The sequence below is a fragment of the Azolla caroliniana genome, unplaced genomic scaffold, assembly GCF_043228905.1.
Source record: "Azolla caroliniana isolate FFs.n. ecotype wild unplaced genomic scaffold, voAzoCaro1.0.p SCAF_12, whole genome shotgun sequence".
Taxonomy (NCBI): Eukaryota; Viridiplantae; Streptophyta; class Polypodiopsida; order Salviniales; family Salviniaceae; genus Azolla; species Azolla caroliniana.
Genome location: NW_028230447.1, coordinates 9,531,554 through 9,601,041, shown reverse-complemented (window position 1 = coordinate 9,601,041; position 69,488 = coordinate 9,531,554). Strand labels below are relative to the sequence as shown.

General features: G+C 42.9%; 37 non-coding genes across 37 annotated transcripts; 35 read left to right on the top strand and 2 right to left on the bottom strand.

The window, feature by feature from the left end:
• The first annotated feature begins 17,122 nt into the window (after positions 1-17,122).
• Positions 17,123-17,203, top strand: TRNAI-UAU (transfer RNA isoleucine (anticodon UAU)). Its single transcript has one exon. It is a non-coding gene; the product is annotated as a tRNA-Ile (tRNA).
• A 12,563-nt stretch (positions 17,204-29,766) lies between these two features.
• On the top strand, positions 29,767-29,846 carry TRNAL-UAG (transfer RNA leucine (anticodon UAG)). Its single transcript has one exon. It is a non-coding gene; the product is annotated as a tRNA-Leu (tRNA).
• A 530-nt stretch (positions 29,847-30,376) lies between these two features.
• On the top strand, positions 30,377-30,456 carry TRNAL-UAG (transfer RNA leucine (anticodon UAG)). Its single transcript has one exon. It is a non-coding gene; the product is annotated as a tRNA-Leu (tRNA).
• Positions 30,457-30,707: 251 nt separating this feature from the next.
• Positions 30,708-30,787, top strand: TRNAL-UAG (transfer RNA leucine (anticodon UAG)). The gene has a single exon. It is a non-coding gene; the product is annotated as a tRNA-Leu (tRNA).
• Positions 30,788-31,027: 240 nt separating this feature from the next.
• Positions 31,028-31,107, top strand: TRNAL-UAG (transfer RNA leucine (anticodon UAG)). Its single transcript has one exon. It is a non-coding gene; the product is annotated as a tRNA-Leu (tRNA).
• Positions 31,108-31,637: 530 nt separating this feature from the next.
• TRNAL-UAG (transfer RNA leucine (anticodon UAG)) lies at positions 31,638-31,717 on the top strand. Its single transcript has one exon. It is a non-coding gene; the product is annotated as a tRNA-Leu (tRNA).
• A 251-nt stretch (positions 31,718-31,968) lies between these two features.
• On the top strand, positions 31,969-32,048 carry TRNAL-UAG (transfer RNA leucine (anticodon UAG)). The gene has a single exon. It is a non-coding gene; the product is annotated as a tRNA-Leu (tRNA).
• A 240-nt stretch (positions 32,049-32,288) lies between these two features.
• TRNAL-UAG (transfer RNA leucine (anticodon UAG)) lies at positions 32,289-32,368 on the top strand. The gene has a single exon. It is a non-coding gene; the product is annotated as a tRNA-Leu (tRNA).
• A 251-nt stretch (positions 32,369-32,619) lies between these two features.
• Positions 32,620-32,699, top strand: TRNAL-UAG (transfer RNA leucine (anticodon UAG)). Its single transcript has one exon. It is a non-coding gene; the product is annotated as a tRNA-Leu (tRNA).
• A 240-nt stretch (positions 32,700-32,939) lies between these two features.
• On the top strand, positions 32,940-33,019 carry TRNAL-UAG (transfer RNA leucine (anticodon UAG)). Its single transcript has one exon. It is a non-coding gene; the product is annotated as a tRNA-Leu (tRNA).
• Positions 33,020-33,270: 251 nt separating this feature from the next.
• TRNAL-UAG (transfer RNA leucine (anticodon UAG)) lies at positions 33,271-33,350 on the top strand. Its single transcript has one exon. It is a non-coding gene; the product is annotated as a tRNA-Leu (tRNA).
• Positions 33,351-33,590: 240 nt separating this feature from the next.
• TRNAL-UAG (transfer RNA leucine (anticodon UAG)) lies at positions 33,591-33,670 on the top strand. The gene has a single exon. It is a non-coding gene; the product is annotated as a tRNA-Leu (tRNA).
• Positions 33,671-34,200: 530 nt separating this feature from the next.
• TRNAW-CCA (transfer RNA tryptophan (anticodon CCA)) lies at positions 34,201-34,280 on the top strand. The gene has a single exon. It is a non-coding gene; the product is annotated as a tRNA-Trp (tRNA).
• Positions 34,281-34,531: 251 nt separating this feature from the next.
• TRNAL-UAG (transfer RNA leucine (anticodon UAG)) lies at positions 34,532-34,611 on the top strand. The gene has a single exon. It is a non-coding gene; the product is annotated as a tRNA-Leu (tRNA).
• Positions 34,612-34,851: 240 nt separating this feature from the next.
• TRNAL-UAG (transfer RNA leucine (anticodon UAG)) lies at positions 34,852-34,931 on the top strand. Its single transcript has one exon. It is a non-coding gene; the product is annotated as a tRNA-Leu (tRNA).
• A 530-nt stretch (positions 34,932-35,461) lies between these two features.
• On the top strand, positions 35,462-35,541 carry TRNAW-CCA (transfer RNA tryptophan (anticodon CCA)). Its single transcript has one exon. It is a non-coding gene; the product is annotated as a tRNA-Trp (tRNA).
• A 251-nt stretch (positions 35,542-35,792) lies between these two features.
• On the top strand, positions 35,793-35,872 carry TRNAL-UAG (transfer RNA leucine (anticodon UAG)). The gene has a single exon. It is a non-coding gene; the product is annotated as a tRNA-Leu (tRNA).
• A 240-nt stretch (positions 35,873-36,112) lies between these two features.
• Positions 36,113-36,192, top strand: TRNAL-UAG (transfer RNA leucine (anticodon UAG)). Its single transcript has one exon. It is a non-coding gene; the product is annotated as a tRNA-Leu (tRNA).
• Positions 36,193-36,722: 530 nt separating this feature from the next.
• Positions 36,723-36,802, top strand: TRNAW-CCA (transfer RNA tryptophan (anticodon CCA)). The gene has a single exon. It is a non-coding gene; the product is annotated as a tRNA-Trp (tRNA).
• Positions 36,803-37,053: 251 nt separating this feature from the next.
• On the top strand, positions 37,054-37,133 carry TRNAL-UAG (transfer RNA leucine (anticodon UAG)). The gene has a single exon. It is a non-coding gene; the product is annotated as a tRNA-Leu (tRNA).
• A 240-nt stretch (positions 37,134-37,373) lies between these two features.
• TRNAL-UAG (transfer RNA leucine (anticodon UAG)) lies at positions 37,374-37,453 on the top strand. Its single transcript has one exon. It is a non-coding gene; the product is annotated as a tRNA-Leu (tRNA).
• A 530-nt stretch (positions 37,454-37,983) lies between these two features.
• Positions 37,984-38,063, top strand: TRNAL-UAG (transfer RNA leucine (anticodon UAG)). Its single transcript has one exon. It is a non-coding gene; the product is annotated as a tRNA-Leu (tRNA).
• Positions 38,064-38,314: 251 nt separating this feature from the next.
• TRNAL-UAG (transfer RNA leucine (anticodon UAG)) lies at positions 38,315-38,394 on the top strand. Its single transcript has one exon. It is a non-coding gene; the product is annotated as a tRNA-Leu (tRNA).
• A 240-nt stretch (positions 38,395-38,634) lies between these two features.
• Positions 38,635-38,714, top strand: TRNAL-UAG (transfer RNA leucine (anticodon UAG)). The gene has a single exon. It is a non-coding gene; the product is annotated as a tRNA-Leu (tRNA).
• A 530-nt stretch (positions 38,715-39,244) lies between these two features.
• Positions 39,245-39,324, top strand: TRNAL-UAG (transfer RNA leucine (anticodon UAG)). Its single transcript has one exon. It is a non-coding gene; the product is annotated as a tRNA-Leu (tRNA).
• A 251-nt stretch (positions 39,325-39,575) lies between these two features.
• TRNAL-UAG (transfer RNA leucine (anticodon UAG)) lies at positions 39,576-39,655 on the top strand. The gene has a single exon. It is a non-coding gene; the product is annotated as a tRNA-Leu (tRNA).
• Positions 39,656-40,226: 571 nt separating this feature from the next.
• On the top strand, positions 40,227-40,306 carry TRNAL-UAG (transfer RNA leucine (anticodon UAG)). Its single transcript has one exon. It is a non-coding gene; the product is annotated as a tRNA-Leu (tRNA).
• A 240-nt stretch (positions 40,307-40,546) lies between these two features.
• Positions 40,547-40,626, top strand: TRNAL-UAG (transfer RNA leucine (anticodon UAG)). Its single transcript has one exon. It is a non-coding gene; the product is annotated as a tRNA-Leu (tRNA).
• Positions 40,627-41,156: 530 nt separating this feature from the next.
• On the top strand, positions 41,157-41,236 carry TRNAL-UAG (transfer RNA leucine (anticodon UAG)). Its single transcript has one exon. It is a non-coding gene; the product is annotated as a tRNA-Leu (tRNA).
• Positions 41,237-41,487: 251 nt separating this feature from the next.
• On the top strand, positions 41,488-41,567 carry TRNAL-UAG (transfer RNA leucine (anticodon UAG)). The gene has a single exon. It is a non-coding gene; the product is annotated as a tRNA-Leu (tRNA).
• A 240-nt stretch (positions 41,568-41,807) lies between these two features.
• Positions 41,808-41,887, top strand: TRNAL-UAG (transfer RNA leucine (anticodon UAG)). The gene has a single exon. It is a non-coding gene; the product is annotated as a tRNA-Leu (tRNA).
• A 530-nt stretch (positions 41,888-42,417) lies between these two features.
• Positions 42,418-42,497, top strand: TRNAL-UAG (transfer RNA leucine (anticodon UAG)). The gene has a single exon. It is a non-coding gene; the product is annotated as a tRNA-Leu (tRNA).
• Positions 42,498-42,748: 251 nt separating this feature from the next.
• Positions 42,749-42,828, top strand: TRNAL-UAG (transfer RNA leucine (anticodon UAG)). The gene has a single exon. It is a non-coding gene; the product is annotated as a tRNA-Leu (tRNA).
• Positions 42,829-43,678: 850 nt separating this feature from the next.
• Positions 43,679-43,758, top strand: TRNAL-UAG (transfer RNA leucine (anticodon UAG)). Its single transcript has one exon. It is a non-coding gene; the product is annotated as a tRNA-Leu (tRNA).
• A 2,652-nt stretch (positions 43,759-46,410) lies between these two features.
• Positions 46,411-46,490, top strand: TRNAL-UAG (transfer RNA leucine (anticodon UAG)). Its single transcript is given in 2 exon segments — positions 46,411-46,448; positions 46,454-46,490. It is a non-coding gene; the product is annotated as a tRNA-Leu (tRNA).
• Positions 46,491-53,612: 7,122 nt separating this feature from the next.
• On the bottom strand, positions 53,613-53,692 carry TRNAL-UAG (transfer RNA leucine (anticodon UAG)). Its single transcript has one exon. It is a non-coding gene; the product is annotated as a tRNA-Leu (tRNA).
• Positions 53,693-54,008: 316 nt separating this feature from the next.
• On the bottom strand, positions 54,009-54,092 carry TRNAL-UAG (transfer RNA leucine (anticodon UAG)). The gene has a single exon. It is a non-coding gene; the product is annotated as a tRNA-Leu (tRNA).
• Positions 54,093-69,488: the final 15,396 nt, after the last annotated feature.

Sequence of the window (69,488 nt, the reverse complement as noted above, 5' to 3'; positions counted from 1 at the left end):
TCACTCTGGCATGGGATGTCTTACTAGTCCGATCCGCTTCCGACATGCATCCAGCTTGTCGGATATCAGTACTTGTTAGGAAACAGGTCCCTCCGGATGGGAAGTGAGAATCCGGATGTGGAGTACCCGGCTACGGAAGACCCGGTGAGAACCGGATGACGAGTACCCGGCTTGGTCCAGATGATGCAGGCCCGGTGAGGAGTGCTCACCGGATGAAGGGACATATTCGTAAATATGTTTTCTGAGAGTCCATCGGGGCTATATTTGGAAATAGCCGAAAAGTCATATTAGTATAAAGATGACCTAGGGCAAACTTAGTAGTGTGTTGTTGTCATTCTAATTGGCACAAGATTAGAGTGCAACAGTGTACAGAGAGAGAGAGAGAGTGAAAGAGACGAAGAGTTCGTATCTCTGCTGTAATCGCCGCTTGTGGCGAAGACAGTGAACAAGAGGTCGTTGCCTCTGTGTTCATCTATTGTATATTGTTACATAGTGATAGTTAGCAGTCAGTGGACTGCCGTGGTTTTTCCCGTGTTTGGATTTTCCATGTAAACATCTTGTGTACTCTTCTCTCCATTGCGTTGTGCATTCATTCCCCATTTTTCTGTGTTTTTAATTCTAAGCTCGGTTGTGGCCAAGCGTTGTTCATCGGGAACGTGTAGTTCCTGTCAAGTGGTATCAGAGCGAAACGACACAGAGAATGGACGAATCGTTGGGCGGCATGTTCAAGCTCACCGGCTCCAACTATTCAATGCGGAAGTCGAAGATCAGGGACATGCTCGTGGTTAAAGATCTTTGGTTGCTGGTTCAGTTCTGGGACCAGAGACCAGACAAAATCGATGCCACGATCTGGGAAGTGATGCACATGAAGACAACGTCGTACATACGGTGCTTCATCGATATGAGTCTATACAACAACTTCAATGAAGAGAGCAAGGCTCATGAGCTCTGGGAGAAGATCAGCATTATGTTTCAGAACAAAAATGATGTTAAGCACGTTTCGATATTCCGGAAGCTAGTAAGACTCCGGTACCAAGATGGCTCCAGCATGGCGGAGCACATGAATGCCTTCCAGGGGCTGATCCACTAGGCAACATCATTGGAAGTGCCTCTCGCCGATGAGGTACTAGCAGTACTCCTGCTCGGTTCCCTCCTAGATAGCTGGGAGACATTGGTTGTCACTTTGGGCAATGCCGGGCCGGAAGAGAAACAGTTATCCCTAGCAAGAGTGAAGTCGAGCTTGCTAGATGAGGAGGCGCGTCGGAAAGATAAGGATACGAGCTCCGACTCCAAAGCGCTCCTTATCGAATTGGAACGCGGAAGACAAAGGAACCGTAGTCCCCAGAACCGGGAGAAGTCGGGAACACGGTCAAAGTCAAGGGGAAGGCCTACCTGCTTCTATTGCGGCAAGCCGGGACACTTCCAGAAAAACTGTCGGCACTTCCGAAAGGACAAGGAAACCGATGGCACCGATTCAAAGCAGATACCGGACCGAAATGGTAAAGACCAGAGGGGAACGGACCGAAAGGGAACGACGGCAATCGTGGCAAGTGAAGAAGAGTTGATGCTCATCACCGAGGAGAGTGAGATAAACCTTGCAGGCGACGAGATGACCTGGGTGGTTGACTCCGGAGCGTCGTTCCACCTTACCCCGGACCGGAAATGCTTCTCATCCTTCTCAGCCGATGATCACGGTTGTGTCCGATGGGGAATGAAGGTACATGCCGAATTGTCGGCATAGGAGACGTGTGGTTGACAACACCAACCGGATGCAACCTCCTGTTGAAGGATGTCCGACACGTTGTCGCGAAAATACGACGAGGATACGCGAACTTTGAGGCAGGACCCCGGGGCCTTCGACCAGAAGATATCAGATTCGTATGATTATATTAAACAATTAACGCAAAATGATAAAGATTCACAAATTTCATTAATAAAGGGAAAAGAAATTACAATATGTCCCAAGATTGGGATTTAGAAGTTTTAGGTTTACTAAGATTAATAGAAAAGAAAAATTAGGGGTTTTGGTAGATATGGCTTCCGTAGGGAAGATTAGGATTAGGTTCTATGAGTATTATGGCTTCCTAAGATAAGGGAGTTGAGAAGAAAATTAAGATAATATGGAGAGTCTATCCTCATGTAGGAAAAAAAAAAATTAAAAGAAAAATGGAGTTCGCTCTTGATCATAGCCTTTTCACTTTTTGTTGCATGGCCTCTACTTTTAGTTGCCTAGCTTTTTCTTTTGGTTGCATGTGACTGTCCACATGACCTTTACTTTTTCCATGCACTCCCTTCTTTAGTTGCTTGCGTCCACATGGCCTTTACTTTAGTTCTCTTCACTTTACTTTAGTTTGTTGCATGATCCAATCTTTCGTCCGTCCGCGTCCAACATCGTCCGGTAGCCGGTTCCATTTTGCTTGCCGGTCGGTTCCGGTTCCGATTTTGCTTGCCGACCGGTTCCGATTTGCTTGCCGGTTTCGGTTTCGGTTTTGCTTGCCGGCCGGTTTCCGGTTTTGCTTGCCGGTTCCTGTTCCGGTTTTGCTTGCCGGCCGGTTCCGGTTTGCTTGCCGGTTCCGGTTCCGGTTTGCTTGCCGGTTCCGGTTCCGGTTTTGCTTGCCGGCTGGTTCCGGTTTGCTTGCCGATTCCGGTTCCGGTTTTGCTTACCGGCCGATTTCCGGTTTTGCATACCCGTTCCGGTTCCGGTTTTGCTTACCGGCCCGTTTCCGGTTTTAGGGATTTTGGCCACCATCATCCATCAAGACAAAGTGGCCAAAGTTCTCTCAGCACAAATGAAAAATGAGGGAGCTCAAGGTGTTTATATAGCCAGGGCCTTAACTTTCCTATCTATGTGGGATAGTTCTAATTTCTCTATCTAATCAAACTTCATTTTCCCATAACTTGATATGTATTTCTCCATTTTGTATATAGTAAAATACATTTTGAAGCTCTTGAGTATATCTATCTTTCTATAGTAAGCTACTAATCTAATCTATAATAATTATTTCATTATTTTTTTACATAGTGTGTGAAGATTCACACGACAACGTTCCGGAGGTTCATCTGAACCTGATATCAGCCGGTCGGCTAGATGATGAAGGCTACATGGGTAACATCCAGAACGGTGTTATAAACTTCAACAAAGGGAGCCTGATTGTGGCTCGGGCCCGGACGGTAAACATGTTGTACCTGATGAATGCCCGGTTATGCCCGGAGGAAGTGAACGTGGCATCCGATACTATCGGTGAGCTGTGGCACAAAAGGTTGTGTCACATGCGCGAGAAGGGGATGAAGAGGCTTGCAGACAACAACCTCATTCTAGTGAAGAACGTGCACCTGGAGAAGTGCATTGATTGTCTGGCCGGTAAGCAAAACCGGACCTCCTTCCGACCAAGGCCACCGATGAGACGTAATGCACCACTGGAGTTGGTGCATACTGATGTGTGTCAAGTGGACACGAAGTCACATGCAGGATCGCAGTACTTGGTGACGTTCATAGATGACCACAACAGGAAGCTAAGGGCCACACCGTTGAAGACGAAGGATCAGGTGCTATCCGTCTTCAAAGAGCTCCATGCGAGAGTGGAAAGAGAAACCAATCGGAAGCTGAAGGCGGTTCGAGCAGATAACGGAGGTGAATACCGGGGGCAGTTCGAGGAGTACTGTCGCTCGAAGGGAATCCGGCTCGAATTTACCGTGCCGAAGATGCCGGAACTAAACGGGCTGGCCGAGAGGATGAAGCGGACCATAATGGAGAAGGTCCGGAGTATGCTGGCGCTTGCAAAATTACCCAAGACCCGGCCATGCATATTCCTCGGTGATGGCGACGATGAGTTTGGCTACCGAGTGTGGGACCCGGTCGACAAGAAGGTATTCCGGAGTCGAGATATTATCTTCATGGAGGACAAGACGCTCGCCGACTGGGAGTCAGAGAAGAAGATAATGAACTGCGAGTCGACCGGTAAGGATCGACTCTACGATGAGCAGACCCAACCGGCAAGAGACCGGTTAGCACTGGAGGAACCAGCCGGTTACGGTGAGGATACCAAACCGGCAGAAGAAGAAGTAGAGGAAGCTGAAACCGGAACCGGCCAAGACCCCGAATCGGATTCGGATGAAGAGCAAATGGAGGAGCCGGTTACCGAAGCCCAAAGACGGAGATATCCTCTCAGAGAGAGAAGGGTCCCCCCGGAGATTTCCGGATACAGAGCATGTGCTGTTGACCGATGAGGGGGAGCCAGAAAGCTTCGAGGAAGCTAAAAGTGACGCCCTTAGCCGAAAATGGTTAAGTGCCATGCAGGATGAGATGGATTCCCTGCATAAGAACCATACGTATGAATTGGTGGAGTTGTCGAAAGGAAAGCGGGCACTCCGAAACAAGTGGGTGTACAAGTTGAAACTGGGAAATGGCGGCAAACCCCCGAGATACAAAGGAAGGATTGTGGTGAAGGGGTTCCAGCAGAAGAAGGGCGTGGACTTTGACGAGATATTTGTCCCGGTAGTAAAGATGACCTCCATCCGGACGGTGCTGAGTATAGCGTCAAGCATGGACCTCGAGGTAGAGCAGGTGGACGTGAAGACGACATTCCTTCACGGTGACCTCGAAGAGGAGATCTACATGCAGCAACCGGAAGGATTCGCGGAGAAAGGGAAGGAGCACCTGGTTTGCTGGTTGAAGAAGAGCCTGTACGGACTGAAGCAGGCTCCCTGAAAATGGTACCGGAGGTTTGACTCCTTCATGCTCGATCAAGGGTACCACAAGATGCAGGCCGATCACTGCATGTTTGTGAAGAAGTTCGAAGGAATCGACTTCCTGATACTCCTTCTGTACGTGGACGACATGTTGATCGTCAGACGGGTCCAAGCCAAAATACGGATGCTGAAGAAGGCTCTCAACTGAACTTCCGCAATGAAAGACTTGGGTCCGGCAAGACAGATGCTGGGGATGCATATCATCCGGGACCGGTCAACGAAGCAATTGTGGCTGTCACAGGAGAAGTACGTGACAAAGGTGCTTCGGCAGTTCAACATGTTAGATGCAAAACCGGTGGGATCGACACTCCCGGCAAACTGAAGATTATCCGGTAAGCAAAGCCCGAAGACGAAAGCTGAGAAGGCTGATATGATGAAGGTTCCATATGCCTCAGCCGTCAGGAGCTTAATGTACACAATGCTGTGTACCCGACTGGATATAGGACACGCAGTCGGAGTGGTGAGCCGGTTTATGAGCAATCCCGGCAAGGAGCACTGGAACGCGGTCAAATGGATACTCCGGTACTTGAAGGGCACTTTGGATATGTGTCTCCGATTCGGCTCCAGAAAACTTCAACTTGACGGGTTTTCCGATTCGGACATGTCGGCTGATGTGGATACCAGTTGGTCTATATCGGGGTATGTAATGACATATGTAGGGGGAGCTGTTTCGTGGCAATCGAGGCTGTAGAAGACGGTTGTGTTGTCAACAACGGAGGCGGAGTACATGGCGGCCGTGGAAGCCGGCAAGGAAATATTATGGATGAAGGACTTCATCGGAGAGCTTGGTATCTGGCAAGATGAATACCGGCTCTATTGCGACAGTCAAAGTGCCATCCACCTTGTTAAGAATGCAGTCTACCATTTCCGGATGAAGCATATCCAGTGAAGGTATCACTGGATCCGGGAAAGAGTAGAGGACCAGGAGTTCGCGTTGACGAAGATCCACACGACCGAGAACGGGTCAGATATGTTGACCAAAGTACTGATACCCGACAAGCTAGATGAATGCCGGAAGGGGATCGCACTAATAAGACATCCCATGCCGGAGTGAAGGGGGAGTTTGTTAGGAAACAGGTCCCTCCGGATGGGAAGTGAGAAATCGGATGTGGAGTACCCGGCTACGGAAGACCCGGTGAGAACCGGATGACGAGTACCCGGCAAGAGTCGGATGGTGCCGGTGAGAACCGGATGACGAGTACCCGGCAAGAGCCGGATGGTGCCGGTGAGAACCGGATGACGAGTACCTGGCTTGGTCCAGATGATGCAGGCCCGGTGAGGAGTGCTCACCGGATGAAGGGATATATTCGTAAATATGTTTTCTGAGAGTCCATCGAGGCTATATTTGTAAATAGCTGACAACTCATATTAGTATAAATATGACTTAGGGAAAACTTAGTAGTGTGTTGTTGTCATTCTTATTGGCGCAAGATTAGAGCGCAATAGTGTACAGAGAGAGAGAGAGAGAGAGAGAGTGAAAAAGACAAAGAGTTCGTATCTCTGCTGTAACCGCCGCCTATGGCGAAGACAGTGAACAAGAGGTCATTGCCTCTGTGTTCATCTATTGTATATTGTTACATAGTGATAGTTAGCAGTCAGTGGACTGCCGTGGTTTTTCCCGTGTTTGGGTTTTCCACATAAACATCCTGTGTACTCTTCTCTCCATTGTGTCGTGCATTCATTCCCTGTTTTTCTGTGTTTTTGATTCTAAGCTCGGTTGTGGCCGAACATTGTTCATCGGGAACGTGTAGTTCCTGTCAGTACTTTGGTCAGCATATCGAACTCGTTCTCTGCCGTGTGAATCTTCGTCAGCGCGAACTCTCGATCTTCTACTCGCTCCCAAATCCAGTGATACCTACGTTGGATGTGCTTCGTCCTTGAATGGTACGCAGTGTTCTTAGTAAGGTGGATGACACTTTGACTATCACAATAGAGTCGGTATTCATCTTGCCGGATATCGAGCTCTCCGATGAAGTCCTTCATCCATAATATTTCCTTGCCGTCTTCCACAGCCGCTATGTACTCTGCTTCCGTGGTTGATAACGCAACCGTCTTATGCAGCCTCGACTGCCACGAGACAGCTCCCCCTACATATGTCATTACATACCCGGATGTAGATCAGCTGGTATCCACATCAGCCGACATGTCCAAATCGGTAAAACCTTCAAGTTGAGGTTTACCAAAGCCGAATCAGAGACACATATCCAAAGTGCCATTCAAGTACCGGAGAAACCATTTGACCGCGTTCCAGTGCTCCTTGCCGGGATTGCTCATAAACCGGCTCACCACTCCGATTGCGTATCCTATATCCGGTCAGGTACACACCATTGCGTACATTAAGCTCTTGACGGCAGAGGTATATGGAACCTTCATCATATCAGCCCTCTCTGCTTTCGTCTTCGGGCTTTGCTTACCGGATAGTCTGCAGTTTGCCGGGAGTGTCGATCCGACCGGTTTTGCTTCTAACATGTTGAACCGTTGAAGCACCTTTGTCACGTATTTCTCCTGTGACAACCACAATTGCTTCTTTGACCGGTCCCGGATGATGTGCATCCCCAGTATCTGTCTTGCCAGGCCCAAGTCTTTCATTGCGAAGGTTCGATTGAGAGCCGTCTTCAGCATCCATATTTTGGCTTGGTCCCGTCCGACAATCAACATGTCGTCCATGTACAGAAGGAGTATGAGGAAGTCACCTCCTTTGAACTTCTTCACAAACATGCAGTGATCGGCCTGCGTCTTGTGGTATCCTTGATCGGTCATGAAGGAGTCGAACTTCCGGTACCATTGTCAGGGAGCCTGCTTCAGTCCGTATAGGTTCTTCTTCAACCGGCAAACCAGGTGCTCCTTCCCTTTCTCCATGAATCCTTCCGGTTGCTGCACGTAGATCTCCTCTTCGAGGTCACCATGAAGGAATGCCATCTTCACGTCCAGCTGCTCTACCTCGAGGTCCATGCTTGCCACTATACTCAGCACCGTCCGGATGGAGGTCATCTTTACTACCGGGACAAATATCTCGTCGAAGTCCACGCCCTTCTTCTGCTGGAACCCCTTCACCACGATCCTGGCTTTGTATCTCGGGGGGTTGCCGCCATCTCCCGGTTTCAACTTGTACACCCACTTGTTTCGGAGTGTACACCCATTTGTGGATGTGGGTGTCATCCTTCACTTCTTCAAAGGTTTCCGGCTCTCCCTCATCGGTCAGCAGCACATGCTCTGCATCCGGAAATCTCCGGGGGGGCCCTTCTCTCTCTGAGAGGATATCTCTGTCTTTGGCCTTCGGCAACCGGCTCCACTATTTGTTCTTCATCCGAATCCGATTCGGGGTCTTGGTCAGTTCCAATTTCAGCTTCCTCTACTTCTTCTTCTACCGGTTCGGTATCCTCACCGTAACCAGCTGGTTCCTCGAGTGTCAACTGTCTCTTAGCCGGGTGTGTCTGAATCTTATCGGAGTTCGTTATCTTCTTCTCCAACTCCCAACCGGCAAGAGTCTTGTCCTCCATGAAGATAATATCTCGACTCCTGAAAGCCTTCTTGTCAACCGGATCCCACACTCGGTAGCCGAACTCATCATCGCCGTATCCGAGGAATATGCATGGTTGGGTCTTTGGATCCAACTTTCCTCTGCGGCCCTTAGCAACATGCACGTACACGAGACACTCGAACACCTTCAGATGCCAGTAGGACACTTCCTTACTGGTCCACACCTTCTGCGGTGAGTCTCCATCCAAGGGCACTGAGGGTGATCTGTTTACCACATATGTCGCTGTCGACAGCGTCTCAGCCCAAAACGTCTTGGGTAATTTTGCAAGCGCCAGCATACTCCGGACCTTCTCCATTATGGTCCGCTTCATCCTCTCGGCCAGCCCGTTTAGTTCCGGCATCTTCGGCACGGTAAATTCGAGCCGGATTCCCTTCGAGCGACAGTACTCCTCGAACTGCCCCCGGTATTCACCTCCATTATCTGGTCGAACCGCCTTCAGCTTCCGGCCTGTTTCTCTTTCCACTCTCGCGTGGAGCTCTTTGAAGATGGATAGCACCTGATCCTTCGTCTTCAACGGTGTGGCCCACAGCTTCCGGCTGTGGTCATCTTTGAACGTCACGAAATACTGCGATCCAGCATGTGACTTCGTGTCCACTTGACATACATCAGTATGCACCAACTCCAGTGGTGCATTACGTCTCATCGGTGGCCTCGATCGGAAGGAGGTCCGGTTTTGTTTACCGACCAAACAATCAATGCACTTCTCCAAGTGCACGTTCTTCACTGGAATGAGGTTGTCGTCTGCAAGCCTCTTCATCCCCTTCTCGCTCATGTGACACAGCCTCTTGTGCCACAGCTCACCGGCAGTGTCGGATGCCACGTTCACTTCTTTCGGGCATAACCGGGCATTCCTCAGGTACAGCGTGTTGACCTTCCGGACCCAAGCCACTATCAGGCTCCCTTTGCTGAACTTCATAACACCATTCTGGATGGTACCCGTGTAGCCTTCATCATCTAGCCGACCGGCTGATATCAGGTTCAGACGAACCTCCGAAACGTGTCAGTCATCCTTTAGCAGTAGCTTGCATCCGGTTGGTGTTGTCAACCACACGTCTCCTATGCCGACAATTCGGCATGTACCTTCATTCCCCATCCGGACACAGCCGTGATCACCGGCTGAGTACGATGAGAAGGATTTCCGGTCCGGGGTAAGGTGAAACGACGCTCCGGAGTCGACAACCCAGGTCATTTCGTCGTCGGCAAGGTTTAGCTCACTGTCCTCGGTGATGAGCATCAACTCTTCTTCAGTTGCCGTGATTGTCGTCGTTCCCTTTCGGTCCGTTCCCCTCCGGTCTTTACCGTTCCGGTCTGGTGTCCGCTTCGAATCGGTACCATCGGTTTCCTTGTCTTTTCGGAAGTGCTGACAGTTCTTCTGGAAGTGTCTCGGCTTGCCGCAATAGAAGCAGGTAGGCCTCCCCCTTGACTTTGACCGTGTCCCCGACTTCTCCCGGTTCTAGGGACTACGGTTCCTTTGTCTTCCGCGTTCCGATTCGGTAATGAGCGCTTTGGAGTCGGAGTTCGTATCCTTGTCTTTTCGATGCGCCTCCTCATCTAGCAAGCTCGACTTTACTCTTGCCAGGGATAACCGTTTCCCTTCCGGTCTGGCGTTGCCCAGAGTGACAACCAACGTCTCCCAGCTATCTAGGAGGGAACCGAGCAGGAGCAGTGCTAGTACCTCATCGGCGAGAGGTACTTCCAATGATGTTGCCTGGTAGATCAGCCCCTGGAAGGCATTCATGTGCTCCGTCATGCTGGAGCCATCGTGGTACCGGAGTCTTACTAGCTTCCCAAAATACCGAAACCTGATTAACATCATTTTTGTTCTGAAACATAATGCCGATCTTCTCCCAGAGCTCATGAGCCTTCCTCTCTTCATTGAAGTTGTTGTATACACTCATGTCAATGAAGCACCGTATGTACGTCGTTGTCTTCATGTGCATCACTTCCCATATCGTGGCATCGATTTTGTTCGGTCTCTTGTCCCCGAACTGAACCGACAACCAAAGATCTTTAACCACGAGTATGATCCTCATCTTCGACTTCCACACCGAATAGTTGGAGCTGGTGAGCTTGAACATGCCTCCCAATGAATCGTCCATTTTTCTGTGTCACCTCGCTCTGATACCACTTTGACAGGAATACACGCTCCCGATGAACAACGCTCGGCCACAACCGAGCCTAGGATCAAACACAGAAAACGGGTAATGAACGGACGACATAGTGAAGAGAAAAGTACACATGATGTTAATGTGGAAAACCCAAACTAGGGAAAAACCACGGCAACCCACAGATTGCAAACTATCACTATATCACAATGTACAATAGTAAAGCACCGACACAACGACCTCGAGCTTGCTATCTTCGCCATAGGTGGCGGTTACAACAGAGGCAACGACCTCTTCCTCTCTTTCTCTCTCTCTGTACAAAGTTACGCGCTCAAATCTTGCACCAACAACAATGACCACTACTCTATACTAAGTTTTCCCTAAGTCATATTTATACTAATATGACTTTTCGACAATTTACAAATATAGCCCCAATGGACTCTCAGAAACATATTTACGAATATTTCCCTTCATCCGGTGAGCACTCCTCACCGGGCCTGCATCATCCGGCTCTTGCCAGCCACTCGTCATCCGGTTCTCATCGGGCCTTCACCATCCGGCTCTTGCCGGGCACTCGTCATCCGTTTGTCACCGGGTCTTCCATTGCCGGGTACTCCACATCCAGTTCTCACTGGGTCTTCCGTTGCCAGGTACTCCACATCTAGTTTCTCACTGTTCTTCTCACTTCCCATCCGGAGGGACCTGTTTCCTAACAGAAACCCATCCTTGACTGTCGCGGCATTGAGTTTGCAGTAATCAACGCAAACACGGATTATCCCATTTTTCTTCGGGACGACGACGATTGGGCTTAACCATGTGGATCTTTTTACTAGGCATATAAAACCTACTCAAAGGAGCTTGTCGATCTCCTCTTTGACCTTAACCGCGTAGTTGGGGTTCATATGGTATCGTCGTTGTTGGACTGGCCGAGTGTCATGCAGGAGGTGTATTTAGTGTTGGTAATGTTGGGGATCCAATCCCTTCATATCAGTGTAAGACCATGCGAATACATCCTGATAATTCGTGAGCAGGCGTATGAGGACTGACTATTCGTCGGTTGGTAATGTAGTGTACGCGGGTTCTCGTCGGAGCCGAGGTTAACTGACTCGAGCGTTGCTACTTTGACTTGCTGGGAGATGGTGAGTTCTCGTTCAAATGTGTCCCGAGCATGTCGTAATTCCATGATAGTTGTGGAATCGGGTTCATCCTAGGGAAGTGAACCTTCCGTAACATCCTCGTCTGGTGGTGTGCCGAAGGCCGAGATGGCGTCTATGTCGAATAGGGGTATGATAGTGGGATGATCTTCCAGGAAGTCATCCACCTCGTCGTCGGCTAACCCGTCAAGCATGTGTACCCCTTTCGCGTATAAGGGCGTGGGGTTGTGGGGCGTGGTTAGGCGTTCTTTTGTTATTAACCGTACCTTGGTCTTCCCCCAGTGGAAAGAGATCATATTTCATTGCCAATGTTGCTTAATATTTGTTGTGTGCAGCCCGGGTCGTCCAAGCAGCATTGGGTAGGAGCTCGGGGCTTCGAGGCATAACACGCCTACCGAGATAGTGAACATGTGGCCTCCTAACATGAAGTCAAGGTGGCGGATTAACCCTATGGGGCGAACCGATCGCGTATCGGCCATCCGAAGCCAAAAGGGGCAAGGTTCCCACTAGTTCAGACCGAGTGTGTGACATGTGGCCTCGCTGATGACCTTCACGCCGGAGCCACTGTTGATTATGCATCCCTGAAGGTCGCATCCCTTAATCATGATTTTCCCAGCTGGATTCTGAGAATCCATGAGGGGTGGGCCCATCCCTGGCTCTGTCAAGTTAATAGGGGGTGCGACCGATTTGGCGTTAGTCGTGAGCATAACCAATGTATCCCGAAAGCGCGGCATGAGTGGTAAAAGCTTATGCAATGGTAGCGAGATCCTAGAACTGGTAAGGGTGTCCCACAGATGGTCATCTTCTGCTGAGGTGGATGATCCTGTGGATTGTGGTGCTCCGATGGTCACGTCCTGCATCTCTGTGTGCATCCGCTCAACGTTGCTTTTGTTGACGGTGTCAATCCATTCCTTGGCTGCTTGTCAGACTTCATCTTGTACTTGCTTGCTATTGGGTAGCTTGGGTTTTGCTACGTGTAGTAACGTGTTGAACGTCTGCTATAATACTATTCACAGTCGGGGCCTTGCCACGGTCCGTGGTTGGGCATTGGGTAGCGTAGTGGCCGGGTTGGTTACACTTAAAGCAGGTAACTAATGCCGAGTTGCTAGTGTCACCGTGATCAATGTGTGGGAGAGGTTGTGAGCGGATCCCGGCCTCTTGTGTAGGCGTGTTGGCCCGTGGCGCGTTATGGGGAAGAGAGTTGCATAGTACATTTTGAGGAGGGTCCCGACGACGATAGTGGTTATGCCGTTGATTGTTCCGCGAACCTTTGTGAGAGTTCCTTGTATCGTTTCGTGAATACCGCTTGATCATACCGGTCATCCCGGTCGTCATTATACCGGTCATACTCGTCGTTTGCTCTATATTGATCATCGCAGTATTGGTCACAACGGTCGTCCGATCTCCTACGGTTGTCGTGGCGGTAGCGGTCGTCGTCACAGCGGTAGTTGTCGTCATGGTGTTGACGATCCGGGGATCGTGGTCGCTCATTATCCTGATGTCGGTAGGATTGACGCTCGTCCTACCATAAGTATTTATTTCGAGGCTCGATCAGGCGAACCGAAGCCGTCGTTGTGCGTTTGAGCATGTTGTATTCACATTATTCGATCGTGTGAGATCGGGACTAACAGATTGGACAATGTGGCCGTTGAGGACACTCGAGGGCCAGATAGCCCGAGCTCGAGCAGGCTATGCATTGGACGGCTTGTCGGAAATGATTGTCCTCCTGAGGAAGGGTGCTTTGCAAAGAGCCCATGGAGAAAGTCGTGTTATGTTGTGTCTGATCGATGGCGAGGACTCGTGCGATAAATTGCTCGATTGTTTGGTTAGAGAAATTGGTAAGTGCGAGAGTCGTCCATAGAGGCTCCCTCCCATAGGCTGGAAAGGAAAGTATCTAGAATGTGATGTGTTGAGACATCGTCGGCTAGTTGTCGGTAGAGATCCTGAAACCAGATCGTGAACTGGGCGACCGTCTCGTGAGGTTCTTGGCTCATGGAAAAGAACTGCCAGAGCAGTTCGCGCTTCGGAACTTCGCGGTGAAATAATTCTAGAAACTTTGTTCGGACGTCCTGGAACGTTGTGACCTCCCCCATGTTGAGGCGAGAATACCATCGAGCAGTCGGGCTATCGAGGGATAGAGCAAATTCCGCGATTTTGGAGGACTCGATTTCATTAGCCGATAACCGCTACGTCGAGTGGTTGGCCTGCCATGTGGACACGAGAGCACGGGTGTGCGATTCTGCGTCTGGTCCGTTTGTATAACGTGGGTAAGGGTAAGGCATGGTATCGAGATCCGGGTTTTCAGGTAAATCCAGGAAAGGCTTAGGGTCAAATTGGGTGACCTCTAGAGGGCTTGGCGGGGAGATCGGTGTGGAATCAACTCGGGACTGGGTATCGGGTAGCAAGGATTGCAACCGGTGCACCTCCGATAGTTCCTTGAAAGATTGGTCAGTGACCGCTGAGTCGGAATATCCTTCGACTGGCTCAAGGCGTCAGGCAGGTGGCCGAGACCGCGTGATGTGATTGGGCGCCGTAATGGCAGCTGAGGTTTGCCTCCTACGTAGTTTGCTGTGACCTTACAACTGTAACTGGGCGTGGCAAATTGTGTTAACCTTTTCTGGAGAAAACACCTACGATGAGCCCACCGGCTATCGGTATCAAGGGGTCGTGTTACATCACGGCTTCTTCTACACCGAGAAGACATCAGAGAAACGGGGAGCGTACACGGGCTATAACCCAGTAGACATAGACGTAGCTACGATTACAAGTACGGGAAGAACACACAAATGAAGGAACAGTAAGAGCAAGATTTATATTAAATGAGAAAGCTCACAGTGAATACAGTATACGGGTCTTGGTCGGAACCAGTCTCGTGCAGAGCCAAGCGCTACTATATTAATCCTGCTAATAATCTAGGTATATTCCTCTCCAGGTATGCAGGTCTCGGTTTATATAGTTTTCTTCTTTACACAGAGCCGAGTTGTCGGCTAATTGTGAGGGCTCAAAACTTGACTATTTTAGTTCTACCTATTTCCTCACCTACTTCTACCTACCGGCAAGTTTACATATTTTGTATTTATATTTTTGGCCTACGTACAACACATAACATTCTCCGAAAGGTTGTCAATGAGAACTGAACCGATTGGGATACAAAGTTGCACAACGTTGTCATAGTGTAATTCGCACACTACGTGAAAATTGCTTTTTGATCGCTTTGGATGGGTAAGGAGAACCGGATGAAGGAGTAACCGGTAAGGAGGACCCGATAAGGAGAACTGGATGAAGGAGGAAGCGGTAAGGAGGACCCGGTAAGGAGAACCGGATGAAGGAGGAACCGGCAAGGAGGACTGGTAAGGAGACCCGGTGAGAACCGGATCAAGCACCCGACTCACGCAACGATCTGGCGCCGAAAGGCACGACAGCGCGTTATGGGCTTACCGAATGGCATACAAAACAAGTAACCGGACAACACCATTTCGGTTAGCATTTGGTCTCGAAGCGGTGATGCCAATTGAATTCCAGATTCCAAGCTTACGGATACAGGTCCGGGAGTGGCTGAACGAGAAGAAGTCGGAAAAAATCCAGTTAGCAGAACTATGCGAGCTGGAGGAACACCGAATAGTGAGCCTAATGTAGATGGAACTCGAGCAACGACGAAGGAAAGCATTCCTTGACCACCACCAGAAGGGTAACGAGAAGATGTTTGGAATCGGCAAGCCGATACTAGAGTTCCAGACCCAGATGGACAAGATGTCAGGGAAGCTACGGTTCCGGTGGACCGGACCATATTGGATAGTGCGAGAGTTGAACGGCTCATATCATCTGGGAATGCTAGCTGGCGAGGTGCTGGACAAGTGGGTAAATGGGTTCCGACTTAAACCATATTATGGACCCATGCCACAGAACTCGATTCATCAACGAGAGAACAATGCGGACATGCGGCAAGTCTTCATAAAGTTATCCATAAATATGGACTTCTAATCACTAAGACTTGACTTCTTATGTGGCGTGAATAAATTCATGTACACAATCTACATGACATATGATGCAAGTCTCGATAAACCCAAGGACAAAAAATGATGTGCACATTCTATATGAAATATGAGCCAAGATTGCACTTGGGAAATTATTGTGCAATGTGGAAAATGAAAACTAATGATATTCCAACTTCATACCCTGCCGAATTCAAAATCTAACAGTTTTCGCACGTGAATGTACATTGAATTTCGGGGTCTTGAATGGGATTCATGCGCAAGTCTCGACTGCGACAACCTTGAATTTTAACATCTAAGTCGGTTGTTTTGCTCAAATTAATTATTATGGCTGTTTGCATTTGCAAACACAAATCCATGTACACATTCGATACGTAATATGGGTCAAGGCCCTCCCACAACAATGTATAATGCTAAGCTCATTGTTTGTTGAGCTTAGGTCTCCATGACCATAACGTGGACTTCTAACCACTAAAGTACAACCATCCATTGCTTTTCAATTGAAAACAATCTTGGTTGGGACGACAATTGAAAGGAACCTTTGTTGGGGATGGTTGGTTGTAGTTTTTTGCTCAAATTTAATTGTTATGGCTCTTGGTATTTGAAACCAACTTCCTATCTCAAATCGATTGGGATTCGAAATATATAACAAGTTGATATAGACTCACTTTTGGTTTGGTTGCTGGGATTCGAGCCCAGGTCTACACGGCCACAACGTGGAATTCTAACCACTAAACTATAACCATGGAGTTTTTGTTGCCACACAAATTGGAACAAAGTCTTCACAACCGTAACATGGAGTTGTAACCACTAAGTACTAACTTCCGATGTTGCATGCATAAATTCATAGCTACACTCTATATAACATATTGTGGTATTACCACATATCCTATCCAAGGCCCCACCTAACCAGGGTCACACTAACCACACCCAAATCAGGTCCTCAACAAGCCCCCATAATTAGAAGATGCTAATAGGAGCGGGAAAACACCCACCACGCTAAGAGTAGCCTAGAAGATGTAACTTAGAACGTAATGGAAAGGGACCTATTTTGAGAGCATTTCACATCTTGGTGGAGAAGACGAGCAAAGAAGCCCCAACTCACGACCCCAACAACACACACCACGATGCAACACGACAACAATAGCAGCAACACAAACTCCATGAATCCTGAATTCCTACAACAACAAACTCAAGAACATCTGCTCACATCGCCAATCGACCAACGAGTTCAGGCCCTGTCCAACATTATTTTACAAGTTAACCATACCAACGAAGCCATGTTGTCATTCCTCTCAGCACCATCCGAGCAACAATAGAATCTCCCGGACCCTCGAGTTCGCCCAAAACCATTCTCCCGGACCCTCATGAAATAACTACTATGTTATCCTTGTACAAAAGCGGGCCATAAAAAATTTTAATTGTGTCCTTTCTTTGACCTAGTGCTTGCATTGCACATTGATGTGCTTCACATTGTTGCCCAGACACCGAAATTGACACCACTTAAAATATCACTCTCTTTGTTAACATTGTTCTGAAACTTTATCAAGTGTGTACTTGTTTTAAAGTCATCGACACAATGACAATTTGGCCGAGTGGTCTAAGGCGTTGGATTTATGCTCCAATCCGACGATGGTGTGGGTTCAAATCCCACAGTTGTCATTAGAGAATTGAAAAAATTTCGAATTTCGCATTACCAAACTTTTCATGAAATAACAAATATGTTATTCTGGTACAAAAAAGGCCCATAAAAAATTGTAAACGAGTCCTTTCTTCGATCTAATACTTGCATTGCATGTTGATGTGCTGAACATTCTTGCCCATTGACCTAAATTGACATTCTCTTTTTTAACACTATTTTGCGATTTTATCAATGGTGTACTACTTTTGATGTCATCAACACGTTGACAATTTGGCAGAGTGGTCTAAGGTGTTGGATTTAGGCTCCAATCCGAAAGGGCATGCGTTCAAATCCCACAAATGTCATTACCGAATTAATATAATCTAGCATTACCAAACATTTCATGAAATAAGAACTACGTTATTCTTGTACAAAATAGGGCGCTAGAAAACATTACAGAAATTCTATTCATATACAAAATAGGGCGCTAGAAAATTTCCTCACCCACTCATGCTATTCAACTTCGACCCACCACCATCTTCACTCATCCTTATCTCATAAAAAATTCTTCCTTCAATCCACATCAGCCAACTCGTCGACTAGCATCTTGCCAATGTCCACGCAAAACCTGTATTAACAACACAAAAACAGTTTACAAGTTTCCTCACCCACTCATCATAATCGGCTTCAACCCCCCCACCGTCTTCACTCATCCTTATCACAAAAAAAACTGCTTCATTCAGTCCCATCCAACATCTCACCTATTAACCGATTACCATCAAGGTCTTGTCAAACAAACAACAACAAAACGGGACACATGCTTCAATTCTTACCGCCATCATCAATCATCACCATGAAATTAAAACATGCCCCCACATCAAACCTTGCTTCAGTCCATACCACCACCATTCTCACATCTCTAAAAACTAGAAAAATTGCTTCAATACCACATCACCTATCTCAATTTATACCATTTTGAACCTGTCGTGATACTCCTCCTAATCTCTTCATTTTGCACATCAACAATGTGCTTCATTTCTACGTCACCCATCTATTCGCTCAGCTCCTAAAACCTGTATAAACAACAATAGCATAAATGTATTGTGTGTATCCCCTCCTAAATATGCGCTTCAATCCCCCGTCAACACCATCATTCATCCTTACCAACTATAAAAACTTCCATGACTACACATATAAAATATAAAGTTTCCTCATCCCCTCATATATTTGCTTCAACCCCCACACCCTCGCCACTCATCCTCTCGTCATTAATAAGCTGTATAAGACAATAACTACATGACAACAACTAGAAGATTATCCTGTTTGTTGCACTCCCTAATATGAAACCTAAACTCTTCTTCACTCCATCCCATGACACCAAATTCCATCAAGCATCATCCACGACAACCATCTCGCCTTCTTGCTAATTGGCACCAAATTTTGTCTTGACATGTCCTTGATTTCCTTCCATCAAGCATCCTGCCATATAGACCACAAACAAATTAATGTAAAAAAAATCCCTCACCAACTCATGATAACATGCTTCATTAACCCGCACACCATCTACACTCTTCCTTATCGCTCATAAGAAAATTGTTTCTTACATCCACAACAACCATCTTGCCTTATCGCTAACCGGCACCAAATTTTGGCTTGCCATGTCCTTGATTTTCATCAACATCAATTATCCTGACAAAAAGATAAACGGTCATCTATATTATATCATGGTATTTGTACTAAAGATGGTGCCGGTGGCGGGAATAACCATCGAGGCGGTACATAGTTCCACTTGACATCTGCGGCTTCATTCAACATAATAGGTATAGACGACCAAACTTTACGAATTCTCATTCTTTTCTTATTAGTTGTATGTCCTGAACCCTTATAACTATCATATTCACCTTTAACTGTATGTACCAACAAGTTCCAAAAGGACTTAACTTGATCCACGATGTGAGTGTTTTCATCATTGTATAGCTTAGAGCACCTAGCTTTCCAAAGAATCCATAAAGCCAAAGAGGAAACAATTTGCCAGACATAACTTCCGGAGAAAAACTTGATTCCCTGCAAGGAGGTTGAAGCATAGTCTACCTACAAACTTGTGACACGTAATGACAAAGAAGAATAATGTTGATGATAGAAAGTCATTTGTTGATCTAACCTTCCCCATAAAACTGCACCCCACGTAAAAATCCCTGACCTATACTTACGACCTAGTAGCCTAAGAATTCTAAACCAAAACATTTTTGCGACAACACATTCCCAAAATACATGATGCAATGACTCACTTGCATAACCACACATAATGCATGTCCGATCAATTACAGATCCCCTCATCAAATCACTTACTGGCAACGCATAATGAATCATCAACCAACGAAAGTGTAATATCTTGTTCATACATTTAATTGACCAAAAGTGTTTCCAAAACATCATCATCTAAGAAGATGATACATTCCCTTCATCCCAATACTTTTTTCCCGCAGGTATTGACTTAGTCTGACTCAACATAAAGTTTCTCCTGAACACCACCGAATATGTGAAGAATGGTAGGACCTTAGTGGAACTATTAGGCATGGACAATTTCCAACCATAATCCGCAGGATCCCACTACAGATCCACAAGTGGTCTAGCGTGTACAACCCAAATATGAGATGCATAGTTAGCAATAAAGGGACTAGGGTCAATAACTAATTTTTTATCCAATCTAGCATTTACTCGCACTGGTAATTGCTTTGCAGCAGACATGATTGGAGACTTGACGTCTACTAATATCAACCTACCATTATCCAACACTTCATAGAAGTGCATACTGCCATTTTGATTGTATAAACGAGCAGCTATAAGTATATTAAGTGTCGAAAACATACCGTACCACCTTTGAAACTGATCAAGTTGCAAATTTGTTACTATGACCTGATACACCATGGACAATTGATCTACCATTATATTTGCCCCTCTTACTCTATATACAACCTATTCTTTCGTTCTTGAGTCGATGTCTGCAAGAAGTTTATCCAATCCGCAACTGTACGGGTTGGACCATTATCCATTGCAGCCTAAGATAACCTAGGCCTTAGACCCAACATACATGCGGCTTCATCCCTAAATCAAGGGTTCCATATCAAAGGTTGACGCATGAATTGAGTATAAGTTTTTGGAGGCAAGAAAACGAGTGCTTGGCGAACACTTTCCCATGCTCGAAATATTCCATTAAAAAAACGTAAGGATCCAACATTAGACTTTGGCAATGGAAAATTTGCATTAAAAAACCATCTAAGATTATCTTTCCATTGACCGCCTGTTGATGGCTTAACGTTATGTAAATGCTGGATCCATAGCTTTTTCCATAACTCCTCTCCTGGCAATAAACTCCTAACAACATGTTTAGAAAGTAAAGCTTTACTTTGCATAAAAGGATCAATCAAACCTAAACCTCCTTTCCGTTTAGATTGTATAAGAACCGTCCAAGCTACCTTTGCTACCGAATTATTAGATGCGTTGTTCCCCCAAATAAAATTCCGTATTAGGTGTTGAACTTTAAGCATTATTGTCCTCGAAAATAGCCATGTAGATGCTATATACCAAATCGAGGACAAAAGGACCGAATTAGCTACAACTATCCGACCTGCTAAAGATAACTTTTCCTTATTCCAGTAAATTAACTTATTCCTTAATCTTAATAGCAAGGGTGCAACCATATCATCTGCCTTTAATTCCAAGCCCACTCTACAGCCTAAATATCTAATGGACTGACCTTTAGGTATCCATGTGAATCCCAAGGAAGGCACATTAACTGGCGGCTCTCCCAGAGCAACCCAAAAGCCTGATGACTTATTCCAATTTATCAATGCACCCGATGCATCTGAAAAATCATCCACAGCCTTTTGCACTTGTGCTAAATTTAATCGTGAAGCCTGAACATATAAAGCTGTGTCATTAGCAAACTCACTATCCACAGCAGCATACGACAGTGGTAATGCTAACCCTTTGATATTTACATCTTCAGAATTAAGATGCACGGAAAATGCTTCAGATACTAATAAAAAAAGGAAAGGAGCAAGTGGACATCCTTGTCTCACTGATCTTGAGATCGGGAATCTCCTACCAACATCACCTGCAAATAAAAGAGAGCTATACGCATCACGATATAATGCTGATACTCCTCTTATCCATGTGTTTGGGAAACCCATCCTAACCAATGTTCCCTCCATAAAATCCTAGTCCACTCTGTCATAAGCCTTTTCAAAATCAAGAAATAATACTGCTAAGTCTTGCTTACGCAATTCCGCAAAGGCAACCATTTCCCAAAAGAGAATAATATTATCAAAAATACTTCTCTCTTGTATGAAACTAGTCTGAGAATCATGAATCAGCTCCGACAGATAAGGCTGTAGCCTTCTAGCTAATGTTTTTGCTAATATTTTATAAATAACATTCAACAAGGTAATTGGTCTCCAATGGTGAAGTTCTTCTAATTGTCCACTTGATTTAGGTATAATATAAATTAAACCCTCCTTCCATTCTTGTGGCATATTTCCCGAAACTAATATCTTTTGGTAGGCTTTGGTCAATCTGTCACCTATCAAATTCCAATATTGGATATACCACTGGACTCCCAACCCATCCAAGCCAGGACAAACATCTTTAGCAAGGGCTTTAGCAGCCTTAAAAACCTCTTGAGAAGTTAACGGTTGTAAAAGACAATCTATCAATTTTACAGATACCCTCTTATGAATCTTTGACCATATGATGTCCCTTTTAATCAAATCATCCTCAGAAAATGACCTAGCTTTCAACAAAGTCTCATAATAATCTGAGGCTATTTGCCTCATCTGACTAGAATCCGTGGTATAAGAGCCGTCCTGACATTTTAACCGCGAAATCCTAACACATGTCTTATAATGATTATGCGCTGCAAAAAAAATTTTATTTACTTTATCTCCCGATTCTGCCCATGAAGACGATATATTATGATAATGAAAATCCGCAGAGATCTTTTGTAATTCCAATATCTGGTTCCCTACTTGTATCACCCGAGAATTTATATACCTCGAATATGGTCTTCTCTCTTGTAGATGTTGCAAAGATTTCAACCCCCTACGAAGTCTTCCTATTTTAGTACAAGACTCATAAAATATTTGTTTAGCTTTACAGTGGAAAAATTGTTGTGTTTCGCTAATAGCGTTTTGAACACTAGATAATACATAATCATATGAATAGTCGTATTTGTTCCAAATATTATGCACACTAGGAGCACAATCTTGTCTAAGAAACACATGATTCGGAATTTTAAACCTAGAATTTCTATGTTGCTCCTGCAAGACTATAATTAACCGAAGTGGTGCATGATCAGAAAAGGAAAATGAAGGTAAAATTCCAAGTGAGCCTCCTTTGTCCCACAAAAATTTATCCGCGTAAACTCTATTTAACCTAGACAAATTGGTATTTGATTGTTTTCTATCCGAACGTGAATAAGCTAATGAATCTTGCATGCGTTCAAAGGAAGACACATGCCACAAGTCCATTAAACCTAAAGAAAAGAACAACCGTTCCCATTCATATAATTCTGAACCAAATAATGGTTGAAATATGCCTCCTAACCTATCACACGCATCCTCCAACATATTAAAATCACCCGCAATTGCCCAATGTTCAACAACTAGTAATTGTGGCATTATGCTCTTGCATAATGCCGTTCTATCTCTTGCATGATTCGGTGCATAAATATTCAACAAACCCCACTTCTTTGAACCGATTTGAAGAATTATATACTGTCCTCTACCACAATCCAAAACTCCATAATGCATGAAAGCGGACCACCAAATATCGCTTATTGCTATACAAAGACCTGCTTTCAAACTATTATCCCCAATCGCAGGCACCCAGAATTGTTTCCACTGGCCTGGTAACAAATTTCCATATTTTGAATTCTTTGTTCACTTAAATGATGCTCTTGAATAAGCAAAACATCAATCCTACCAATCAAAGATTTTCTTAGCTGACGACGGAAAACACTCCTTACCTTACAACAATGGCTACCTCCTAAGCCCCGTACATTCCATGAAATAAGATTTAACCTATCCATCATTCATGTTTTGTCCTCCTACTCTTTTTTCGGCTAGTGCACCTTCTCTACCTTTCCTTCCATCCTCTGTGGCCCTTAATTGTCTCCTATTTGACCACATGTCTTTTCCGGACAATTTATGGGCACGCACTGGCAAATGTTTATCTGTTATAGAGACTTTGTTGGAGAACTTAGCAGCTGTAAACGCCGCTATATTGCCACAATCCATATCCGTATGTGATGTGTCTACCTTGACCACTTCCTTTGTTGTAAGCTCATTCAATACTATGGACCTATTATCTTGTGGTACTTTATGCAAAACTAACTGCTTGTCCTTACTTGATTGATTATTAATCCTAGAAAAAGATTCTACCATTTGCACCTTATTTATATTATGATCCAGCTGATGCTCCATTGTGCCAACTGGAATGGACAAACCACCATCGACTTTACTACTCCCTGCTTCCTTTTCAAGTGTTTGTAAAGATTGATAAGGATTAGCCTCTAGTAGTAACAGTGGATTAATTATCTTATTAGTCGGTTTAAAAATATGTTTATTAGACACTGTAGACCAGCCATCTTTACTAACATGTTGTCGAGTAGTTGGATGAGCATCAATATTGACATTCGAGCGTCTCTTTTGACAATCTCGACCTTAATGCCCAAACTGTCTACACACAAAACATTGATCGGGCAAACCTTGATAATATACCTTTTGTATAACCGGTGGTTTATTTATAAGTAGATTAGGTAAAGAAATAGTTGTCGGCAAACGTTTAGATCTTGGTGCAATTATCCTAATTGCAGGGACCCCACCCGCTCTATCTATTCCATAATCATGTCCGTAACGCGTAGCAATCACCTTACCAAACAACGCCCCAATACTAGGTAGAACATTCCTCCATTCCTTTCTCAATCAAAGAAATATTGCCGTAAAAAGCATAATAGACTCTTGATCTTGCAATATGTCATCTACATTAATATTATGCGACCATTTATAAAAAGACAACCACGCACCTTCCACTCCAGCCTCCTTGATTGCCAATAACTTTGTGACGGATTCCTCATCGGCAAACACCACATGGTAGCATCCTCGAGACATGAATTGGATGTCGACAATGTTATTCGTTTCCTCCGAAAAGGCAGCGTACAAAGTATGTCAAAGCTCCAATCTATTCAATCTCGCACCCTGTACCCGCACAACCAAAGAAAACACCTCTAAATGTTGAACCTCTCCCATGACTATAATTTTATCCTCCTCCGACAGCATTAGGTGGACTTGCTCATCACAAAGATGAGGCGAAATTTGGGGGGGTACACTGGACTCCCCTGTACGCATGTACGGCCCAGCCACAGATGGAACCTGTGTGTGATCCGTCGTCGACCTCCTGCTCGTTGTGGAAGCAAGTCGCACTGTGGCGGCACTGTTTGCGCCATATGCGACCGGCTCATTTTGTTTTTTCAACCAGCATCTTCTAAAGATGTTTTGGGGAAATTTTTGTATGTTGTTATGACTTTTCTAAATACTAATGGAAGTATACTTTCTTTTGAAATAAAAAATAAAAAAATTTAGCATTGCCAAACTTTTCATGAAAAAACAACTATGTTAATCTTGTATAAAAGAGGGCCATAAAAAATTCCAAGTGTGCCCTTTCTTCGATCTAATACTTGCGTTGTACATTGATGTGCTGAACATTGTTGCCCGTTGACCTAAATTGACACCACTTATTATAGAACTCTCTTTTTTAACACTATTTTGCAATTTTATAAATTGTGTACTTCTTTTGATGCCATCAACACATCGATAATTAACCTGAGTGGTCTAAGGCGTTCGATTTAGGCTCCAATTCGAAAGGACGTGTGTGCAAATCCCACAACTGTCATTAGTGAATTAAAATAATCTAGCATTACAAAAAAATTCGTGACATAACTACTACGTTATTCTTGTCCAAAATAGGGCGCCACAAAAATTTAAACATATTCCTTCTTAGATCTAGTGCTTGCAGTGCACATTGATATGCTTAACAATTTTGCACAGTGACCTAAATTGACACCACTAAAAATATCACTCTCTTTTTTAATACTCTTTGACCACTTGATTTAAGTGTACACTTCCTTTGATATCATCAACCCATCGACAATTTGGCTGAGTGGTTTAACGCGTTGGATTTAGACTCCAATCCGTAAGGGCCTGGTATCTAATTCCACGGTTGTCATTAGAGAATTGAAATAATGTAGCATTACCAAACATTTAATGAAATAACTACTATTTTATCCTTGTACAAAAGAGGGCCATAAAATTTTTTAATTGTGTCCTTTTTTCGACCTAGTGCTTGCATTGCACATTGATGTGCTTAACATTGTTGCCTAGACACCGAAATTGGCACCACTTAATATATCACTCTTTTTTCCACTCTTTTGAAACTTTATCAAGTGTGTACTTGTTTTGATGTCATCGACACAATGACAATTTGGCCGCAATCTGAGAGGGCGTGGGTTCAAATCCCACAGTTGTCATTAGAGAATTGAAAAAATTTAGCATTACCAAACGTTTCATGAAATAGTAAATATATTATTATTCTACAAAAGAGGGCGATAGAAAATTGTAAAGGTGTCCTTTCTTCGACCAAATACTTGCATTGCACGTTGATGTGCTGAATATTGTTGCCCATTGACTGAAATTAACACCACTTCAAATCTCTCTCTCTTTTGTAACAGTCTTTTGCAACTTTATCAAGTGTGCACATGTTTTGATGTCATCAACACAATGACAATTTGGCCGAGTGGTCTAAGGCGTTGGATTTAGGCTCCAATCCGAAAGGGCGTTGGGTTCAAATGCCACAGTTGTCATGAGCGAATTAAAATAATCTGGCATTACCAAACATGTCATCAAATAACTACTACGGTATTCTTGTTCAAAAGAGAGCCATAAATTTTTTTAATTGTGTCCTATCTTCGACCTAGTGCTTGCATTGCACATTGATGTGCTTAACATTGTTGCCTAGACACCGAAATTGGCACCACTTAATATATCACTCTTTTTTACACTCTTTTGAAACTTTATCAAGTGTGTACTTGTTTTGATGTCATCGACACAATGACAATTTGGCCGCAATCTGAGAGGGCGTGGGTTCAAATCCCATAGTTATCATTAGAGAATTGAAAAAAAATTAGCATTACCAAAAGTTTCATGAAATAACAAATATGTTATTCTTGTACAAAAAAGGGCTATAAAAAATTGTAAACGTGTCCTTTCTTTGACCTAATACTTGCATTGCACGTTGATGTGCTGAATATTGTTGCCCATTGACTGTAATTAACACCACTTCAAATCTCTCTCTCTTTTGTAACAGTCTTTTGCAACTTTATCAAGTGTGCACATGTTTTGATGTCATCAACACAATGACAATTTGGCCAAGTGGTCTAAGGCGTTGGATTTAGGCTCCAATCCGAAAGGGCGTGGGTTCAAATGCCACAGTTGTTGTTACCAAATTAAAATAATCTAGCATTACCAAACATAGAAGTCCACTATCACTTTGTGCATTAGCGGGTTTAGTTTTAGACGGATTGGCAAGTTGCTGATATCTTCACCAAACCGCTCGAATTGGACAAGTAGGACTTCACCGAAATGCTTGGTGTTCAGCATCTCAACGTGCCGCACTTGAGGGGGAGAAAAGGAAAGGGAATGGATGGCACCGGACATCACCAAACCGCTCGAATTGGACAAGTACGACTTCACCGAAATGCTTGGTGTTCAGCATCTCAACGTGCCGCACTTGAGGGGGAGAAAAGGAAAGGGAATGGATGGCACCGGACATCACCAAACCGCTCGAATTGGACAAGTAGGACCTCATCGAAATGCTTGGTGTTCAGCATCTCAACGTGCCGCACATGAGGGGGAGAAAAGGAAAGGGAATGGATGGCACCGGACAAGGAGCTGGAGAGGAAGAAAGAACCAACAAAGGGGGAGACAAGAGGAATAAGGAAGGCGAGTCGACGAAGGAAGTTGGCACATCCGAACAAGTCAGAACGAGCGGCAACGGCGACAGAGTCAAGAAGGACAGAGACGACCAAAAACAGAAGGCCAAGACCTGAACATGGTCTGATATGGTGAAGGGCCTGAAACCGGAAAACGATGGAGAACACTGAGTCAAACAAGAGCCAAAACGAATCAGGAGCGACCAATAAAGACAAGAGCTAGAACGAATCGAAGGAAACTGTTTCGGTTCAAGTTTTGGAGAAGCCAGATGAACTAAAGGCCAAGCAGACGCAGTGGAAGTCGACACCAACACGAAGAAACCGACGGGTCGACAAGCGCCGGAGTCACAGTAGCGAGGGAGCTAAAATGGGCATGTTGAGTAGACAAGCTGACCGAGGAGGTCGAGGCGCGCAGTATCGGACTGGTCGCGGGAAGATGAACCGGACCGGACGAGAAGCGCCTTCCGCACGTTTACATTTACATGAACCTTTGTTGGGAATAGTTGGTTGTATTTTATTGCTCAAATTAAATTGTTATCATTCTTGGTTTTTGCAACCAACTTCGAATTCAAAGCATTTTGCAAGTTGACATAGAATCACTTTTGGTGTGGTTGTTGGTATTCGAGCCAAGGTCTCCACGGCCACAACGTGGAATTCTAACCACTAAACTACATCCATGGAGTTTGTGTTTCCAAATTGGAACAAAGTCTTCACAACTGCAACATGGAGTTGTAACCACTAAATAGTGCCTTCCCATGTTGCATGCATAAATTCATAGCTACACTCTATATAACATATGAGGGAAGTCTCCATAAAGCCATCCATAAATAGGGACTTCTAATCACTATGACTTAACTTCCTATGTGGCATGAATAAATTCATGTACACAATCTATATGACATATGATGTAAGTCTCGATAAAGCCATGGACAAATACATGTGCACATTCTATATGAAATATGCGCCATGATTGCACTCGTCACAACATTTTGCAATTGGGAAAATGATAACTAAGGATATGCCAACTTCAGACCCTACCGAATTCAAAATATAACAATTTTCGCACGTGAATGTACAATGAATTTCGGGGCCTTGAATGGGATTCATGCGCAATTCTCGACTGTGACGACCTCGAATTTTAACCATTGAGTCGATTTTTTTGCTCAAATTAATTATTATGGTTGTTTGCATTTGCAAACACAAATCCATGTACACATTCGATACGTAATATGGGTCAAAGTCCTCCAACAACAATGTATAATGCCAAGCTCATTGTTTGTCGAGCTTAGGTCTCCATGACTATAATGTGGACTTCTAACAACTAAAGTACAACCATCAAATGCTTTTCAATTGAAAACAACCTTGGTTGGGACGAAGATTTGAAAGGAACCTTTGTTGGGGATGGCTACTCTTAGGTTTTTGCTCAAATTAAATTGTTATGGTTCTTGGTATTTGCAACCAACTTCCTATCTCAAATCCATTGGGATTTGAAGTATTTTACAAGTTAATATAGACTCATTTTAGGGGTGGTTGTTGGGATTCGACCCCAAGTCTCCACAGCCACAACGTGAAATTTTAGACACTAAACTACAACCACGGAGTTTGTGTTGCCAAATTGAAACAAAGTCTTCACAACCGCAACATGGAGGTGTAACCATTAAGTACTAACTTCCCATGTTGCATGCATAAATTCATAGCCACACCCTATATAACATATTAGGACAGTGTCGATAAAGGCGTCCATAAATATGGAATTCTAATAACTAAGACTTGACTTCCTATGTGGCGTGAATAAATTCATGTACACAATCTATATGACATATGACGCAAGTCTTGATAAAGCCATGGACAAATACATGTGCACATTCTATATGAAATACACGCCATGATTGCACTCGTCAGAACATTTTGCAATTGGGAAAATGATAACTAAGGATATGCCAACTTTAGGCCCTACCGAATTCAAAATATAACAATTTTCGCACGTGAATGTACAGTGAATTTCAGGGCCTTGATTGGGATTCATGCGCAATTCTCCACTGCGACGACGTTGACATTAACCACTTAGTCGATTTTATTGCTGAAATTAATTATTATGGTTGTTTGCATTTGCAAACACAAATCCATGTACACATTCGATACGTAATATAGGTCAAGGCCCTCCAATAACAATGTATAATGCCAAGCTCATTGTTTGTAGAGCTTAGGTCTCCATGACCATAACGTGGACTTCTAACCACTAAAGTACAACCATTAAATGCTTTTCAATTGTAAACAATCTTGGTTGGGACAAACATTTAAAAGGAACATTTGTTGGGGATGGTTGGTCGTAGTTTTTTGGTGAAATTAAATTATTATGGTTTTTGGTTTTTACAACCAACTTCCTATCTCAAATCCTAATGTGTCCTATCTTCGACCTAATGCTTGCATTGCACATTGATGTATTTAACATTGTTGCCCACACACCTAAATTGACACCACATAAAATATCACTCTCTTTTTTAACACTCTTTCGAAACATTATCAAGTGTGCATTTGTTTCAATGTCATCAACTCAATGAAAATTTGGCTGAGTGGTCTAAGGCGTTGGATTTAGGATCCAATTCGAGAGGGCATGGGTTCAAATCCCATAGTTGTCATTAGAGAATTGAAAAAATTTAGCATTACCAAACGTTTCATGAAATAGTAAATATATTATTATTCTACAAAAGAGGGCGATAGAAAATTGTAAAGGTGTCCTTTCTTCGACCGAATACTTGCATTGCACGTTGATGTGCTAAACATTGTTGCTCTTGACCGAAATTGACACCACTTAAAATATAACTCGCTTTTTTAACACGATTTTCCAATTTTATCAATGCTATGCTTCGTTTGATGACATCAACACATCGACAATTTGGCCGAGTGGTCATAAGCGAATGAAAATAATCTGGCATTACCAACCATTTCATGAAATAACTACTACGTTATTCTTATTCTTGTACAAAACAGGGGTATAAAATCTGTTAATTGTGTCCTATCTTCGACCTAGTGCTTGCATTGCACATTGATGTGCTTAACATTGTTGCCGAGGCATCGATATTGACACCACATTACATATCACTCTCTTTTTTAATAGTCGTTTGAAACTTTATCAAGTGTGCGTTTTTTTTTATGTCATCGAGTCAATGACAATTTGGCCGAGTGGTCTAAGGCGTTGGATTTAGGCTCCAATCCGAGAGGGCGTGGGTTCAAATCCCACAGTTGTCATTAGAGAATTGAAAAAATTTAGCATTACCAAACGTTTCATGAAATTAACGAATATGCTATTATTCTACAAAAAGAGCGATAAAAAATTGTAAAGGTGTCCTTTCTTCGACCGAATACTTGCATTGCACGTTGATGTGCTGAACATTGTTGCCCTTGACCGAAGTTGACACCACTTAAAATATAACTCGCTTTTTTAACACTATTTTCCAATTTTATGAATGGTATACTTCTGTTGATGTCATCAACACATCGACAATTTGGCCGAGTGGTCTAAGGTGTTGGATTTAGGCTCCAATCCGAAAGGGCGTGGGTTCAAATCCCACAATTGTCATGAGCGAATTAAAATAATCTGGCATTACGTAACATGTCATCAAATAACTACTACGGTATTCTTGTTCAAAAGAGAGCCATAAATTTTTTTAATTGTGTCCTCTCTTCGACCTAGCGCTTGCATTGCACATTGATGTGTTTAACATTGTTTCGTTAACACCACATAAAATATCACTCTCTTTTTTAACACTCTTCTGAAACATTATCAAGTGCGCATTTGATTTCATGTCATCGACCCAGTGACAATTTGGCCGAGTGGTCTAAGGCGTTGGATTTAGGCTCCAATCCGAGAGGGCGTGGGTTCAAATCCCACAGTTGTCATTAGAGAATTGAAAAAATTTAGCATTACCAAACGTTTCATGAAATTAACGAATATGCTATTATTCTACAAAAAGAGCGATAAAAAATTGTAAAGGTGTCCTTTCTTCGACCGAATACTTGCATTGCACGTTGATGTGCTTAATATTGTTGCCCTTGACCGAAATTGACACCACTTAAAATATAACTCGCTTTTTTAACACGATTTTCCAATTTTATCAATGCTATGCTTCGTTTGATGTCATCAACACATCCACAATTTGGCCGAGTGTTCATGAGCGAATGAAAATAATCTGGCATTACAAAACATTTCATGAAATAACTACTACATTATTCTTATTCTTGTACAAAACAGGGGTATAAAATCTGTTAATTGTGTCCTATCTTCGACCTAGTGCTTGCATTGCACATTGATGTGCTTAACATTGTTGCCGAGGCATCGATATTGACACCACATAAAATATCACTCTCTTTTTTAACACTCTTCTGAAACATTATCAAGTGCGCATTTGATTTCATGTCATCGACCCAGTGACAATTTGGCCGAGTGGTCTAAGGCGTTGGATTTAGGCTCCAATCCGAGAGGGCGTGGGTTCAAATCCCACAGTTGTCATTAGAGAATTGAAAAAATTTAGCATTACCAAACGTTTCATGAAATTAACGAATATGCTATTATTCTACAAAAAGAGCGATAAAAAATTGTAAAGGTGTCCTTTCTTCGACCGAATACTTGCATTGCACGTTGATGTGCTGAACATTGTTGCCCTTGACCGAAGTTGACACCACTTAAAATATAACTCGCTTTTTTAACACTATTTTCCAATTTTATGAATGGTATACTTCTGTTGATGTCATCAACACATCGACAATTTGGCCGAGTGGTCTAAGGTGTTGGATTTAGGCTCCAATCCGAAAGGGCGTGGGTTCAAATCCCACAATTGTCATGAGCGAATTAAAATAATCTGGCATTACGTAACATGTCATCAAATAACTACTACGGTATTCTTGTTCAAAAGAGAGCCATAAATTTTTTTAATTGTGTCCTCTCTTCGACCTAGCGCTTGCATTGCACATTGATGTGTTTAACATTGTTTCGTTAACACCACATAAAATATCACTCTCTTTTTTAACACTCTTCTGAAACATTATCAAGTGCGCATTTGATTTCATGTCATCGACCCAGTGACAATTTGGCCGAGTGGTCTAAGGCGTTGGATTTAGGCTCCAATCCGAGAGGGCGTGGGTTCAAATCCCACAGTTGTCATTAGAGAATTGAAAAAATTTAGCATTACCAAACGTTTCATGAAATTAACGAATATGCTATTATTCTACAAAAAGAGCGATAAAAAATTGTAAAGGTGTCCTTTCTTCGACCTAATACTTGCATTGCACGTTGATGTGCTTAATATTGTTGCCCTTGACCGAAATTGACACCAATTAAAATATAACTCTCTTTTTTAACACTAGTTTGTAATTTTATGAATGGTATACTTCTGTTGATGTCATCAACACATTGACAATTTGGCCGAGTGGTCTAAGGTGTTGGATTTAGGCTCCAATCCGAAAGGGCGTGGGTTCAAATCCCACAATTGTCATGAGCGAATTAAAATAATCTGGCATTACGTAACATGTCATCAAATAACTACTACGGTATTCTTGTTCAAAAGAGAGCCATAAATTTTTTTAATTGTGTCCTCTCTTCGACCTAGCGCTTGCATTGCACATTGATGTGTTTAACATTGTTTCGTTAACACCACATAAAATATCACTCTCTTTTTTAACACTCTTCTGAAACATTATCAAGTGCGCATTTGATTTCATGTCATCGACCCAGTGACAATTTGGCCGAGTGGTCTAAGGCGTTGGATTTAGGCTCCAATCCGAGAGGGCGTGGGTTCAAATCCCACAGTTGTCATTAGAGAATTGAAAAAATTTAGCATTACCAAACGTTTCATGAAATTAACGAATATGCTATTATTCTACAAAAAGAGCGATAAAAAATTGTAAAGGTGTCCTTTCTTCGACCTAATACTTGCATTGCACGTTGATGTGCTTAATATTGTTGCCCTTGACCGAAATTGACACCAATTAAAATATAACTCTCTTTTTTAACACTAGTTTGTAATTTTATGAATGGTATACTTCTGTTGATGTCATCAACACATCGACAATTTGGCCGAGTGGTCTAAGGTGTTGGATTTAGGCTCCAATCCGAAAGGGCGTGGGTTCAAATCCCACAATTGTCATGAGCGAATTAAAATAATCTGGCATTACGTAACATGTCATCAAATAACTACTACGGTATTCTTGTTCAAAAGAGAGCCATAAATTTTTTTAATTGTGTCCTCTCTTCGACCTAGCGCTTGCATTGCACATTGATGTGTTTAACATTGTTTCGTTAACACCACATAAAATATCACTCTCTTTTTTAACACTCTTCTGAAACATTATCAAGTGCGCATTTGATTTCATGTCATCGACCCAGTGACAATTTGGCCGAGTGGTCTAAGGCGTTGGATTTAGGCTCCAATCCGAGAGGGCGTGGGTTCAAATCCCACAGTTGTCATTAGAGAATTGAAAAAATTTAGCATTACCAAACGTTTCATGAAATTAACGAATATGCTATTATTCTACAAAAAGAGCGATAAAAAATTGTAAAGGTGTCCTTTCTTCGACCGAATACTTGCATTGCACGTTGATGTGCTTAATATTGTTGCCCTTGACCGAAATTGACACCACTTAAAATATAACTCGCTTTTTTAACACGATTTTCCAATTTTATCAATGCTATGCTTCGTTTGATGTCATCAACACATCCACAATTTGGCCGAGTGTTCATGAGCGAATGAAAATAATCTGGCATTACAAAACATTTCATGAAATAACTACTACGTTATTCTTATTCTTGTACAAAACAGGGGTATAAAATCTGTTAATTGTGTCCTATCTTCGACCTAGTGCTTGCATTGCACATTGATGTGCTTAACATTGTTGCCGAGGCATCGATATTGACACCACATAAAATATCACTCTCTTTTTTAACACTCTTCTGAAACATTATCAAGTGTGCGTTTTTTTTTATGTCATCGAGTCAATGACAATTTGGCCGAGTGGTCTAAGGCATTGTATTTAGGCTCCAATCCGAGAGGGCGTGGGTTCAAATCCCACAGTTGTCATTAGAGAATTGAAAAAATTTAGCATTACCAAACGTTTCATGAAATTAACGAATATGCTATTATTCTACAAAAAGAGCGATAAAAAATTGTAAAGGTGTCCTTTCTTCGACCTAATACTTGCATTGCACGTTGATGTGCTTAATATTGTTGCCCTTGACCGAAATTGACACCAATTAAAATATAACTCTCTTTTTTAACACTAGTTTGTAATTTTATGAATGGTATACTTCTGTTGATGTCATCAACACATCGACAATTTGGCCGAGTGGTCTAAGGTGTTGGATTTAGGCTCCAATCCGAAAGGGCGTGGGTTCAAATCCCACAATTGTCATGAGCGAATTAAAATAATCTGGCATTACGTAACATGTCATCAAATAACTACTACGGTATTCTTGTTCAAAAGAGAGCCATAAATTTTTTTAATTGTGTCCTCTCTTCGACCTAGCGCTTGCATTGCACATTGATGTGTTTAACATTGTTTCGTTAACACCACATAAAATATCACTCTCTTTTTTAACACTCTTCTGAAACATTATCAAGTGCGCATTTGATTTCATGTCATCGACCCAGTGACAATTTGGCCGAGTGGTCTAAGGCGTTGGATTTAGGCTCCAATCCGAGAGGGCGTGGGTTCAAATCCCACAGTTGTCATTAGAGAATTGAAAAAATTTAGCATTACCAAACGTTTCATGAAATTAACGAATATGCTATTATTCTACAAAAAGAGCGATAAAAAATTGTAAAGGTGTCCTTTCTTCGACCGAATACTTGCATTGCACGTTGATGTGCTTAATATTGTTGCCCTTGACCGAAATTGACACCACTTAAAATATAACTCGCTTTTTTAACACGATTTTCCAATTTTATCAATGCTATGCTTCGTTTGATGTCATCAACACATCCACAATTTGGCCGAGTGTTCATGAGCGAATGAAAATAATCTGGCATTACAAAACATTTCATGAAATAACTACTACGTTATTCTTATTCTTGTACAAAACAGGGGTATAAAATCTGTTAATTGTGTCCTATCTTCGACCTAGTGCTTGCATTGCACATTGATGTGCTTAACATTGTTGCCGAGGCATCGATATTGACACCACATAAAATATCACTCTCTTTTTTAACACTCTTCTGAAACATTATCAAGTGTGCGTTTTTTTTTATGTCATCGAGTCAATGACAATTTGGCCGAGTGGTCTAAGGCATTGTATTTAGGCTCCAATCCGAGAGGGCGTGGGTTCAAATCCCACAGTTGTCATTAGAGAATTGAAAAAATTTAGCATTACCAAACGTTTCATGAAATTAACGAATATGCTATTATTCTACAAAAAGAGCGATAAAAAATTGTAAAGGTGTCCTTTCTTCGACCTAATACTTGCATTGCACGTTGATGTGCTTAATATTGTTGCCCTTGACCGAAATTGACACCAATTAAAATATAACTCTCTTTTTTAACACTAGTTTGTAATTTTATGAATGGTATACTTCTGTTGATGTCATCAACACATCGACAATTTGGCCGAGTGGTCTAAGGTGTTGGATTTAGGCTCCAATCCGAAAGGGCGTGGGTTCAAATCCCACAATTGTCATGAGCGAATTAAAATAATCTGGCATTACGTAACATGTCATCAAATAACTACTACGGTATTCTTGTTCAAAAGAGAGCCATAAATTTTTTTAATTGTGTCCTCTCTTCGACCTAGCGCTTGCATTGCACATTGATGTGTTTAACATTGTTTCGTTAACACCACATAAAATATCACTCTCTTTTTTAACACTCTTCTGAAACATTATCAAGTGCGCATTTGATTTCATGTCATCGACCCAGTGACAATTTGGCCGAGTGGTCTAAGGCGTTGGATTTAGGCTCCAATCCGAGAGGGCGTGGGTTCAAATCCCACAGTTGTCATTAGAGAATTGAAAAAATTTAGCATTACCAAACGTTTCATGAAATTAACGAATATGCTATTATTCTACAAAAAGAGCGATAAAAAATTGTAAAGGTGTCCTTTCTTCGACCGAATACTTGCATTGCACGTTGATGTGCTTAATATTGTTGCCCTTGACCGAAATTGACACCACTTAAAATATAACTCGCTTTTTTAACACGATTTTCCAATTTTATCAATGCTATGCTTCGTTTGATGTCATCAACACATCCACAATTTGGCCGAGTGTTCATGAGCGAATGAAAATAATCTGGCATTACAAAACATTTCATGAAATAACTACTACGTTATTCTTATTCTTGTACAAAACAGGGGTATAAAATCTGTTAATTGTGTCCTATCTTCGACCTAGTGCTTGCATTGCACATTGATGTGCTTAACATTGTTGCCGAGGCATCGATATTGACACCACATAAAATATCACTCTCTTTTTTAACACTCTTCTGAAACATTATCAAGTGTGCGTTTTTTTTTATGTCATCGAGTCAATGACAATTTGGCCGAGTGGTCTAAGGCATTGTATTTAGGCTCCAATCCGAGAGGGCGTGGGTTCAAATCCCACAGTTGTCATTAGAGAATTGAAAAAATTTAGCATTACCAAACGTTTCATGAAATTAACGAATATGCTATTATTCTACAAAAAGAGCGATAAAAAATTGTAAAGGTGTCCTTTCTTCGACCTAATACTTGCATTGCACGTTGATGTGCTTAATATTGTTGCCCTTGACCGAAATTGACACCAATTAAAATATAACTCTCTTTTTTAACACTAGTTTGTAATTTTATGAATGGTATACTTCTGTTGATGTCATCAACACATCGACAATTTGGCCGAGTGGTCTAAGGTGTTGGATTTAGGCTCCAATCCGAAAGGGCGTGGGTTCAAATCCCACAATTGTCATGAGCGAATTAAAATAATCTGGCATTACGTAACATGTCATCAAATAACTACTACGGTATTCTTGTTCAAAAGAGAGCCATAAATTTTTTTAATTGTGTCCTCTCTTCGACCTAGCGCTTGCATTGCACATTGATGTGTTTAACATTGTTTCGTTAACACCACATAAAATATCACTCTCTTTTTTAACACTCTTCTGAAACATTATCAAGTGCGCATTTGATTTCATGTCATCGACCCAGTGACAATTTGGCCGAGTGGTCTAAGGCGTTGGATTTAGGCTCCAATCCGAGAGGGCGTGGGTTCAAATCCCACAGTTGTCATTAGAGAATTGAAAAAATTTAGCATTACCAAACGTTTCATGAAATTAACGAATATGCTATTATTCTACAAAAAGAGCGATAAAAAATTGTAAAGGTGTCCTTTCTTCGACCGAATACTTGCATTGCACGTTGATGTGCTTAATATTGTTGCCCTTGACCGAAATTGACACCACTTAAAATATAACTCGCTTTTTTAACACGATTTTCCAATTTTATCAATGCTATGCTTCGTTTGATGTCATCAACACATCCACAATTTGGCCGAGTGTTCATGAGCGAATGAAAATAATCTGGCATTACAAAACATTTCATGAAATAACTACTACGTTATTCTTATTCTTGTACAAAACAGGGGTATAAAATCTGTTAATTGTGTCCTATCTTCGACCTAGTGCTTGCATTGCACATTGATGTGCTTAACATTGTTGCCGAGGCATCGATATTGACACCACATAAAATATCACTCTCTTTTTTAACACTCTTCTGAAACATTATCATGTGCGCATTTGATTTCATGTCATCGACCCAGTGACAATTTGCCCGAGTGGTCTAAGGCGTTGGATTTAGGCTCCAATCCGAGAGGGCGTGGGTTCAAATCCCACAGTTGTCATTAGAGAATTGAAAAAATTTAGCATTACCAAACGTTTCATGAAATTAACGAATATGCTATTATTCTACAAAAAGAGCGATAAAAAATTGTAAAGGTGTCCTTTCTTCGACCTAATACTTGCATTGCACGTTGATGTGCTTAATATTGTTGCCCTTGACCGAAATTGACACCAATTAAAATATAACTCTCTTTTTTAACACTAGTTTGTAATTTTATGAATGGTATACTTCTGTTGATGTCATCAACACATCGACAATTTGGCCGAGTGGTCTAAGGTGTTGGATTTAGGCTCCAATCCGAAAGGGCGTGGGTTCAAATCCCACAATTGTCATGAGCGAATTAAAATAATCTGGCATTACGTAACATGTCATCAAATAACTACTACGGTATTCTTGTTCAAAAGAGAGCCATAAATTTTTTTAATTGTGTCCTCTCTTCGACCTAGCGCTTGCATTGCACATTGATGTGTTTAACATTGTTTCGTTAACACCACATAAAATATCACTCTCTTTTTTAACACTCTTCTGAAACATTATCAAGTGCGCATTTGATTTCATGTCATCGACCCAGTGACAATTTGGCCGAGTGGTCTAAGGCGTTGGATTTAGGCTCCAATCCGAGAGGGCGTGGGTTCAAATCCCACAGTTGTCATTAGAGAATTGAAAAAATTTAGCATTACCAAACGTTTCATGAAATAGTAAATATATTATTATTCTACAAAAGAGGGCGATAGAAAATTGTAAAGGTGTCCTTTCTTCGACCGAATACTTGCATTGCACGTTGATGTTCTAAACATTGTTGCCCTTGACCGAAATTGACACCACTTAAAATATAACTCGCTTTTTTAACACGATTTTCCAATTTTATCAACGCTATGCTTCGTTTGATGTCATCAACACATCCACAATTTGGCCGAGTGGTCATGAGCGAATGAAAATAATCTGGCATTACAAAACATTTCATGAAATAACTACTACGTTATTCTTATTCTTGTACAAAACAGGGGTATAAAATCTGTTAATTGTGTCCTGTCTTCGACCTAGTGCTTGCATTGCACATTGATGTGCTTAACATTGTTGCCGAGGCATCGATATTGACACCACATAACATATCACTCTCTTTTTTAATAGTCGTTTGAAACTTTATCAAGTGTGCGTTTTTTTTTATGTCATCGAGTCAATGACAATTTGGCCGAGTGGTCTAAGGCGTTGGATTTAGGCTCCAATCCGAGAGGGCGTGGGTTCAAATCCCACAGTTGTCATTAGAGAATTGAAAAAATTAAGCATTACCAAACGTTTCATGAAATTAACGAATATGCTATTATTCTACAAAAAGAGCGATAAAAAATTGTAAAGGTGTCCTTTCTTCGACCGAATACTTGCATTGCACGTTGATGTGCTGAACATTGTTGCCCTTGACCGAAGTTGACACCACTTAAAATATAACTCGCTTTTTTAACACTATTTTCGAATTTTATGAATGGTATGCTTCGTTTGATGTTATCAACACATCGACAATTTGGCCGAGTGGTCTAAGGTGTTGGATTTAGGCTCCAATCCGAAAGGGCGTGGGTTCAAATCCCACAATTGTCATGAGCGAATTAAAATAATCTGGCATTACGTAACATGTCATCAAATAACTACTACGGTATTCTTGTTCAAAAGAGAGCCATAAAATTTTTTAATTGTGTCCTCTCTTCGACCTAGCGCTTGCATTGCACATTGATGTGTTTAACATTGTTTCGTTAACACCACATAAAATATCACTCTCTTTTTTAACACTCTTCTGAAACATTATCAAGTGCGCATTTGATTTCATGTCATCGACCCAGTGACAATTTGGCCGAGTGGTCTAAGGCGTTGGATTTAGGCTCCAATCCGAGAGGGCGTGGGTTCAAATCCTACTGTTGTCATTAGAGAATTGAAAAAATTTAGCATTACCAAACGTTTCATGAAAAAGTAAATATATTATTATTCTACAAAAGAGGGCGATAGAAAATTGTAAAGGTGTCCTTTCTTCGACCGAATACTTGTATTGCACGTTGATGTTCTAAACATTGTTGCCCTTGACCGAAATTGACACCACTTAAAATATAACTCTCTTTTTTAACACTAGTTTGTAATTTTATGAATGGTATACTTCTGTTGATGTCATCAACACATCGACAATTTGGCCGAGTGGTCTAAGGTGTTGGATTTAGGCTCCAATCCGAAAGGGCGTGGGTTCAAATCCCACAATTGTCATGAGCGAATTAAAATAATCTGGCATTACGTAACATGTCATCAAATAACTACTACGGTATTCTTGTTCAAAAGAGAGCCATAAATTTTTTTAATTGTGTCCTCTCTTCGACCTAGCGCTTGCATTGCACATTGATGTGTTTAACATTGTTTCGTTAACACCACATAAAATATCACTCTCTTTTTTAACACTCTTCTGAAACATTATCAAGTGCGCATTTGATTTCATGTCATCGACCCAGTGACAATTTGGCCGAGTGGTCTAAGGCGTTGGATTTAGGCTCCAATCCGAGAGGGCGTGGGTTCAAATCCCACAGTTGTCATTAGAGAATTGAAAAAATTTAGCATTACCAAACGTTTCATGAAATTAACGAATATGCTATTATTCTACAAAAAGAGCGATAAAAAATTGTAAAGGTGTCCTTTCTTCGACCGAATACTTGCATTGCACGTTGATGTGCTTAATATTGTTGCCCTTGACCGAAATTGACACCACTTAAAATATAACTCGCTTTTTTAACACGATTTTCCAATTTTATCAATGCTATGCTTCGTTTGATGTCATCAACACATCCACAATTTGGCCGAGTGTTCATGAGCGAATGAAAATAATCTGGCATTACAAAACATTTCATGAAATAACTACTACGTTATTCTTATTCTTGTACAAAACAGGGGTATAAAATCTGTTAATTGTGTCCTATCTTCGACCTAGTGCTTGCATTGCACATTGATGTGCTTAACATTGTTGCCGAGGCATCGATATTGACACCACATAAAATATCACTCTCTTTTTTAACACTCTTCTGAAACATTATCATGTGCGCATTTGATTTCATGTCATCGACCCAGTGACAATTTGCCCGAGTGGTCTAAGGCGTTGGATTTAGGCTCCAATCCGAGAGGGCGTGGGTTCAAATCCCACAGTTGTCATTAGAGAATTGAAAAAATTTAGCATTACCAAACGTTTCATGAAATTAACGAATATGCTATTATTCTACAAAAAGAGCGATAAAAAATTGTAAAGGTGTCCTTTCTTCGACCTAATACTTGCATTGCACGTTGATGTGCTTAATATTGTTGCCCTTGACCGAAATTGACACCAATTAAAATATAACTCTCTTTTTTAACACTAGTTTGTAATTTTATGAATGGTATACTTCTGTTGATGTCATCAACACATCGACAATTTGGCCGAGTGGTCTAAGGTGTTGGATTTAGGCTCCAATCCGAAAGGGCGTGGGTTCAAATCCCACAATTGTCATGAGCGAATTAAAATAATCTGGCATTACGTAACATGTCATCAAATAACTACTACGGTATTCTTGTTCAAAAGAGAGCCATAAATTTTTTTAATTGTGTCCTCTCTTCGACCTAGCGCTTGCATTGCACATTGATGTGTTTAACATTGTTTCGTTAACACCACATAAAATATCACTCTCTTTTTTAACACTCTTCTGAAACATTATCAAGTGCGCATTTGATTTCATGTCATCGACCCAGTGACAATTTGGCCGAGTGGTCTAAGGCGTTGGATTTAGGCTCCAATCCGAGAGGGCGTGGGTTCAAATCCCACAGTTGTCATTAGAGAATTGAAAAAATTTAGCATTACCAAACGTTTCATGAAATAGTAAATATATTATTATTCTACAAAAGAGGGCGATAGAAAATTGTAAAGGTGTCCTTTCTTCGACCGAATACTTGCATTGCACGTTGATGTTCTAAACATTGTTGCCCTTGACCGAAATTGACACCACTTAAAATATAACTCGCTTTTTTAACACGATTTTCCAATTTTATCAACGCTATGCTTCGTTTGATGTCATCAACACATCCACAATTTGGCCGAGTGGTCATGAGCGAATGAAAATAATCTGGCATTACAAAACATTTCATGAAATAACTACTACGTTATTCTTATTCTTGTACAAAACAGGGGTATAAAATCTGTTAATTGTGTCCTGTCTTCGACCTAGTGCTTGCATTGCACATTGATGTGCTTAACATTGTTGCCGAGGCATCGATATTGACACCACATAACATATCACTCTCTTTTTTAATAGTCGTTTGAAACTTTATCAAGTGTGCGTTTTTTTTTATGTCATCGAGTCAATGACAATTTGGCCGAGTGGTCTAAGGCGTTGGATTTAGGCTCCAATCCGAGAGGGCGTGGGTTCAAATCCCACAGTTGTCATTAGAGAATTGAAAAAATTAAGCATTACCAAACGTTTCATGAAATTAACGAATATGCTATTATTCTACAAAAAGAGCGATAAAAAATTGTAAAGGTGTCCTTTCTTCGACCGAATACTTGCATTGCACGTTGATGTGCTGAACATTGTTGCCCTTGACCGAAGTTGACACCACTTAAAATATAACTCGCTTTTTTAACACTATTTTCGAATTTTATGAATGGTATGCTTCGTTTGATGTTATCAACACATCGACAATTTGGCCGAGTGGTCTAAGGTGTTGGATTTAGGCTCCAATCCGAAAGGGCGTGGGTTCAAATCCCACAATTGTCATGAGCGAATTAAAATAATCTGGCATTACGTAACATGTCATCAAATAACTACTACGGTATTCTTGTTCAAAAGAGAGCCATAAAATTTTTTAATTGTGTCCTCTCTTCGACCTAGCGCTTGCATTGCACATTGATGTGTTTAACATTGTTTCGTTAACACCACATAAAATATCACTCTCTTTTTTAACACTCTTCTGAAACATTATCAAGTGCGCATTTGATTTCATGTCATCGACCCAGTGACAATTTGGCCGAGTGGTCTAAGGCGTTGGATTTAGGCTCCAATCCGAGAGGGCGTGGGTTCAAATCCTACTGTTGTCATTAGAGAATTGAAAAAATTTAGCATTACCAAACGTTTCATGAAAAAGTAAATATATTATTATTCTACAAAAGAGGGCGATAGAAAATTGTAAAGGTGTCCTTTCTTCGACCGAATACTTGTATTGCACGTTGATGTTCTAAACATTGTTGCCCTTGACCGAAATTGACACCACTTAAAATATAACTCGCTTTTTTAACACGATTTTCCAATTTTATCAATGCTATGCTTCGTTTGATGTCATCAACACATCCACAATTTGGCCGAGTGGTCATGAGCGAATGAAAATAATCTGGCATTACAAAACATTTCATGAAATAACTACTACGTTATTCTTATTCTTGTACAAAACAGGGGTATAAAATATGTTAATTGTGTCCTATCTTCGACCTAGTGCTTGCATTGCACATTGATGTGCTTAACATTGTTGCCGAGGCATCGATATTGACACCACATAACATATCACTCTCTTTTTTAATAGTCGTTTGAAACTTTATCAAGTGTGCGTTTTTTTTTATGTCATCGAGTCAATGACAATTTGGCCGAGTGGTCTAAGGCGTTGGATTTAGGCTCCAATCCGAGAGGGCGTGGGTTCAAATCCCACAGTTGTCATTAGAGAATTGAAAAAATTTAGCATTACCAAACGTTTCATGAAATTAACGAATATGCTATTATTCTACAAAAAGAGCGATAAAAAATTGTAAAGGTGTCCTTTCTTCGACCGAATACTTGCATTGCACGTTGATGTGCTGAACATTGTTGCCCTTGACCGAAGTTGACACCACTTAAAATATAACTCGCTTTTTTAACACTATTTTCCAATTTTATCAATGCTATGCTTCGTTTGATGTTATCAACACATCGACAATTTGGCCGAGTGGTCATAAGCGAATGAAAATAATCTGGCATTACCAAACATTTCATGAAATAACTACTACGTTATTCTTGTACAAAAGAGGGGTATAAAATCTGTTAATTGTGTCTTATCTTCGACCTAGTGCTTGCATTGCACATTGATGTGCTTAACATTGTTGTGCGTAAGATTGTTGCTGAGACACCGAAATGGACACGACATAACATATCACTCTCTTTTTTAACACTCTTTTCAAGTGTGCATTTGTTTTGATGTCATTGAGTCAATGACAATTTGGCCGAGTGGTTTAAGGCATTGGATTTAGGATCCAATCCAACGAGGGCATCGGTTCAAATCCCATAGTTATCATTAGTGAATGGAAAATTTTTAGCATTACCAAACGTTTCATGAAATCACGAATATGCTATTCTTCTACAAAAAGAGCGATAAAAAATTGTAAGTGTATCCTTTCTTCGACCTAATACTTGCATTGCACGTTGATGTGCGGAACATTGTTGCACCTGACCTAAATTGACACCAGTTAAAATATAACTCTCTTTTTTAACACTAGTTTGTAATTTTATCAATGGTATACTTCTTTTGATGTCATCAATTTTTTTCCTTGCACAAAGTATTCATTCTTTTGTGTGATGCAAAAAATAAGATTTTCAACGGCTTTTGCTAGTCCAACTTTCCCACCCGCAAAAACTCCGGATTAGATGTCTGTTTCCATCAGCCATCACCAACTTGATACTGCACCGGAGACGTTATGGATTCCATTGTTTCCACGGCTGAGCTCTTGGCAGCTGGGTCCTTCCCACACACCGGAGCGTAAAGTTCCTTCGAGATGAGAGAAACATAGTTGCTGCTGGCGGGTTGTATGATCCTCCGTGAGTAGCTCCACCTGGGAGTGAAGTAGTCCGGGCAAATAACTATTCTTTGCAGTATAAGAAATCGTTTGTATAGTAACGGTGTTTCAAGCTGGAAGTTGGCAAAAAACTTGACTCGAGATTACTGCCACTGCAACAATATTGATGAAGGTATGATTATTCATACCATTCTCTTAACATCGCTTACTGATTATTTTTAACATCATCGATGTTTGTTTTGCCACCATCCCAAATCGAGATGGTCGGAGTTTCACCGACCGCAACCGCAAATTCCCATTCCTATTCGAAACGGATAGACAATACATGTAGACCATGCTTCATTAGAAAATTTATTCTGCAACACCAAACTTTTCTCTTTACACTTGGTTTTCAGTCCGAACGAGTCACACATACACCCTAACCCTAGTACATACTCCCCGCTGTTGGGGGCATCCCCGAAGGGCTGGGGATTTTGTTCCACTGGCTAGTCGTTGTCTAGCTTTTCTAATAAGTTGTTGATTTGTTGGCACGTTCAAAGAAGCAGATAATCTGTTTGGTTTAGAATATTCTTAACCATGTGCATGCAAGAATGAAATCTCTCAATATCTTCGATTTTTAGGTTTCGGTATGGTTTTCTGACTTAACAGTGGGAGGCGCGGTCCAAGGCCCCTAGGGATTGGATAGAGTGATCATTGAGATAAATGAGTATGAAACAACGAAGGATCTTTTCATTTTAATTAATTTAGAAATCAGTTCAACTATATTTATTCTTTGGCTCAACCGCAAACCACAGATAGAGAGAAAAAAATTTCTCCTTCTTTTTTTGGGTGTAAAATATTTTTTTTGTTAGACAAGGAGGAGTTCTCTGACTCCTCTTCTATCCATATCGATGCCGAAAGGATCTTATAAAAAAAGCAAAACTGAATTATCAATTCGGAGCGTTATCCGACGTGACGAAATCCGCGATACCATAATCCTGGGCTTCTTCCGCTGATAGAAAAACGTCTCTTTCCATGTCTTCAGAAATCATCCATAGCGGTTTACCAGTTCTTTGTGCATAAACCCTGGTTATACAATCACGGAGTTTCGATACTTCTTCTGCTTCCATAACACACTACCCTGCTTGTCCGTCATAATACGAACTAGCGGGTTGGTTCAAATCATTACCCTGATTGGGGTATAACCCAGGACTAGCCATACGGGCAATTATCTATGCATACGGCTATGCGTCGGGTGGGGTAAAACGGCTAGGCGGTGATATATTTCCAAGCGCTAGTCTCCTTACTCCACGCAAGAAAAAAAAAGATCTCTTGCGTTATTACAAAAATTTCCCTACCGGAACACTGTAATATGGTATGTACCATCCTTCTAAACATACTACGATGGTTCCATTGCTTCTCATTCGAGCAATCCCAAGGTTTGCTATGTCTATCCCCGATGGGCGATAGAATCATTTTATTTCTCCTCCTGATGAAGAAGAAGTCTAATCTTCTAAAACCAGAAAGAATCAACAAAATATTCAGTTTATGACGCCAATACATCGACAATTTGGCCGAGTGGTCTAAGGCGTTGGATTTAGGCTCTTATCTGAAAGGGCGTGGGTTCAAATCCCACAGTTGTCATGAGCAAATTAAAATAATCTAGCATTACCAAACATTTCATGAAATAACTACTACGTTAGTCTTGTACAAAATAGGGTGCTAGAAAACATTACACAAATTCAATTCATATACAAAATAAGGCGCTAGAAAATATTAAACACATTCCCTCTTAGATCTACTGCTTGCATTACATATTGATATGCTTAACATTGGGCAATATTAAACACATTCCCTCTTAGATCTACTGCTTGCATTACATATTGATATGCTTAACATTGTTGCCCAGTGAGAACTTCACTATCTATTTTAACACTCTTTTACAACTTTATCAAGTGTGCCCTTCTTTTGATGTCGTCAAGCCATCAACAATTTGGGTTTATGCTCCAATACAAACGGGTGTGGGTTCAAATCCCACGGTTGTCATTAGTGGATTGAAACAATCTAGCATTACCAAACTTTTCGTAGAATAATTATTATGTTATTCTTCTCCAAAAGAAGGCCGTAGAAAACTTTAAACATATTCTTTCTTTGACATAGTCCTTGTTTGCTTGAATTACACATTGTGTGCTTAACATTGTTGCCCACCCATTGAAATTGACACCATTTCAAATATCACTCTCTTTCGTTCCACTCTTATGCAATTTTATGAATGATGTACTTCTTTTGATGTCATCATCTTAATGACAATTTAACCGAGTGGTTTACGGCGTTGGATTTAGGCTCCAATCCGAGAGGGCGTGGCTTCAAATCACATAGTTGTCATTAGCAAATTGAAAAAATCTAGCGTTGCCGATCTTTTCATGAAATAACAACTATGTTAATCTTGTATAAAAGAGGGCCATAAAAAAGTGTAAGTGTGTCCTTTCTTCGACCTAATACTTGCATTGCACATTGATGTGCTGAACATTGCTGCCCATTGACGTAAATTGATACCACTTAATATATAACTCTCTTTCTTAACACTATTTTGCAATTTTATAAATGGTGTACCTCTTTTGATATCATCAACACATCGATAATTTGCCTGTGAGGTCTAAGGCGTTGGATCTAGGCTCCAATTTGAAACGACGTGGGTGGGAATTACACAGATGTCATTACTGAATTAAAATATGTAGCTTTACATAAAATTTCATGACATAACTACTACGTTATTCTTGTACAAAATAGGGCGCCACAGAAATTTAAGCATATTCCTTCTTCGATCTAGTGCTTGCATTGCACATTGATATGCTTAACAATTTTTCACAGTGACCTAAATTGACACCACTGAAAATATCACTCTCTTTTTTAATACTCTTTTGCCGCTTTATTTAAGTGTACACTTCCTTTGATATCATCAACCCATCGACAATTTGGCCGAGTGGTCTAAGGTGTTGGATTTAGGCTCCAATCCGTAAGGGCGTGGTATCAAATTCTACAATTGTTATTAGAGAATTGAAATAATGTACAGTACCAAACATTCCTTGTACAAAAGAGGGCCATAAAAATTTTTAATTGTGTCTTTTCGTCGACCTAGTGCTTGCATTTCACATTGATGTTCTTAACATTGTTACCCATTGACCTAAATTGACACCACTTAAAATATAACTCTCTTTTTTAAGACTATTTTGCAATTTTATCAATGTTGTACTTCTTTTGATGTTATCAACACATTGACAATTTGGCCAAGTGCTCTAAGGCGTTGGATTTAGGCTCCAATCCGAAAGGGCGTGGGTTCAAATCCCACAGTTCTCGTTAGCGAATTAAAATAATATAACATTACCAAAAATTTCATGAAATAACAACTACGTTATCTTGGTACAAAATAAGGCGCTAGAAAACTTTAAACATATTACTTCTTAGATCTAGTGCTTGCATTGCACATTGACCTAAATTGACACCATTGAAAATATCACTCTCTTGATTAACACACTTTTGCCACTTTATGAAGTGTACACTTCCTTTGATGTCGTCAATCCATCGACAATTTGGTTGATTGGTCTAAGGTGTTGGATATAGGTTGCAATCTGTAAGGGCGTGGTATCAAATCCCATAGTTGTCATTAGAAAATTGAAATAATCTAGCATGACCAAACATTTCATGAAATAACTACTTATCTCCCCGTACCACCCTTTGGTGAAGTGTTCCATAGGGACACCCTGTGTTAGGGCTTCTCCAGCCTAAGGGATAACACAGTTTTTGGCGACCACGATTCCTGTAGTGAGAAGAGAACAACGGGGGATGGATTTCTCGACCGACTAACGACGAACTCACCGAACGAGGAAGAAGACTTGCCGGAAGACAGCAAAGGCTGGCAGTCTTCCAATATGCGGCCCAGGAGATCGGACAATATCGGTCTTTTCCCAAAGTGCTTCGGAGGGTTGTGGATGAAACACTTCAGTTCCAAATGGAACAAATTTCCGACAGGGGTAATAGTCTAACGAGCCTGCAAGAGGCAGAAGCGCGACTGCGGACGCTTGCCAGAGGCAACGGAGATTCAGAGGCATTCTTGGCCTTAGAGTCGAAATCGGATAGTGAACAAAGGGTTCAGTCAAATTACAAAAGGAGGCACGATACTCCAGACGATGAATTAGACGACTCATCAACACCACCCGCGGAGACAATGGAAAACCGCGTGCCAACACTAGCCGCGGAGACAACGAAAAACCGCGCAGCCACACCACCCGTCGAGACTGCGGGAAACTGCGCACCAACACCACCCACGGAGATAGAAGAAAATCGTGGACCAACACCTCCCGCCGGGCAAGAACTAAACCACACATCTCCGGTACAACCTCCGGAAGACTACACCATGCCATACCCGTATCCGAAGTACCGTGATGATCCTGACGCGGAGGCACACATCTATGCGTTACTACAAACATGGGAAGCGAATCATTTATCCCAAAGGCTGACCGAACCGGAAGGCGAACGGTCAAAAATTGCCGAATTCGGCATGACATTAGAGGGACCGGCGGCCCGCTGGCACGCAAAGCACCCACCCGGGAGCTTTGCCACATTTGAGGCCTTGAAAACAAAATTCCTCCAACTATTCCATAGGCAAATGGAATACCGTGAACTAGTCGGACAATTTTACACAACCCTCCAAGCCGAGCATGAGACAATGCCCCAATTTATCATCAAATTTCAAACACTACACAACCCGTTAACAACGGCGCCTCCGGAGCAGGAGGCGAAAGTGGTGTTTCTGTCCGCTCTACGGTGTCGTGCCTTTCGGCTCCGGATCGTTGCGTGAGTCGGGTGGGAACCGCCGAGGTTTTGGACTAGGAGGAGGAAGAATTTGAGGCTAATCTAGTTATGAATATGAATAGATTATAAGAAAGAGATATAGAAACTTGTGAATCCCACAAGTATAATTGTTTTAGTTTATCTAAATCGTAGTAATAAATTGAAATAATTTAGAATAGATTAGAGTAGATTGAGAAAAGAGATCAAACCTTGTGAATCCCACAAGTATTACATTAATCAATATTTATGTAAGAATATGAATTTAGATTGAAAGAGATAGATTATCTTAAACTTCGTGAATCCCACGAGTATATTTTATTGATTGTTGGTGTTTTAGGAAATATATCCAATTTCCCAAATATTTTTCACACACTATTACATTGTGCTCCCCATCCTTATGTAGTGATGGGAGAGACTAAGCATAGCTACATGCTTTTTTTCTAATATGTTCATGCACACTAAATATGCATGTGATGCTTTTCTAATCCTTGCTTTTATTTGCTAAATATAGTGCTCATGCACGCTAGATGTGCACGAGTCACTTTTTAGTTGCTTGCGTTTTTTCTATAAAATATTCACACACTCTAAAAATGCACGATTTACCTTTTAATAAAGGTAGGTGCAAATAAAGCACTTATAGTTATTAAATCTATTTATAGAACACTAAAGATAAGGTAGCATAATGGTAAAGTTGAGGTTTGGCTACGTGGAGGTACAGGGTTCAAATCTTGCCCTATGCACGTGATAAATATCTTGATATATTATTTTATTTATTTATATGTAATTAAATCGGTTATATTATTTTTTACTTTTTCACGTAGTGTACGAAATACACTACGACAACGGGAACCCCTCTGAATGATGTGTAGGGAACTAGATTTCCGGGCCATCACAATGGATCAATCATCGATTGGGTGCAAGAAATGGATAAACATAGCTCCCTGATGACGATGGGAGCCCTGTAGAGGGCCCTTCCAAATCAGGAGAATTTCAGGTTTCGCCAGGCATTGCAATGCACAACGTGTCTAAACTCGGGCCATTCGACGATAGACTGCACAATTAGGACGCAGTGTATGATCTGCCACTCACGGGCACACACAACGGACTGATGCGAGTACAACGTGCTAAACCAACAACCTGCACCGGTGAGGATCACTGAACCACGTAGTAGTCACGAACAAGACGACGAAGGGTTCTAGAGGGTGATCGGTACAATGAGAGAAGACGCGACGACTATGGGCGCGATCACGACGACCAACGTAGGGAAGGCCACAATCGAGATCGATATGAACGTAACCTCATACGCATACGTAACAAATGTACGTGAATGTAATACACAATTGAGGTATTAACCTTGTACGCATATAACACTAATCACATATTATTTATATGTCAAATGAGGTATTGACCCCGTGCACATATGTAAATGTTTTATATAACCAATTAATTACCACTACAACATCATTGAATTTATATAATAAAAAATTACATATTAACCATACACATGATTAAATTGGGAGAAGAAAGAATAGAAAAAAAAAAAAAGATTACCGAAGTTCCTTTGTTCATTGTTTTTTGGAACAAAGTCGACTACACATTGATCGATTGCCATTCATCAAGAAGACAAAACCAACAAAAGAAACATTAGAACATACGCTCTGATACCAACTATTAGAGACATGAACTAATATAAGCATTAGATAAAGATAGAATATAGATAAATAGATAGAAAGGAGAGAGAAAGAAGGGTGCCTATCCACCCGACCACCCCCGAGCGAAGGGATCGAGACGGACTCGATCCTCGATCGGCGTCCCATACCACCGTCGTGGCGTCAAGTCGTACCTGGTGTTGGCGCACTCGCTACAAGAGTTGACCCACCACAAAACAGAGTCTCGAAGTAGTCAACAATATGATCAAATGAGGGTAGCTAAACCTCTTATTTATAGCGATACCCAAGGCACCCATGCAAGTTCACAATTGGCCTAATGGGTTGTCTCAATCCCGAGGATTGAAAGTAATCCTCCCATTCTTTACACTCTCGTTTAACCCTCACACTTATCGACGTGTATAGAATACTATGGTAAATTCTCACCACGGGATATTATATGGTCATGCCCGTACCAAAGGGATATTATATGATCATGCCCGTACCAAAGAGAGTGATATTTTCAGTGGTGTCAATTTAGGTAACGCCCTATTTTCTACAAGGATAACGTAGTTGTTATTTCAGGAAACTTTTGGTCATGCTATATTATTTTAATTCGCTAATGACAACTGTGGGATTTGTACCCACGCCCTCTCGGCATAGAGCCTTAATCCAACGCCTTAGACCAATTGGCCAATTTATCATTGTGTCGATAATATCAAAACAAGTACACACTTGATAAAGTTTCAAACAGTGTTAAAAAACAGAGTGATATTTTAAGTGTTGTCAATTTCAGTGTCTGGGCAACAATGTTAAGCACATCAATGTGCAATGCAAGCACTAGGTCGAAGAAAGGACACAATTAAAAAAATTTATGGCCCTCTTTTGTACAAGGATAACGTAGCAGTTATTTCATTAAATGTTTGAATTCTCTAATGACAACTGAGGAATTTGATACCACGCCCTTACGGATTGGAGCATACATCCAACGCCTTTGACCACTTAGCCAAATTGTCGTTGATGATATCAAAGGAAGTGTACACTTAAATAAAGTGGCAAAAGAGTATTAAAAAAGAGAGTGATATTTTCAGTCGTGTCAATTGCGGTCACTCTGCAACATTGTTAAGAATATCAATGTGCAATGCAAGCACTAGATCTAAGAAGGAATATGCTGAAATTTTTGTGGCGCCCTATTTTGTACAAGAATAACGTATTAGTTATGTAATGAAATTTCTTGTAATGCTAGATTATTTTAATTCACTAATGACAACTATGGGATTTGAACCCACGTCCTTTCAAATTGGAGCCTAAATCCAACACCTTAGATCACTCAGGCAAATTGTCGATCTGTTGATGACATCAAATTGTGTTAAAAAATAAAATTATATATTAAGTGGTGACAATTTAGGTCAATGGGCAACAATGTTCAGCACATCAATTTTTTATGGCCCTCTTTTGTACAAGATTTTAACATAGTTGTCATTACATGAAAAGTTTGGTAATGCTAGATTTTTTCAATTCACTAATGACAACTATGCGATTTGAACCCATGCCCTCTCAGATTGGAGCCTTAATCCAACGCCTTAAACCACTCGGTTAATTTGTCATTAAGGTGATGACATCAAAAGAAGTACATCATTCATAAATTTGCATAAGAGTGTAAAGAAAGAGTGTGATATTAGAAGTGGTGTCAATTTCATCGGGTGGGCAACAATGTTAAGCACACAATGTGTAATGCAAGGACTATGTCAAAGAAAGAATATGTTTAATATTCTCTACGGCCTTGTTTTGGAGAAGAATAACATAATAGTTGTTCCATGAAAAGTTTGGTATTGCTAGATTTTTTGGAGAAGAATAACATAATAGTTGTTCCATGAAAAGTTTGGTATTGCTAGATTTTTTTAATCCACTGATGACAACCGTGGGATTTGAACCCACACACTTTTGTATTGGAGCCTAAATCCAACACCTTGGACCACTCGGCCAATTTCTTGATGGGTTGACGACATCAAGAGAAGTGCACACTTGATAAAGCTGTAAAAGAGTGTTAAAATAGAGTGTGACATTTTCACTTGGCAACAATGTTCAGCATATCAATGTGCAATGTAAGCACTAGATCTAAGAGGGAATGTGTTTAATGTTTTCTAGCGCCCTATTTTGTAGATGAATAGAATTTGTTTAATGTTTTCTAGCGCCCTATTTTGTACAAGAATAACGTAGGAGTTATTTCATGAAATGTTTGGTAATGCTAGATATTTTAATTCGCTAATGACAACTGTGGGATTTGAACCCACGCCCTTTCGGATTGGAGCCTAAATCCAACGCCTTAGACCACTCAGCCAAATTGTCGATGTCTTGATGACATTAAAAGTAGTACACCATTGATAAAATTGCAAAATAATGTTAAAAAGAGACTTATCTTTTAAGTGGTGTCAATTTAAGTCATTGTGCAACAATGTTCAGCACATCAACGTGCAATGCAAGCACTAGATCTAAGAAGGAATATGTTTAATGTTTTCTAGCGCCCTATTTTCTACAAGGATAACAAGCACTAGATCTAAGAAGGAATATGTTTAATGTTTTCTAGCGCCCTATTTTCTACAAGGATAACGTGGTGGTTATTTCATGAAACTTTTGGTAATGCTATATTATTTTAATTTGCTAATGACATTTGTGGGATTTGAACCCACACCCTCTCGGCCAAATTGGAGCCTAAATCCAACGCCTTAGACCACTCGGCCAAATTGTCATTGTGTCAATGATATCAAAACAACTACACACTTGGTAAAGTTTCAAAGAGTGTTAAAAAGGAGAGTGATATTTTAAGTGGTGTCAATTTCGGTGTCTGGGCAACAATCTTAAGCACATCAATGTGCAATGCAAGCACTAGGTCGAAGAAAGGACACAATTTAAAAATTTTATGGCCCTCTTTTATACAAGGATAACGTAGTAGTTATTTCATTAAATGTTTGATAATGCTACATTATTTGAATTCTCTAATGGCATTATACATTGTTGTCAAAGGGCCTTGACCCATATTACGTATTGAATGTGTACATGGATTTGTGTTTGCAAATGCAAACAACCACAATAATTAATTTGAGCAAAAAAATCAACTCAATGGTTAAAAATTGAGGTCGTCGCAGTCGAGACTTGCCCATGAATCGCATTCGGAACCCTGAAATTCAGTGTACATTCACGTGCGAAAATTGTAAAATTTTGAATTCGGCAGGGTATGAAGTTGGCATATCATTGGTTTTCATTTTCCACATTGCACAATGTTTTCAAAAGTGTAATCATGGCTTCTATTTCATATAGAATGTGCACATGAATTTGTTCATGGCTTTATGGAGACTTGCCTCATATGTCATATAGATTGTGTACATGAGTTTAGTCACGCCACATAGGAAGTCAAATCTTAGTGATTAGAATTCCATATTTATGGATGCCTTTATGGAGACTTGCCTAATATGTTATATAGAGTGTAGCTATGAATTTATGCATGCAACATTTGAAGGCAGTACTTAGTGATTACAAGTCAATGTTGTGGTTGTGAAGACTTACTTCCAATTTTGCAATACAAACTCGGTGGTTCTAGTTTAGTGGTTAGAATTCCACGTTGCGGTTGTGGATACCTTGGCTCAAATCCCACCGACCACACCTAAAGTGAGTCTATATCAACTTTTAAAGATGATTCAAATCCCAATGGATTTGAGATAGGAAGTAGGTTGGAAATACCAAGAACCATAACAATTTAATTTGAGCAAAAAGCTACGATCAACCATCCCCAACAAAGGTTCCTTTCTACTGTTCGTGTCAACCAAGATTGTTTTCAATTGAAGAGCATTTGATGGTTATACTTTAATGGTTAGAAGTCCAATTATGGTCATGGAGACCTACGCTCAACAAACAATCAGCTTGGCATTATCCATTATTGTCGGAGGGCCTTAACCCATATTACGTATGAAGTTGGCATATCATTAGTTTTCCTTTATCACATTGCACAATAACTTCACGAGTGCAATCTTGTGTCATATTTTGTATAGAATGTGCACATGTATTTTTACATGGCTTTATCAAGACTTGCCTCATATGTCATATAGATTGTGTACATGAACTTATTCACGCCACATAGGAAGTCAAGTCTTAGTGATTAGAATTCCATATTTATGGATGCCTTTATGGAGACTTCCCTAATATGTTATATAGAGTGTAGAAGTAGTACTCTTTGTCGACACTGATGTCCGACTCCGATTATAGAGGATGAGGCCAGTGAGCTTGAAACGATCCGAGCAGACAAAGAAGAAGAGTCTTGGACTCTCGATGAGTGTTTGATTTCATTCTGGCTAACTGGGCTGAACGAGCGATTGGGTAGGATCGACCAGTGAGATGAAGAGCTGGCAAGTAATGGAGAGTTGGCCGCGCTTTCCCCATGTAAGGAACTGAGGTGATGGTTCATGTGCAAAGAAAAAGTTAGGAAGAAGATGACAGATTTGTAGAGACTAGTCGAATCGGAGGGAATCTGACTCCGGAAGGAAAGAAGACAGACCTTCTGTTACGAGGTCCGAGTCGGCAAAGAGAGCCTTAAAATCGGGAAACGAGCAATTACATTGATCAACCCGCTAGAAGGACCCCGTCAAATGGTATGGGTATAATGAGTACATGGTGCATCATTATGCGTACATGTGAAAGATGGCGGAGTGTGTGAGCCGGAGAGCTACGCAGAGGTAGAAAAAGCCGCGAATTGGCGTGTCGCAATGGAGGAAGAGATGCAGGCACTCGATGCCAATGACACATGGGACCTGGTTGACCCTCCCTGACATTGCAAACCAATCGCTTTCAAGTGGGTGTAAAAGGTGACGTATAATGTTGACGGTTCGGTCAACTGGTACAAGGCCCAGTTAGTGGCCAAGAAATTCACGTACACCCACGAAATTGACTATGACGAGACCTTTGCTCCAATAGCGAAGATGATGACAGTTCGTGTGGTGGTGGCGGTTGTTGTCCCAACGGGGTGGCATCTTCACGAGATGGATGTGAAGAATGCATTTCTTCAAGGTGACTGTTACCGATTAGGAACACGGTCTATGGTCAGTCCTTCGACCTAGACCTCAAAGTGACTGTGTGACAACAAATGGTAGTGTTCGTGCATAATGCTTAGTGGGATACCTCCCGTAACCTAGTAGCGTATAAGCGAGACGGCTACAACAGAGCTCCTTAGACAGTGGACTAGCGCACACACCGTTACTCACGCCATTTTGGACTGGTGCGCTACTGTCTCTGAAAGGTTCTGTGCCATGTGGTTTGCATTCCAGACATTGAGGAACATGTGGATGTGGGTTGCGGCGTCGGTTTCGCCGTTGAAGCAGGGATAGGCAAAGGCCATGTTGGGTGCTACGATGGGCAGGGAAAGACCACAATGCTTTTGTGGTGAGCGCGCTTTCTGCGTATCGCCAAGGTATTTGGAGAGCGAGACATCATCTTTGTGGTCCCGAGAGGTAGTACTGAGGTCACTGATGCGACGCTTTCGCCGTGCGCATTCCTCTGCCTGGCATGTGATGGACCTTGTGATTGGCCGGTCTTGTCGTGTTGGTTCTCTGGGGCGTCTTCGGCTAAACATCCATTCTTCGTTGTTCGTCTGTGAGAAGACACAGATCACCAAGCGTGCCAAAAGTGTTACCGATTAGGAACACGGTCTATGGTCAGTCATTCGACCTAGACCTCAAAGTGACTGTGTGACAACGAATGGTAGTGTCTGTGCGTAATACTTAGTGGGATACCTCCCGTAACCTAGCAGCATATAAGGGAGACGGCTACAACTGAGCTCCTTAGACAGTGGGCTAGCGCACACACCCTTACTCACGCCTACGCCCTTAAGCATTACAGACACACAGTAGATTAACTACAAATACACATAGATATCAGAGAAGATAGAACTGTATTCAGATAGGCCAGTTACATTCAAAATTATATGCTACCTCTATCAGAGGTTTTCTACCCTTTATATACGCAGGGTTTTTTAGCCGTTCACGCTTCCCGGGTGAACCATTACATGCGTTACAATATTATTCTATTCCATATTACTGTGCTCTTGTCCGTCGGTTACTATTCCGGCGAACAACACCTGGCACACCTGTGGGACAGTGCCATGGCAAATCGAACCCATCCCTTTAATCTTCCTCCAAAATGGCCCTGCTGTTTGGTTCTGCTACGGTGTCCGTATCCGAGGAGGGCCTAGGGCCCGTAGGCCCGTCGTTGTTTGGTTCCCCTGCTTGGTCGGGAGGGCTTCTCATGGTGTCGTTGTCGTCCTGTGTGGGCAGTCTGGGTTCTGCGGGCTCTTCTTGGGCTAGGGAGTTTGGTTCAGCCTTCCGCGGGCTTGCGGTAGGTCGCGGCTCTATTTCATCCGTCACTTCCTCCGTGATGTCGGTCATCGTTGTACGCTCTGGGAGTGGGGCTGTGATTCCTCTTGGTCCGGAATTTTCTCCGTGCAGTCGGTCGTAAGCGTATGCTCCGGTGGATGGGGTTCCTATTGGTTGGTGGTTTCGCTGTCTGGTATTGTGGGGGACTCTGCTCATCATTCCGTGCTGTTCACCATAGTGGTAATTTCTGGTGGCATGGCCTGAGGTTCCTCTTGTTCGGCAGTATCCGGAATTGGTGTCGCGATGGATTCCTAGTTTGTTCGCGTGCTGCTGGCTTGCGTGATCTGGTGAAACAGGTCCTCTTGACTTTCGCCAAAATCATCTAGTAGCTACGCGAGTTCCTCGGAATGTTGGTCCGCTAGCGTGCGATAGTCCTGCGCTAGGTCCTCACGTACTACCGCAATGCTTTCCTCCGGTTCTCCCAGTCCGCTTGATAAGTATGCAATTCCGCCGCTTGTGCAGCCCATGCCATCTATCCTTTGTCTAGCGCCGTTTTTAATTGCGCCGTAAAGCTCTCCCGATTCGTTTGCAGAAGGATATGCACGTTGTCTGTTATGGCTTGGCAACGGTTGCGCGCTTCTTCAACAGATTTCTTGAGGCTTGCAATTTCTTGCTGATTAACTGTCATCGCTTCCTCATACGTGCTCCTCATGCCTGCCCAAAGCTGGGATTCCTTTGCATGTAGTTCTTCCAGTTTTCCCATTTCATTGTTCAAGCGGATTTCGAGCTGATTCCTTCTCTCCTATTCTCCCACCAACTGCTCATCAAACCATGCTTTCTTCTTCTCCAATAAGGCCCGGAGTCCCACGATTACCACTTCTGATTTTTTTGCTTCCTCCCGTAATTGGACATTTTCTTCTTTCGTCCGGGCGTGTTGTGCTGTCTCTGCTGCGAGTTTCTCTTCAAGGGTCTTCACTGCCTTTCGGCCGTTGGTCTAGATGTCCTTTTCTCTGTCCGAGGACTGGCGAAGTTCAGCATGGAGGTGGTCAATCTCTGATTCCGCTAGTTGTACGGCCCGTTTTGCTTTTGAGGCAATGGTGGTCTGAGCCTCAATCTCTTCCCTGAGGGCGTCGACGGCGATGTTTGTTGGTGGAGCTGCCTATTGCGGCGTAGTCACGGTATTTTCCAACTCCGTGATGCATTCATTGGCCTTTTGTAGCTCGGCTTGGGTCAGTTTAACCTTTTTCTAGACATTTTTATTTTTAATCGCCATATCCTTGGCGCCCATACTGATCTTTGCCAGTTCCCTATGAGCTTCGACAAGGGTCGCGTTTAATGGGGGTAGTTCCATCCCCATTCGGCGTATACCGGCGTTCCTCTGCCTACCGACTCTGGCTCAGTGATCCTCATCGTCGCTTTCCGTCGTTTGTGTTTATGCACGCTCGATCATTTGGTGCTCCGCGTGCTCCTCGGCCATTCGTTGTGAGACTTTTATCTGTTGCGTTGCCAAATATTCCATGAGATCAAAAGAGGTTCCGAGCTGTAATAATGCGCCGAACTCATGGGCCATTTGCGGAATGTCCGGATACACCAGGACCTCGTTTTCAGCCGTCAATACGACTTTCGCTCGCTGTGACTGGGCCGTAATGATCGTTCATGGTTCCCGGATTACTTCGAAGGTGGTGTTGGGCTCCGTAGCTGCGGAGCGGTCGCCCACGATCGTTGTCTCCGTAGCCGTGAGTGCGTCTTTAACTATCCCGCGCCCATCTTTCCTGTCCAGTCTCCGCCATTTCGGCCTTAGGCTTTCCTGTCGTGGTTCGACTTCCGGCTCCGTTGCCGCTTCCTCGGTGCGCGCAGCTTGCTCTTCCTGCATTGTTCACGTGTTCGGCCCGTCGGGTTGGGGTTCATACTCCCACTCTATGGTGGCTAACTCCGCTAACCTTCGCTTCGTGGATGGAGGCGGCGGTGTGGGCTTCCTGGGTTGCGGTGCCGGCATGCCTCGGGGTGGGAATAGTACCGTCAGGTACTGTTGTATGATAGTCCTGAGTTTTTTGCCTCCTTGATACGCATGTAGGCCTTCCCTTAACGCCGGCTCCGTGATGACCCCCCAATCAACCGTACGCCCTTCAAAGGTATCAATGATGATACCTTCCTTCTGCTTGGGATCCCATATGCGTTTACATGTACGCATCCCACCTCCAAGAGGAACTTGGCAATTTTGCGGAAAAAGGGATCTGGGATCTCCTTCGTTCTATATGCCTTGGTGGATGACGAATATGTGTTGAAATATCTCTGCAAGGACTCCGCAAGAGGGATTTCGAAATGCCTTTCACCCAGTGATGACAGGTCCAACTTTTTCCGGATGGATGAGTTGGTGATTGTGTCGATGTTGAGCTTTCTAGCGATGTCCAATGCATCAAGGTGTGGAGGTGCCTCCGCGACCCTGATGTACCCATCCAAGCATTTCTCCATGAGCCATTGACGCAAGGCGGTAAAGATGAATATCAGCATAGTCAGAATAGGCTCGTGGCTAGGGGATGAAGACTGTTGGTTGCGGTGGGGTTGAGCTCTGTGATAGGATGGAGAAGAAGGTGAGGAAGGGGAGCGATGAGAGCGCTGAGAGTTAGAAGGTTGATTTTTGTATTGTACAGAAAACCTTCTATTTCCTTCTTTTTGTGGCCTAGGGTTCATTGGTCGGTGAGCCATCGTGGTGCCACGTGTTCTTGGTCTAGAAGTCTGTGCATGCCTTAAGTCCTTTTAATAGTGTCGCTATCTTCTCTTTCTTTTTCTTTTTTTCTTTTTTTTTCCGTAACGGTTACATACAAGACTATTTTTACAATATAATACAAGTGGGGCCGTCTACTTACTCCGTGGATTCTCCGGCTTTGTCGTGTCCGATGGGGAACGTGTTAGGTGGCGTAGGTCCCAGATAAGGTTTAAGGCGAAACCCATTCACTTTCGGTCGTAACACTTCCCCGACTAGCGTGCCCAATTGAAACGTTCCTTGTTCTGCTCCTACTATCCAGTACGGGCCTGTCCAACGGAATCGTAATTTTCCTGGCATATGTCCCATGCGGGTTTGGAAAACTAATACCGCTCTTCCAACCGTTAAATCTTTTTCACGCCCGTGCCAGTGTCGGTCAACGAATGCTTTGCGCCGCCGCTATTCCTGCTCTAATATGGCCATACTGCGTACCCTTGTTTCTCCTAGCTCTAGTAGTTTCTGTAGCCGTATTTGTGCGGATTTGCCCTCTAGTAGCCGGGCTCGTATTTGGATCCGTAGATTGGGTATCTGGAATTCAACTGGCATCACGACCTCCAAACCAAATGCTAGCCTGAACGGTGTTGATTGTATTATGCTCATATAGCTGGTACGGTATGCCCATAACGCACTATGCAACTTGGTGTCTCAATCCGTCCTATTCTCATTGACTATCTTTTTGAGGATATTTTGAAGGGTTTTGTTCGTGGATTCCGCCAAGCCATTTGCCTGCGGGTAATACGGCATACTTTTCTTGTGCACCACCGCGTAATGTTGGGTCAGTTCGCTGATGACCGTAAACAGAAAGTGACTCCCTTGGTCATTAATGAGCTCGATAGGGCAGCCGAAACGACACCAGATGTGTTCGTACAGGAATTTCGTTGTGACTGCCGCAGTATTCTCGCTTAGTGGTTTCGCTTCTACCCACTTCGTGTAGTAATCCGTAGCCACCAGGATGTCCTTATTGCCTTTTCGAGCGGCCGCCGGAGTAAAAGGTCCCACGAAATCTAACCCCCACTTTTGGAACGGATCTAGTGGCAACACTGATTGATGTGGCATTCTTGCGATTTCTGTGGGTTGGCCCAGTCGTTGGCATAAATCGCACTACCTGCAATATTCATACGCGTCCTTTTGCGTCGTCGGCCACCACAGTCCTGCTTGCCAAATTTTCCGAGCCGTAACATCGCCCGCTTAATGTCCTCGCACCGTACCACAATGGGCTTCGCGTATAACCGGGGGCTTCTCATCCTACGGTATTCCGCACCTCCAGATGTCGTTACTGCCCTTGTGGTATAGTATATTTTCCACTAAACAGAAATTCCGACTGCGGACGGCCAGCCTTTTTTCTCATCCAACCATAATTGAGGTGGCGGTAACCCCATGGTCAGGAAGTAGGTCATTTCCACGAGCCACCGGTCCGGGAAGGTCTTTTCCGTTCTTTCTACAAGTGCTGCTACCCGCAGAATGTCTACATCCGGAAAGTCGTCATCATACCTCTACGCCATTTCTCCATTATCGAGTCTGCTAAATAAATCTACCACTGCGTGTTGCATACCCGTGCGGTGCTGAATTACAAAGTCGAATTCTTGAAGCCGTAGGATCCATCTTGCCAATTTCCCCGTCAGCGCTTGTTTCTCCACCAAATACAGCAGTGCCGAATGATCCACGTGAAACATGAATTTCCTCCCTAACAGATAATGCCGAAACTTATTGATGTTGTAGATCATCCCCAACGCCTCACCTTCCGTTGTGGAATAGTTACGCTCCGCCGTTGATAATTTCCGACTAGCGTAGTACACCGGCCGGTACCAATTCGGCTCTGTGAGCTGCATTAGCGCACTTCCTATTGCTATGTCCGAGGCATCTATGAACACGTGGAATGGCTTCGCCCAAACTGGTGGTTGTACGACGGGTGCCTGCGTTAGCATTACCTTTAGCGCATCATATGCCTTTTCTTCGGTCGTTTTCCATTGGAAGGGAGTCCGATGAACAGCGGCATGTAATGGCGTGGCGAAGTCCGCCAGATAGCGTATCATCCGATTGTGCCATCGAATTTGTCCTAAAAAACGGCTGAGTGATTTCGCGTTTGTCGGCGTTTTCGCTTGGGTAATGGCAGAGATTTTATTCGGATCGACCACTATCCCTTCCTTGCTGACTATATGGCCGAGGAGAGCCCCGCTGGTAACGCCGAAGGCACATTTGGCGGGATTCAGGCTTAAGCGTGCGGTGTGGCAACGTTCTAGGCATAGTTGTAGATGCGTAAAATGGTCGATTGTTCTCCCATATACCGCAAAATTTCCATTTCCCTCTCGAACGCTGCCCGTGCTCTGCTTAGTTCTAATATTGACTCCGGGTTTCGTTCGTAAGCCTCGTCGTGGAGTGTACTGGGCGTGGCATATTCCGTCGTGGTTTCTACGACGTCGATTTCGAACAGCAGAATAATCAGAGGGTGCTCGTCTAGGTATGTCTCTAATTCTGTATCAACCACCACACCCATCATATTTATATCCTCCGCGTATAATGGTGTTATGCCCTTGGGTTGTGTCGCCATTTCCTCTGTCGGTACGCGGACCTTGGTGCGTCTGCGTCGAAAGCTGAAACACTTGTGTTGCTAGCTCTGCTTGATATTCGCTGAACGAAGCCACGGTCGGCCCAACAACATAGGATATGCCCCTGGGGCGTCAAGGGCGAGAACTATCGTCGAGATTTCGAAGCAATGTCTTCCCACGATAATGCCTACCTTGCGTATCAACCCATGCGGAGCCAGAACGGGCAAGCTTCCCATTCTAAAATTCCCAATTGTTCTCATGTCTTCGCACTAATTACATTAACGCTCGAGTCACCATCAATTGCACATCCTGGGATTTCCTGACCGTGTAATATCAACTTAAAAGCTGGGTTGTGGTGATCCACTACTGTCGGTCTGTCACTAATGTTCCTAAAATTCGCGGCGATGCTTACCCCAGGTCTGCCCGTCACCCGCTCTTCCACGGCTTGGCGGAATCGTGGGACTAGTTGCAGCAGCTTCTCCATGGTTAATGTTATCTCGCAGCTTGTCAATGCTTGCCATATGGGGTATAGGGATGGTCCCTCGTCCTCCAATAGGTCCACCGTGTTTGCAGACTCCTTCTGCATGTGCTCCGTATTTGTCACGTTTGCTTTTTCAACCCATGCTTGGGTTGTTCACCGTATCTCATCTTGCGTGACCCAATCAACAGTTTTTTTTTGTTGGCGTGTCATGACTTGTACTTCCGTCGTAATCATATTGACGGCGGGCCCCTTGCCCTTGCGTACTGGGCATTGTGTGGCATAATGTTCGGGCTGTTGACAAACAAAACAATGGATGCTAGATTCGCCCTTCTCGGTCCCTGGTGGTGTGTGCCAATCCCCATGTGTGACTTGCTCCTCCCAGTCCTGATTCGTTCGTCGGAGCGTACGCGGTGGTTGTTGTTGGTCCCAGCGTGGTTCTTGGTGTCGGTCATTGTCCGAACTTTCGTCATACCGCCGGTGGTCCCGATATTGCCGATGCTTTCCAAGAGGTCCAGCATGTTTGTTTGTCGAACGGTAATTCTCAGAGCGTCGGCGCCCTTTAGTATTTTAGAGGTGGCCACGGTAGTCTTCATCCTCCGGCTCATCTTCCTCGGAATAGTTGTGATTCCGACGATTCCGGTAGTGCCGATCATCGCGTGGATTGCGATCCATATACCGTGGTCGGTCTTCTTGCCGCCTTTGTTCATTACGGCGTGGGGGACGTTGTGTGTCCACGCTGCGTACTGTGGGCGTGGCTCTGTTCAACATATTGTACTCCCACTGCTCAACTGTGTGAGCTTTTGAGTGACAGATTGGACAGTGGATTCGCATGTTGCATTCCATTGCGGAATGCCCCAAATTCAAGCAAATCGTGCACTGGATCGCTTGACGATAATGTCTTTCCTCGTCCTGAGGTAACGCTTGCCGTAATGAGGACATGGAAAACCTTTCCTCTTCTTCGTCCAGCTCGAGTTGTACCGCTCTTTCTATGACCATATCGGTCATTTCTGTATGGGTCGGCGTAATGCTGCCAAAATGTCTCCCTAGCCTTGTCCTCCTTCGGCCCCCGTTCTAATTTCCGCTATAGATTTTGGAAACATAGGCTGAAATCCGCGATCGTCTAGGTCACCAACTATTTAATTGTGTAGAATTGCCCGAGGATTTCGCATTGCGGCACCCTCCGATGAAAAAACCGCAGAAAGGCTGACTGGAGCTGGTCGAAGGTCGTGATTGCTGGCAGATCCATCTACTAATGCCAAAACGTCGTTTTCCCATCCAAGGTTAATCCGAACTCCGTCATTTTGGACTGGTGCGCAAGTCCCTCGGAAAGGTTGTGCGCCATGTGGTTTGCATTCCAGACATTGAGGAACAGGCGGATGTGGGTTGCGGCGTCGGTTTCGCCGTTGAAGCGGGGATAGGCAAAGGCCATGCTGGGTGCTACGGCGGGCAGGGAAAGACCACAGTGCTTCTGCGGTGAGCGCGCTTCCCGCATATCGCCGAGGTATTTGGAGAGTGGGAAATCGTCTTTGTTGTCCCGATAGGTAGTACTGAGGTCACTGATGCGAGGCTTTCGTTGTGCGCGTTCCTCTGCCTGGCGCGTGATGGACCTTGTGATTGGCCGGTCTTGTCGTGTTGGTTCTCTAGGGCGTCTGCGGCTAAACCTCCATTCGTCGTTGTTCTTCTGTTAGAAGACACATCACCAAGCATGCCAAAAGTGTTACCGATTAGTAACACGGTCTATGGTTAGTCCCTCGACCTAGACCTCAAAGTGACTGTGTGACAACGAATGGTAGCGTCTATGCGTAATACTTAGTGGGATACCTCCCGTAACCTAGCAACGTATAAGGGATACAGCCACAACTGAGCTCCTTAGACAGTGGGCTAGCGCACACACTGTTACTCACGCCTACGCTCCTAAAGATTACAGACAGACAGTAGATTAACCACAAATACGCACACATATCAGAGAAGATAGAACTCTATTAAGATATGCCTTCTACATTCAAAATTATACGCTACCTCTATTAGAGGTTTTCTGCCCTTTATATACGCAAGGTTTTTTAGCCGTTCACGCTTCCTGCGTGAACCATTACATGCGTTACAATATTATTCTATTCCATATTACTGCGCTCTTGTCTGTCGGTAACTATTCCGGCGGACAATAGTGACCTCGAAGAGCGGGTTTAGATGATCCAACTGTTACCCGTAGCAGTTGTACGGTGCAGTATAAGCGTAAAACACGTTAAAGGGGTTATTCGGTATGTGTAATGTATATGAGTGTGGGGATGAGTATGTGTGAGCACATGCACAATTATGTGCATGTGACAAGAGTGTAACGGTCGTTTCTTTTGTAACAGTCATTATTTACCGTTACATTATGTATTATATAAACCCCTTATGGGGCAAGTAATGGATATACATTTTTCCCCTCTCATTTTGTGTCATTTTGTATTTGTCTTATGCTTTAGCTCTCTTTATCGTAACCCCCCTTGGGATGGGGGTGAAGCCATTCTAGGCTTCACCCCCCACCCCAACAAGAGTTTTGGGATGCCCGGTGGGACGACCCTCCTTTGAGAGGAAGTCACTCCCTCCCTGACTACGTCTCTGTGTTTCTAAATATGTGTGTGTGTCTGTGTCTCTCTCAATCTGCCTTGTTCTACTATTTGTTGGTATTTGCAGTCATGGCGAAGGAGAAGATACATATAAGAGATGTTGCTTTTGGCCATGGCTGATGCGGGAAAGTCCACAACAACTGGCCATGGTAACAGTGACAAGCGTGTGATTGAGAGGAACTATCTCTCTCTCTCTCTCTCTCTTTGTGTCTTTCTGTTGTTGGATACACTCCCCCTCTCTCACTTTCCCTCTCCATCACTAATCTCTCTCTCTTTCCCTCTCTCTGTGTCAACCAATCTTTGTGTGAAAAGAGTGTGGTTTTGTGCGTGTACTGTCTGTGTGGGAGCCAGCCAGCAATGGAGATCTCAATACTGCCTATGAAGCTTGACAAGCAAAAGAAATGGTTGGAATCAAAGTCTCGATATGGAGTATGCCTTGAGAAGACGATTAGAGACACTATGCAACAATGTATAGCATATACAAGGAACAAGCAAGAATAAACCAAGATTTGAGTCTCAAAGAAAGATTTGTGATCTAGCCGAGGAGAAGCTGAAGGGACTGATGAAAGAATCACCCAAAATTGTTGTAGAGAACTGGTTTCAAGTTCTATTATACAACCCTTCGGAGATGGAGAGATGTCATACTGAAAATCATCAGAGTATAAAGACATGGGACCATGAGTTTCTCGTGAAGAAAGGGAATACTGTCAATGGGATTCTCAAGAAACTCAGATTTAGCCAAGAAGAGCGGGTGAGATGAGGGGAATGGTACCCTCTGCCACAAGAAAGATCTAGACACAGTCGCCAACAACATATGGTCAGTGCAGCGCATCCCCCAAGCCTGAACGGTTTAGGGCTTAGGGTTTAGCAGAGGCCAGTATCTTGTGAGAGGAGCATTGCAATGAAGCCTGAAGGTGCTCTTCATAATCAGCAGATGAGGCAACAACCAATGCAAAGGCAAGAAGAATCTTCAGTGGCCACAATACTTTCTAGGAAGAGGTCGATGAGTGGTGCTTGGGGGGACAATTGACGTCCGTCTGATAGAGCCATTCGGGCGGCAACGGAGACAGCCGAACGACTGGCCGGTAGAGAGTGGGCCAGTGGGCAGGCAGCCGACAGAGACAGCGGCGACCATACAGAAACGACCAGCGAACGGCGAAGAAGCTGACGGTGACAGCGATGGCGAACAGAGACATCGGCCGGCCGCCGCCGCCGCCGCCGATGACCGACAAACGGCTACAACCGACGTAGAGGCGGCCAGACAGGAAGCCGGTCGCCATTGTCTCTGTTGGCCACAGATAGCAGGCGGCCGAACAACAACGGTTGAACCGATGTCCGACAAATGGTAGGACAACCGGCAGCCAGCAGCCAGCGGATAGAGCAAGACAGATAGCAAGCCGATAGTCGGCAAAGAGAGACGGATGATGGACAGAGATGGCGCCAAGAGGAGACAGAAAAGGAAGAAATGAGAGGAGGACAGCGACAAAAAGAAGGCAAGGAAGTAAGCGAAGACAAACAACAAGAAGATGGTAGAAACGAAGAGGAGGAAGAAGAAGCAGAAGAAGAGAAGATCGCACAAGAAGAAAAGAAAGAAGAAAAAGAGGAGACAGAAGGAAACGAAGAGAGAGAAGAGGGATATGAAGAGAAATTTTAGAAACATAAGGGCAGAGAAGACAAAATTTCAAAAGCGCAAGGAGTACGGAATTTTAGAAGCTTGAGGGCAGAAGAAGAAATTTCGAGAACTGAAGGGCATAAAAAAAAAAAAATCAAAAATTTTGAGGGTAAAAATTTCTTCGAGACCAAGGGTAAAAATATACAAAGCTCAATTCACATGACGAAACCGAAAATACAGATACATGTAACAAAATCATGAAAAGACCCAAGCCGCAATAGATGAGCCAATTGGTGTGGGATCCAATTGAGCGACATGCTGACCGAACGAGAAGGTTCGAGTCAAGCAATGCTTCGATCGAAGTTATCGATTGTAAAGCTATAATCTGGTCGATGGATTTCTGACCGTTGAGACGACCGATGGGGTTCTGGTCGTTAATAGTTGCCAGGGCGAGTGGGTTCACCATGCGATGCACTGTCCCACAGGTGTGCCATGTGTTACCCGTAGGAGTTGTACGGTGCGGTATAAGGGTGAAACACGTTAAAGGGGTTGTTCAGTATGTGTAATGTATATGAGTGTGAGCATGAGTATGTGTGAGCACATGCACAATTATGTGCATGTGACAAGAGTGTAACGGTCGTCTCTTTTGTAATGGTCATTATTTACCGTTACATTATGTATTATATAAACCCCTTATGGGGCAAGTAATGGATATACATTTTTCCCATCTCATTTTGTGTCATTTTCTATTTGTCTTTCTCTTTAGCTCTCTTTATCATAACCCCCCTTGGGATGGGGGTGACGCCATTCTAGGCTTCAGCCCCCATCCCAACAACACCAGCCCCCCGGGTTTCAGTCAGAGATGAACAAGTTGACACTCCGTCGACTTAAGCAAGCCCCCTTCACTTGGAATTCAAAAATCACGAACCTGACGGGAACTGCACGCTCCCTATACGCAACGCTCGGCCTCAACCGAGCTTAGAATCATACACAGAAAACGGGAAATGAAACGCACGACACAAAGAAAAGAAGAGTACACAGGATGTTTACGTGGAAAACCCAAACTAGGGAAAAACCACGGGAGCCCACAGGCTACAAACTATCACTATGCTAGAATGTACAACAGTGAGTTCCTGGATGACCTCGTGCTCACGATCTTCGCCACAGGCGGTGGTTACAACAGACTCTCTCTTTCTCTCTGTACACTGTTACGCGCTATATTCTTGTGCAAAAGCAAAAAACGACAACAACTACTAAAAGTTTGCCCTAAGTCATATTTATACTAATATGACTTTTCGGCTATTTACAAATATAGCCTCTATGGACTCTCAAAAACATATTTACGAATATGTCTCTTCATCCGGTGAGCACTCCTCACCCGGTCTTCACCATCCGGCTCTCCGTAGCCGGGTACTCCTCATCCGGTTCCCACCGGGTCTGCACCATCCGGCTCTCCCTAGCCGGGTACTCCTCATCCGGTTCCGGCCTCGGCCGAGTTTGTTCATCAACACTGTTCTCCTCCCTTCCCATCCGGAGGGACATGTCTCCCAACAAACTCCCCCTTCACTCCGACATGGGGTGTCTTACTAGTCCGATCCTCTTCCGACATGCGTCTAGCTTGTCGGGTATCAGCACTTTGGTCAACATATCTGACCCGTTCTCGGCCGTGTGGATCTTCGTCAGTGCGAACTCCTGGTCATCTACTCTTTCCCGGATCTAGTGATATCTTCGCTGGATATGCTTCGTCGTGGAATGGTAGGCCGCATTCTTA